Source organism: Elaeis guineensis, chromosome 8 (genome assembly GCF_000442705.2).
Source record: "Elaeis guineensis isolate ETL-2024a chromosome 8, EG11, whole genome shotgun sequence".
Classification (NCBI taxonomy): Eukaryota; Viridiplantae; Streptophyta; class Magnoliopsida; order Arecales; family Arecaceae; genus Elaeis; species Elaeis guineensis.
The window spans coordinates 1,204,456-1,275,254 of record NC_026000.2 but is presented as its reverse complement, the minus strand read 5'-3'; the positions used below and the strand labels follow the sequence as shown (position 1 = coordinate 1,275,254).

The 70,799-nt window shown below is 39.8% G+C and overlaps 5 protein-coding genes across 20 annotated transcripts; 2 read left to right on the top strand and 3 right to left on the bottom strand.

Annotated features, from left to right (window-relative positions):
- Window positions 1-8,910: 8,910 nt before the first annotated feature.
- On the bottom strand, window positions 8,911-14,440 carry LOC105050850 (GATA transcription factor 20). Its single transcript, XM_010931035.4, has 7 exons — window positions 13,756-14,440; window positions 13,534-13,620; window positions 13,327-13,439; window positions 12,534-12,662; window positions 11,535-11,640; window positions 9,647-9,718; window positions 8,911-9,219 (listed from the first exon to the last, which is right to left on the bottom strand). Exons 1-7 carry the CDS (start codon window positions 14,149-14,151, stop codon window positions 9,142-9,144), a joined length of 981 nt encoding a protein of 326 aa, XP_010929337.2. The 5' UTR covers window positions 14,152-14,440; the 3' UTR covers window positions 8,911-9,141.
- A 1,216-nt stretch (window positions 14,441-15,656) lies between these two features.
- LOC105050851 (probable inactive purple acid phosphatase 28) lies at window positions 15,657-19,256 on the bottom strand. 2 transcript variants are annotated; one of them, XM_010931036.3, is made up of 4 exons: window positions 18,974-19,256; window positions 18,729-18,876; window positions 17,855-18,246; window positions 15,657-16,416 (listed from the first exon to the last, which is right to left on the bottom strand). In XM_010931036.3, the coding sequence occupies exons 1-4, from the start codon at window positions 19,163-19,165 to the stop codon at window positions 15,976-15,978; spliced, it is 1,173 nt and encodes a 390-aa protein (XP_010929338.2). In that variant the 5' UTR covers window positions 19,166-19,256; the 3' UTR covers window positions 15,657-15,975. The 2 variants fall into 2 exon arrangements, with proteins under 2 accessions (XP_010929338.2, XP_010929339.2); XM_010931037.3 differs by having other exon boundaries at window positions 15,657-16,413; window positions 18,974-19,254.
- Window positions 19,257-35,691: 16,435 nt separating this feature from the next.
- LOC105050852 (transcription factor bHLH35) lies at window positions 35,692-39,868 on the top strand. 4 transcript variants are annotated; one of them, XM_029266314.2, is made up of 6 exons: window positions 35,719-36,012; window positions 36,484-36,649; window positions 36,790-37,026; window positions 37,204-37,374; window positions 37,676-37,727; window positions 39,391-39,868. In XM_029266314.2, exons 1-5 carry the CDS (start codon window positions 35,810-35,812, stop codon window positions 37,700-37,702), a joined length of 804 nt encoding a protein of 267 aa, XP_029122147.1. In that variant the 5' UTR covers window positions 35,719-35,809; the 3' UTR covers window positions 37,703-37,727; window positions 39,391-39,868. The 4 variants fall into 4 exon arrangements, with proteins under 4 accessions (XP_010929341.1, XP_010929342.1, XP_029122147.1 ...); XM_010931039.3 differs by lacking the exon at window positions 37,676-37,727 and having other exon boundaries at window positions 35,692-35,883; XM_010931038.4 differs by lacking the exon at window positions 37,676-37,727 and having other exon boundaries at window positions 35,727-36,012.
- Window positions 39,869-40,245: 377 nt separating this feature from the next.
- On the top strand, window positions 40,246-48,277 carry LOC105050854 (ubiquitin-conjugating enzyme E2 22). 12 transcript variants are annotated; one of them, XM_073262279.1, is made up of 9 exons: window positions 40,362-40,458; window positions 40,972-41,046; window positions 42,329-42,515; window positions 43,204-43,348; window positions 43,722-43,866; window positions 43,958-44,035; window positions 44,137-44,249; window positions 44,545-44,648; window positions 47,880-48,277. In XM_073262279.1, the coding sequence occupies exons 4-9, from the start codon at window positions 43,343-43,345 to the stop codon at window positions 48,169-48,171; spliced, it is 738 nt and encodes a 245-aa protein (XP_073118380.1). In that variant the 5' UTR covers window positions 40,362-40,458; window positions 40,972-41,046; window positions 42,329-42,515; window positions 43,204-43,342; the 3' UTR covers window positions 48,172-48,277. The 12 variants fall into 12 exon arrangements, with proteins under 12 accessions (XP_073118379.1, XP_073118380.1, XP_010929344.2 ...); XM_073262280.1 differs by lacking the exon at window positions 40,362-40,458 and adding an exon at window positions 40,488-40,676; XM_010931042.4 differs by lacking the exon at window positions 42,329-42,515 and having other exon boundaries at window positions 43,265-43,348.
- Window positions 48,278-49,140: 863 nt separating this feature from the next.
- On the bottom strand, window positions 49,141-66,383 carry LOC105050855 (uncharacterized). The gene is made up of 9 exons (XM_010931047.4): window positions 65,972-66,383; window positions 62,233-62,433; window positions 61,982-62,084; window positions 61,820-61,899; window positions 61,659-61,736; window positions 54,322-54,413; window positions 51,251-51,362; window positions 50,964-51,089; window positions 49,141-49,413 (listed from the first exon to the last, which is right to left on the bottom strand). The coding sequence occupies exons 1-9, from the start codon at window positions 66,266-66,268 to the stop codon at window positions 49,291-49,293; spliced, it is 1,212 nt and encodes a 403-aa protein (XP_010929349.2). The 5' UTR covers window positions 66,269-66,383; the 3' UTR covers window positions 49,141-49,290.
- Window positions 66,384-70,799: the final 4,416 nt, after the last annotated feature.

Sequence of the window (70,799 nt, the reverse complement as noted above, 5' to 3'; positions counted from 1 at the left end):
TGCGTCATCCGAACACCAAGAAGGAGGTCCAACAGCTGAACGAAAGAATCGTCGCTCTTAGCCGATTCATTTCCCGGTCGGCTGAAAGGTGCCTCCCGTTCTTCAAGATTCTGCGTCAAGCGAATGGTTTCTCTTGGTCGGATGAGTGCGAACAGGCCTTCGAAGATCTGAAAAGGTACTTGGCTTCCCCACCGCTGCTCGTAAAGCCGCAAGTCAGGGAGACCTTGTATCTCTACTTGGCCACATCTTCCGAGGCGATCAGTTCGGAGCTCGTTCGGGAAAACGAGTGCCGAACTCATCAGCCCATCTACTACACCAGCAAAGTGCTCCACGACGCCGAAGCCAGATATTCAGAGACGAAAAAGATGATTTTCGCCCTGACCGTCTCTGCGCAACGGCTTCGACCATACTTCCAGGCCCACGCCATAGTGGTCCTCACCAACCAGCCCCTGAGGGCGATACTGCGTCGACCCGACACATCTGGACGACTCGCAAAGTGGACGATGAAGCTTAGCGAGTTCGACATTCAGTACCGACCAAGACCAGCCCTGAAGGCCCAGGTCTTGGCCGACTTCATCGCCGAATGCCCGACGACCGACAAAGGGTCGGGAGCTGAAGACCCGGGATGAGATACGGTCTCTGAGCCAGACCCGATCTCCACCTGGGTACTCCACATCGATGGAGCCTCAAACGCTCAGGGAAGCGGGGCCGGGCTCCTGCTCACGAATTCAGATGGGGTGGTCACTGAGTACACCCTCCGGTTCGACTTCAAGGCCTCCAACAATCAAGCCGAATACGAGGCACTCCTCGCTGGCTTGAGGATGGCGAAGGAGCTGGGCATCGACAGCCTCCGGGCATTCTCCGACTCTCAGCTGATCGTGGGGCAGGTCAAGGGCGACTTCGAGGTGCGAGATCCGACCATGATCAAGTACCTTCAGAAAGTGAAGGACCTCGTGGCACGCCTCGAGTATTTTGAGATCTCCCACATCCCCAGGTCGGAGAACGCCCGTGCCGACGCACTCTCCAGATTGGCAACGTCGGCCTACGACTCTTTGGATCGGACGTTCGTCGAAAACCTCCAGCAGCCGAGCATCGATCGGGTCGAAGAAGTGCAGCAGCTAACGTCCGAACCAAGTTGGATGGACCCGATCGTCCGGTACCTGACCGACGGGATCAGTCCTGAAGATCCCGCGGAGGCCAAGCGACTCCGATGGTCGGCGTCGCAATATGTGATCATGGACGGCCGACTCTACAAAAGGTCGTTTTCCTCCCTTTGCTCAGGTGCTTGGGACCGACCGACGCCGACTACGCTCTCCGGGAGGTTCACGAAGGAATTTGCGGGAACCACTTGGGGGGCAAGTCCCTAGCCTTCAAGGTCCTGCGACAAGGCTACTATTGGCCGACCATGAAGAAGGATGCGGCAGAGTTGGTCCGGAGATGCGAGCCATGCCAAAAGTATGCCAATATTCAGCACCAACCGGCCAGCCGAATCGCTCCCATTGTCGCTCCGTGGCCCTTCGCCCAGTGGGGAGTCGACATTCTAGGCCCATTCCCGCCAGCGTCGTGTCAGAGGAAGTTCATCGTTGTCGCCATCGACTACTTCACGAAGTGGGTCGAGGCCGAGCCCTTGGCGCAGATCATCGAGCGGAAGATGGAGGACTTCATCCAAAAGTCCATCATCTTCAGGTTCGGATTGCCGCACACCATCATCACCGACAACGGACGGCAATTCGACAACCAAGACTTCAGAGACTTCTGCGCCAGGTTCCACATCCGGCACCGATTGACTTCGGTCGGGCATCCTCAGTCCAACGGCGAGGTCGAGGTGACCAACCGAACCTTGCTTCACGGACTTAAGACCCGACTGAATGAAGCCAAAGGCCTCTGGGTCGACGAGCTGGGCTCCGTTCTGTGGGCTTACCGAACGACCCCCCGCGTCCCGACCGGGAGTCACCGTTCAGTTTGGCCTACGGGACAGAGGCGATGATCCCGCTCGAGATTGGCCTACCATCTTCAAGGGTCGAGCAGTACCAAGAGCCAGACAACTCTGAGAGTCGGAGGGCCGACCTAGACCTCCTCCCCGAACTACGAGACGAGGCTCAAATCCGAATGGCTTCATACCGACAGAGGGTCGTCCGGTACTACAACGCCAAGGTCAGACCGAAGCTTTTCAGACCTGGCGACCTGGTCTTGAGGAAGGCAGAAGTGTCGAAGCCCTTGGACCAAGGGAAGCTGGCTCCCAACTGGGAAGGACCCTACAAGGTTGCAGACACCTACGGGCCGAGAGCCTATCGACTGGAGACCCTTGAGGGGAAGCCCATTCCCCGGACTTGGAATGCCGACAACTTGAAGCTGTATTACCAGTGAATTTTGTAATTCAATAGTCGGAATACAAGTTCAGTTTGAAATCTCAGAGTCTTAACTCTTCGACTAATGATCGGCGCTCAGCCCCGACGTATCGACATGGACCTAGCGTCCACCTAAAACCGACGACTTCATCTTCGGTAACGCATCGGACTCTTGCGAGGACCGACGCATCTACAATTACGGGAGTTAACACTCCTTCGACAGTCGGCGACACGTCGGACCCTTACAAGGACCGATGCATCTACAATGACGGGAGTTGACACTCCTTCGACGATGCGTCGGACCCTCGCAAGGGCCGACGGACTCTTATGAACGGGAGTTGCACTCCTTCGACTTTCGGCGACACATCCGCCTTGACAAAGGCTGATGCATCTGTCGCAACGGGAGTTCATACTCCTTCTACGGTCGAATTTTCGGGCCGAACCATCGGCCGACAGGTCGATCGGGCCCCGACCAAAGAGAGGCTAAAAGCCCACGCGACCGTCGTCGCGACTTCCGACCAGGCTACGGCCGGTCGAAGGATATTCGGCTTACCACCGTCTATCGCACAGCGCGACCTTAGTCGCATCCATGATTGGCCGACCAACCTACGGTCGGCTGAACGACATTCGGCTTGCTACCGTATGTCGGAAGACACAGAACCCGACGCGAGGGCATGGGGATCCGACTTACTATCGTTCCCCCGACACTGCGCCGGACGGCGACCGACTAAACGCATCTATGGAAGCCCGACTACCAAACCTTTACCAGGTTCGGTCGGCTCCCGACTCAACAGATATGCCCAACTGACGACTTCGACTATCGGAAGCCGAGCTGAAGTCGGGGCGCACTCTACTTTCGGGGCTGCACTAGTTGCTGAAGTCCTACCGGCTTACGTGAGTTAGTGACTTGCATAAGTTAGCGACTCACGTTCGACATTGCAGACATACTCGGCATTACAAACAAAGGGAGAAGGTAAAAGAAGATTTCATTCAAGACTTAAAGAAATTTTATCCATAGATAAAAGAAAGTCTACAAGAAAAAGGCCGAAGCCCGATTACAAGTCAAAGCAAAACATGAGACAAAACAAAACCGACTAATCGTCGGAATCGACGTCCTCCACTGGACGACGATGCGAGTTGGTCGGCGGTTCTGCTCCGACTTCAGCCGTCGGGGCGACTGATCTTCGGCAACCGGCTCTGCGACGTCTTCGGCTTCCGCCCTGGTGGAGAGACCTTCCGACGCTGGTCCGGCCATCTCCTCCGCAGCTGGGGCCTCCGACTCTGGCAGAACCACACTGCTGAGATCGAGTTCGGGGTACAAGCTCCGAACGGCTTTCCGAGCATCCTCGTACCCGACTTGGTATGAGAGGTAGCCGCTCTCCAGGAGATCTTCGCGGTACTCCTCCGAGTCCCGGAAGACTTCAATCGCCCGACCCAAAGCCCCCTTTGCCGATTCTGCCTCGGCTTTGGCGACGTCTGCGTCGGCCTGTGCGGCGGCATAGCCTTCTTCAGCCTTGGTAAGGTTCCGAGACTTGCTCGGAGCTGCTCGCGCTCGGCCTCCAGCTCTTTGCCGACACTGTCTCGCTCGTGTCGGAGCCGACGGATGGTTCGGAACTTCTTTGCCGCATCGTCCTTGGCCGACTTGAGCTCCGACTCCAACGACGCCTTGGTCTCCTTGAGTCTGGAGACCTCCTCCGAAAGTCGGGAGACCTCCCCCTCGAGTCGGTTCTCCCGGTCGACCGACTGCTGAAATTGGTCGAGAAGGATGGCCTTCTCGGCTTCGAGGCCCGCGACCTTATCTCTCCAGGCCGCGCGCATGTCCCCAAACTTCCGATATCCGGCCTCCAGCTCGGATATGTTGAAGACCAGCTGCACAAAATAGAACCGACCGTTAGTAAGCCGAACTTGCGAGGCTACGTTAAAAATAGAGGGAAGGAGAGTTTACCCGGATCATCATCGGATAGAAGGACGACAGCATGTCGGAGACACGCTGGTTCTTCATCGCTTCATGTCGGCGGGAAGAAGGAGTGCTTGGCATAGTCTCCTGGCCAAGTCGTGGTTGGCCAGGCCCGACGCGCCCTCGGGAAGCGGAAAGTCGGCCGACCCGCCCGCCGACCGACCTTCGTCGCCCGACGCCATTGGGGCCTTACCTCGGCTAGCCGTCCAGGCCCTGACGTCGGAGATCGACGGCAAGCTCGAACCCGACCGAGTCTCGGCCGACGGCGCGGCGGTGGCATGCGTCGGCCGCTCAGGTTCGCGGACCTCCTCCCGAACCTCCGGAGGCTGCTGGGCGGTCGGCGTGCCCCCGGCAGAATCAGCTGCTCGACGGTCGGGCGAAGCAGCTCCCCCGACTGACGGTCCCTCGGACGGGACGTCTACAAGCACTGTCGGTGCCGACAGTGCGATCACCGGCTCCGCCTCCGACCCGGCTGGTTCGCTCGACGGAACCACGCGGGGCCTCTTGGGAGGCTGCGACGGCCCGGCACCTGCCACCGGCCTCTTCCTCACGGCATGCTGACGTATGTCGGCTGCCGACAGTCGCGTCCTCGGCGGCTTATCTGAAAAAGACGACGAAAGGTCAGAGATAAAGAAGAAGGCAGAAAAGAAAATGGAGATGTCGGGAGAATGCAAACCGACCTAAACGGGGGACCGGGCTAAGGCCGGCGTCGTACAAGGCCTGCTCGGTGACGAGCTCGCTCTGCTTCGGCACCGAGATATCCTTTAGCCGATGGAAGTCCTCCCGATCATCGGCCTCCACCCGACTGTTCTCATTTGGATCGGTTCGGGGATTCCCCCAACGGACGGGAAACCCCCAAGGGGCAGAGGACGATACGAAGAAGAACTGATTCTTCCATCCGTGAATGGATGTCGGAAGACCAGTAATGAAGGAGAGCCCTTTCCGAGGGTGGTACCCTCGGGCTTTAGGGTGGGGACGGAGAACAAAGAAAACTCGGAAAAGAGAGATCCGAGGTTCGGTCGGCAAAAGCCGACACAAGAGGGCAAAGCTGACTATTAGCCGAACCGAGTTCGGCGCAAGTTGTGCCGGGCATAGCCCGTAATAGTCCAGAACGTTCCGAACGAACTCCGGAACCGAGAATCGAAGGCCGGCCCGGAGATCCTCCAGATAGAAGGCCACCTGACCCTCGGGCGGGCTATTAACCCGGCCATCGGCGCTAGGGGCGAACAGCCGAAACTGCTCCGGGACGCGGTACTGCTCCTGGAGCCGATCGACGTTCGGCCCCGAAAGTGAAGAAGCCTCCACCTCCGGGGACGACCGAGTGTCTTCGGTCGGTTCTCCCGACCGACTACCTTGTGGGGACGTCCTAGCCATGAGTTCAAAGAAATGGCAAGGAAGAAAGGAAAGAAAGAGGGGGAAAGCTACTCTAGCCCTTGGAAGGGAAGGATCGCAAATGGGGGACAGAGCGGAGAAGTACCTGGAATGGAGGCCCACACGAGCAGAGTCTCGACTGTAAAAATGAGAAGGGTAAAAAACCTTTTGGGGGTAACTTTGTATATATAGTGCCCCCCAACGGTCGAGATGAAGGCACGGCCAACGAAGGCTCCCCAGATTTCGCCGCGTGGCATCATCAGAGCCGTCCGACGGTCCGACGGTTCGACGCACCCCCCTTCTGATTGCGCCACATCACCTCCATCCGCTCCACCGAACGTGAACCAACGGCCACACGCCATGTGGCGCGACGGGACGCGACGTTTGGTGTTCCCGAAGGGACGGCGGGAATGACGGTTTTCCTTCTCGATGGGACACGACGGTTTCCCTTTCCGATGGGACATGACACCTGGCGTCGGTTTTATCGCTGACACTAGCGGGACATCCGACACGGCGGGGCGTCCGGCGCCGACATGACACCTGATGCTGATAGGACGAGACGTCTGACGCCGACTAGATAACGGACGCCAGCAAGCCTCTCGACATTTATGAGGCGCCTGACACCGTATCAACCGGTGGTACGGTCGGATCTTCGCATACGACGAATCCACTCCTAGTCGCCAGCTCACCGTCCGACTTAGGAGTGGAGGGGGGCAACTGTTGGGGGATACCGACGACCGACCGACTAACGGCGGACGACTCCGACTGGCCGATAGACCGACCGACAGGCGTACCGATCGATTGACGGTCGGGACGACCGACCGACCGGAAGGACCGACCGGCCGACAGCCGGGAGCGCCCGATTGACGGACGCCACTACCGGCCATTCAACGGTCCATCGCCGACTGAGGATATGTCGGGCGTATCTTTCCCGACCGGCCGAACCCAGAGGTCTGACGGCCGACTCATATAAAACTCGCCGACCGACGGAGGAACCCGACGCCACTCTGCTGGCCGCCGACCTAGGGTCGGCCGACTCCTCCAACCGCCGTACAGCCGCCAGACCTTGTCAGTTCTGACAGCAACATGCGGCACGGCCGTTTTGGGGCATTGTCCTGCCAGAGGCATTGTCAACCCTGATGATTTGACAGCCCCCACGGCGATGTGACATCTTCACGGCGACCCTGACAGTCTACAGTGAGTTGACAGTTCCTCACTTGTCCGCGCCATTAATGACGGCGCTATACCATGCTCCACTACATATACCGGGGAAGACAACAGTGCAAGGGATCGATCCGCCCGTCTCTCCCACAAACGCAGGCTCGCTCCTCTCTCCCTCTCTCTCTCAGAGCTCTCCGTCTACATTTCACTGTTGCCCAGTCACCTCTCTGACTTGACCGTCGGAGGATCCCCGCCGGAGCCGCCTCCGGTCAGTGTGGACTTCCTTTTGCAGGTGCACGCTTCCCGGCGATCGGGCGACGAGGCGATTGGCCGCAACATGTCCATAATGAGGTTCTGGTCTTATACTAAGAAAACCATCACTAATCGGTCACTACTCACGCAAGGAGTGAGAAACTAAATCTGCCGGAGAAGTTTTCTCCATCAATTAGTGGTAGAGAAACAATACACGGGGGGATTTTGCTCCAAGGTGCGCTGTCGTCCACGACAAATGACATCTTACTAGCGGCAAAACAGGAGCTGAGAGAGACCGGGTTGGCTCCATAGTTCGTGTTTCTTACCCTTTCTCAAGTTACATGCGCATTCCGTTTCTGGTTGCCAATTCCATTTTGTTTCTATTGGTTTTTAGTTCGTGGCCACTCCAGAATCCAGCATCTGCTGTTTGAATCTCTGAAAGAAGCTGTGGGAATATCCAATCGATCCATGCATGTAAATGTGTTTTAATTCGGACTAGATATGAAGTGATCCAAATATGATTCACAAGCCAACTAATGGTATCCAATCTAACAATTTGATCAGATCAGTAAACAAGCTATTGGGGTCTCGATTTTTTTTCTCAGTGCTTGAAGAAGATGTGCGATTCTGCAAAGCCCTCTTTCACTGCGTGTCTTCTATTGAGAAAAGCATCTGTATCTAGTTTGAGCCATGAACCCGGGAGTTGAACCTCAGATAAGGATTGAAATCTTGTCAGATAACACCACTCAACATGCGAATCCCTGACCACTCGTTTCTTTGTTAGATTTTCAAAGCATCATATTTATCCTGCGCCGTGGCTGCATGGCGCTGGTATTACTTGCTAGGGGACCCAAGAAGCATAAGCATATAATTATAAACACCCGTCAACCAAGCGTAGAATTGGCAGAACCACATGCAATGAGAAAAAGGAGTGGCTGCAACGTAAGAAGTAGCTGCACCACAAGCATTGCAATTCCTGGCTATCGTTAAGAGACCCAGAAGTGCTCAGTCATGCAGAAGTCCAATCCACGCATCTTAGAATGCCTTGAGATGATCAGATGCCAAAACCATATCGATCCTCCATGCCCTCAGATTCAAGTTTCGGGCCACAGACCAAATCCACCAAATGTACTGAAGCAGCGCAAACAATTGAGTAATTATTTTCACCGAGAAAATGGAAATCAAACAAATTACATGCAACAAGATGTATCACCAGGTTACTTGAAGCAAAGTGGATCGTGACAACGATAAAAGTAAAATATTTTCCCAGGAAGGCTTTCTGCTTGGTGTAAAAGAATCCCTTACAAGTTAACATCCAAGTCTACAATACAAATAAAGTACCAAATAGATGACCAACAACGTCCGGCACCCACGACCCAGATAACCATTGCAAAACATAGCCTTGCGACCTAGTAGCATGACTTGAAATAATGGCCCTAAGGTAAATATCATGACCGTTATAACAACAGCCATTACTTTCACGGGCACTTTCTTTCAAATAAAATATTTTTTTTCAAATTTCAAATTCTCCCTCAAAATTCCATCCACAAATGCTTACATGATCCCCAAAAATATATACTATTTTATTCAATAAAAACACAGAAAATATACCATCACTGTTTTTTATTTATTGCCCATTACGTTCCATTACAATGCCATTATAACAGGCATTACTTTATAAGTATTTTAATACTAATAGTTGGAAACGTTGCTGATCTTTCTTTTTTTTTTTTTTTTGGGAACGCATTATTTAAAACCTTGCATGATAGAGACAGGTGGCTAGCATTCTCCGATGGCACCTGCACAAGCTGGTCTAGAATCTAATACAAACGCAAACATGATATCCCTCCACCAAGCAACATGTACAAGAATCCAAGGTAACATAAACATTGGAACATCAATTGAAAGCATCTGCAAGAGCTAGAAAAATTAAGTTAGCTATTCACTAATGACATATAGTACAAACATGTATGTAGAATGTTGGACGATCTTGGAAAATCTAACAAGGCGTATGTCCCGTCATCAATAGTCATCTCTCAAAACAGGATCATCTCATGATGATGAGCCATGACCATTAGCAGTAATTGGAAGAGGCTGCTGCTGCTCGCCTACCGCTGCACCGTTCCCATCCTGGGAAAACATAAATGACAAGTTTAGGAAAAAGATTTACAGAAGGGAAAAGGAACACAGATAGAACATCATCGGTAGACTTCATGATAAGCTCTTCCTGTTTCCTTGGGAAGAAATTATTAAATAACTCAGAAATCTCACCCATGAACATCACTCAATTCACCCAAGGTATCATTATCACTAAACTGATGTCACTCCTCATGCACATGCATCAAACAAACATGCATGGTCTCGGTTCAAGATGCAACAGGAAAATACTACAACAAGAATATGATCAATCTAATGCCGTAAATGTTGCAAACAAAGCTGTGCTCTGCCCTCCAAGTTAAATGAAAATTTTGGATATGCTCAGCCCAGAGCTGGCTGATTTTGTCTCTAAGCTACGTAAGCTGTACCTTTTTTCTTCAACGACAACTAAAGAACTCACCCCTTCCTTTGTCTCCAATAAGGCATTCTGAGTGGCTGCAGGTGAATTTTTTGAAAGGTCCCTCATCGTACCCTGGAAGATGCACCAAAAAGCAGCACATGAACAATCTACATAAGAAGTTTATTAACATCCCAAACATCAATCCATGTGTACTACATAAACTCTGGTGCATGTGTATGCGACAATTCAATCTAGTTTGAGAACAGATGCTGCTGATATAACAAGTCAGCTGGAAATTCGCATTCAGCTATCAGTTTGGAAGGATATCTAATTCAAGGCCAAGGGAAAGAAATAAAAAGGACAAGGGAATGAAAAATCTACAACAAGGATCATGTCCAGAAAGCATAAACAAGAGCCGGTCAGCTTTCACCAGCCTAAGGAATTCAGGAGTCCCCCTTCAAAGTATGCACCACATTGCAAGTAACAATTTAGCTATAATTTTTATTAGAAAAGTAATACCCAATAATAACCAATACAAATAGAACATACTATCAAAATGCATCAAGAGAAGACCAATAAGCCTCATCCCATTTTTATATTAATCTTATGAATCAAGGTATCCATCAAAATTTGAGAATGAGAACATTTTAACAATGTCCTCAATATTATGTCAACTCAGCACAATGAACTGGGGTGCCTTTTGTAACCCACAAAATGTAAGAGCTCGTAGGATATTGATGAAGTGCATATCATCCACTAACACTAACAATGGAAAAGGTAAACCAGTAATGATATACACTCAGCATCTTCCATACCCAGACATGCTATAAAGCCAACATATATGGTGTCAACAGATCAAAGGCAACTTGTAGACACAACAACGCACTTCAATGCCTTCAGGGCCAAGCCTGGATCGTTCTTCAGGCTCAAGATATAAGCTGAGGCCTAATAGTTGTTTTCCAAAGAAGAATAATGAAAACAGTTGTCTTTCAGTAATTTCAAAACATGACAATAATTTCTGATAATATTTGTATCTTTAATAATCCATTTATTTTACATTTGACAATAACAATAATGTTAAGTTCACACGGTATGAATATTACCTGTTTGTACTAAATAGATTCCCAATTTTGTACCAAGAAGGAAATGGAAATGTTAAATTCTAAATTCAGGAGCAGCATTAGTAAATTACTGACAAGGAGTATACCACCATATCTGGTTCTCTTTTCTATTTTTCTGGTGAGTGTCAAATCTGGTTCTTCATTACCTCCAACAATGTAAAGAAATGTTTCAAATCCTAAGTAAGATCCTACATATTGTATGACAAACTGCAAAGTCAAAATTTTGACAGGGAGCACTAATCATCTAAAGGTGCGTTCAGAAAATTGAACAAACAAATAGCTAAGTTTGACCCACCAAAATCAAAATAACAAGCCAAGATACATGTACCATCACAAAGCATTATGTCCTGGACTATCACAAACTGCTCATTGGAAGAAGGATGCATATTTTTTAACAGATATTAAATTGCATTTAAAATCAAGGACAAGTTAACCATCACAAAGCATTATGTTCTGGACTATCACAAACAGCCCATTGGAAGAAGGATGCATATTTTTTAACAGATATTAAATTGCATTTAAAATCAAGGACAAGTTACTTTCTCAAAGAGAACACTGTTGATGCAGCAACATACCATCAGAAGTTTTAACATCAATTCTTTTGCCTTTATTGGTAAAAGATTGCCTTGCACGTGCGCGTGGTGTGGCTGTGTGTGCGTGCGTGTCTATACATCTATGTATGTACGCACGTACATGCGTATGTATGTATGTAGAGAGAGGAGAGAGGAGAGAGAGATCAAGTATGCAGCATGAGGTCTCACAAAAATATAGTAGATAATCAAGTCAACTACAATTATTTTGTAAAATCATTTATATAACATAATCACCTTATTTGCCCACATAAGTCCACAGGCATTACATAAGGTCCTGGGTCCATCAGGTCCGCGACGCATCATTGGAGTAGCCTTTGAGCTGGTGCCACAGTGATGACATCTGAACAGATTCAAAACAACATTTAACACCAAATATTAAATATCATGTTGCATGTAAAGTAGAACCTATATTTTAATTTAAGACATGCTCACAGATACTGAAAGTAGGCAAACAAATATAGCCCAAAGGGAAGAGAGTTAAGAAGCTTTAAAAAAATTGGTCCTTGTTTCCAAATCCAGTCACAGAAAGGTCCCTTTCTCTTCTGAAAATACATCCAGCTACTGATTTTTGGTGACCAGGACCAATAATCCCAGCCATCCCACCAAAGAGTAACTTTGTTAGACTCTTTCTTTCAAATGGCATCACTAACATGATCGACATAAACCTAAACAGATTCTTCTTCCAACATCCTATGGTAGTTCTTTTGCTCCTCACTTAAACCATCTCCTAACCATCATATACATTTTACTTATGTAGTTTGTCAGTTCCTGCAAACCAGCAATTACACTTTTGGCTTAGCTTGGTTAAAATTAATTATGCCAACAATATTCATTTAAAAGAAAAGTTTAAAGGCATTAAGTTGTAGTCAGACTGGAGGACCTGCCTACACACACACACACACAAAAAAAAAAAAAAAAAAAAAAAAAAAAAAAAAGAGGTTTGATTTCTAAGTCAAAATCCCTGACAAATATCTTGGAGACATCGCACAAATAGCAGGCGACACAAAATAATAATAATAATGTGCTGGCAATGCCACATGCCATTGACCAAGCACACCGAAACTTGGTTTTCTTCACGCTGAGATACCATATATGGAACTTAATAATTGCTCTAATATCATAATGCTAAACTTAAAAAACACCAAGGTGCACCATAATGACAGCAAAGCCCAGTTTTATTTAGATTATCATCGATGAAATTTTAAATAGCCAAAAATTAGATATACAACTTACGTGGCAGCTGATTCTGGTCGACCTTCCACAGAACCCCACCGTTGCGAAACATCCAAACTTGTAATACCTGCAGCTGCATCCTCAGGCTTGGATTTTGATGATGTGAACTGACCCCTGTTCCGCTGCATCCTGTTAACAAAGAAGTCAAAAACAAAATAGGAAAAAAGTGGTGGCAATATTTGTCCAGCCAAAAGCTTGTGCATTGTCTACAACATTGAGCAACTAATAAGGCCGAATGAGACAGATGTACTGAAGTTCCATCAGTTACTGACAGCTATAAAAAGATTCACAAACAAAGATCAAGGAGAGGTGTCAAATATAAAATTATGCCAAAATATTGCATGTAAGGACAGTTTGTACGCCATACATCTAAAACTGGTATCGAGAATGTCTCTTTGCCCGGGGCTCCACCTAAAAGCATGAAGCGACCAAATATTAGATAAAAATAAACTTAGGATTGAATCTGTGATTTGGCCTTTTATCCTAATAAGCACTTATCAACCAGACATCAACCACCCATCTAGTTCTCCAACAGGCTTGGAACTAGTCACATGTGCACATGTTACTACCTTAGTTCTCATTTACAAATCCTACACCGTTGGATACTACATTATAAGTCACTAGTGAAAAAAAGGGGTAAGTACAAAAAACATGCGCATTTTAAGATGATTAAAAAAAAAAAAAAGGCAAGCTGAAAATATCGATCAATGCCATAAAGAATTTTTCATAGCTATGAATATCTTCAACTTAAGCAACACAAAAGAAGAACCCATCTCAAATATTCACCCCTTACCTGAGAGCAACCTCTTTGCGGACATTGTAACGTATCTTCTTGTCAAAATTCCGTTCTTTCCTCTTCTCCCGGAACCTCATCAATGAAGCAACTCGCTGGGGGAAATTTGAACGCTGTGAAATATCAAAAAAGAAGCAAACTTCCAATTTAAACACTCGTCAAACCCATCTTTATTACTTTATGAAAGTCGGTTGGGATGAGAACTACCTTGTTGTATGGATTTGAAGAAGATGGACCTGATGCCAAGCCAGTGTTTATCTCACGCCCTCCAAGTAACAGAAGCACAGCTTGAACCTACGCAGTGCAAGACAGGCACGTCTATCACAATTCTAAAACAACATTGGCGCTAAAAGCAAAAAAAATACATTTAATAAAAAACATGTCACTATCCAGACAGAGGAAGTGTGAACAAAAGGGGAAATTTGTCACCTTTTCGGGGGAGACAGAGTCGAACACATAGACCTCCCCCTGAAACGAGAGGGTTAGCTGATTAGCCCCAACCTGTGGCGCGACGACCCCATGAGGATCCCCCAGATTGGCGTGGTCGGAGGGCACGTCACCTTCCATCCCCTCCCCCTCTGCGACCCCATCGTGATCCTCTTCCATTCCGTCCCCAGCGCCGCCATCCGCCGCGTACTGCTGGATGGCCTGGGCGTCGGCGGCCACAATCAACTGACCCTCACCGCCACCGCCGCCGCTGCCGGATGCATCGTCGATCCGCCCCGGGAGGGGCACAGCGGGGTGCGCAGGAGCCGGATGGCGGGCCGTGTAACGACCTCCGGCCAACGGCTTCACGTCGGCCGGTTTGGTAGGACTTTGGCTCATTCCTCTCACCCTCTCTCGAGATCAAGGAAAGATTTTTTTGGACCACAAAAAAGATAACGACTACTTGACAAAGAATATCGATAAAATTGGGCAAGAAGCACCGGAAACTTCAAATCTTTGGAATCGATCGGCTCCGCTGGAAAAAGAGATCCGGAGGAAGCTTCGCCATAGCCTCTTAAATCTGAGGTCTTTCGAAGCTCGGATCGAGAAACCTTCAATTTTAGGGCTCCTGGTAGAGACAGTGGGAGACGCGAGAGGGAGAGAGAGAAAGAAAGGAGGAGGCCGGGGGAACGGGGAGGGACCGAGACATGATAGGATTGGTGACGTCATCGTGTCCTCTTCCAGGGTCTCGCAGAGTGTAGAGGACAGATCAGGGCCGTAGAATGCGGATCGCGAGCGAACCGCTGGTGCTACCATAACGATAACGATAAGCGTGCACGCCGATCACGGCAGATGCCGTACTGTACCCGTTCGTCTCCTGTGCCCTTGATGGGCCTCCATGTTCTTAACCATTACTACGTGGTTTACAGTGAGTCTGGCCCGCTCCATGTTTGGGTTGCTTGCATGCAATTTTTACTGTTTGCTTGACACTTGGAAACTTGAACTAAAAATGGAACTACCATAGCACAATGTTAATCTTGCTCTTGGGTAGGTTATGAGCAATGCTATGGGCACCTATTAGATGCACATCCGCACATAAACAATTCTCTTGCCGCATGATAAGAAAGGATTGGTGCAACTCGCAAAATTTGGAGCCAAACATAAGACTAAGTTAATTGTGAAATTGCCAAATCTATGGTTATGACCGTCATAAACTTTTTGTGTCCAAATAGTGCAACAGGTCCCAAGCATTTTTCCAATAAAGGTGCTTCATGGTTCAAGCGTGACAAGACAAAAAGGAGATTAGCATTTTCTTTTATGTGCCCATAACAAGTGGGCTGAAGCATTTCGATTCTTCTATTTTTTAAGGAAAGAAAACTCTATCAGATAGATAACAATGATCGATTGGAGGCACACATGGAGATATATAAACCCATTATGACACACATATTTCTATTATGATAGTCAAGAATGATTATATGACAATTATTGTTAACAGCTGTTATTTATGTTCCTAACTTATAGAAAATTACTCAAAAATGTGACAATACCTGTTTACGTGATGACTATATTTATCCGAAACAACAGTACTAAGAAAGTCTCAATCATAGAGGTAATAATTGATAAATCATTTCTTTATATTTCAGTTTTAAACCACAGTGTTAATTACAAGCTATTCAATTCCATTTCATATTTAAAATTATTTTCAATCTCAACCAGTCACATAATAAATCTTATGTTACTGCACAAGTGAAAATAGATTCTGACCCAGAAATTACCACCCTTGGTAGAGCAAATGGACTTCCCTTAACACATCAAACCAGACGGTAACTCCTAGAAAACCGACCATCACCCACATACGAGGATGCAACCAATCTTTTAGACAATCCAGTGACCAACTGATAGAACACAGAGATGCTGTACATGATGTTCCATTACTTCATCGAAAGGAAATATAGCAAAATTTTAGAAATTTCCCTCCAACTTCTTCACCAGTTCCTTTTTCAAAGAACTAGGGCACGTAGAAATCTGATAATATATCAGAGTGAGGGCAGGATCAAATCCATGCCTCTTCAATGGGAACAAAAAACTGCACCAGCTGGATCAGTCGGCATGCTCTCCTACTTGACCGGTAACTGTTACAAATTTGTAATTGAAAAAATTATCACATATGGAATACAAACTTCAAGAACACAAAACATCAGGCCATAGATGAACATCTAGTTAGTGATCCAAATCTTCTCCACCGCCACCACTCCAGATCACTTGCTCATCAATCTTACTCAGATTCCCATCATCCAGCCGCTTCCAAGTCCTGATTGTCTCAACCCCCATCCATTCCTTTTTCCCTTTTCTAAGCTGGACCGAAATTACCCTCCCTCTCCTAGGCCAGCCAGCTCTTCCATAGCCATGGTAACCAAAACCGCCACCATAACAAAACCATATACCATCAATGTTGCCACAAAAGTCATTAAGATGATCGTGACCAAGGAATACGGCTTTCACATCTCCCATTGAGACAAGGGATTTTAGGACCCCAGAGTTGACAATAGAACAAGCAACTGCCTCCTGATACTTGCCCACAAACCCTGTATACCAGAGATTTCGAACCTCTGGAATTGGGATATGGAAAAATGATAAGGCTGGAGCCGGAAAGATGCCCTGCTAGTCAAAGACACAGAAACATTTCTCATTTAAGTTTGTAAAGCAACAATTACAGCAAGTAAAAGCTTTCATCTTATCATCAACCTCTTCTACTTTATGAAGACTACTGCAATCAATATAGAATGCATGTCCTGCTCTATTATGTGCAGTGATCAGAAAGATAAAATTAAGAAGTGTTTTTATCGGATAAAACCCACACATCTAAATCTACAATTTGAAAGAAATCACCAATTTAGTATGAAACTCTTTATATTGGTAAGCATTTCACCATCTAACCTCAACTCAGACCCTAAGGCAAATTCATAAGCATATGCGATACCCAAAACCTGATGCTTACCATGTGCACTAATAGATTGATCTATTTTTCCCATTAAATCAGAAAAAAAGTCGGCCCTATTCATCTCTTCTCACACTGCATCTACATCATAATGTTTATTAGGCAAGTTGGAAGTAAAACATTCAAGGAACTCCCAGAAGCTCTAGAACAAGGATATGAAAATAGCCTAAACTACATACAAGGAAAGCAAGAGAGGAGGACGACTCAAATATGTCATATAATCAATATTGGCGCTACACCATGAAGACATAAAGTCAATGAGCCTATAAAGTAAGACTCAGAAAACACAAGTATTATAAACCCAATTATTAAGAGTAAGCATTGTGAATTGCATTATTGAAATTTTGAATTCTCTATTCAATTTTGTTATAAATATAGGCCACAAAATCAATTGTTTGCTCTTGCGAAATTCCAACTCTCTGATTGATTCAATTCACCAGATAATGCAATAAAAAAAATCTACCAGTAATCATTTGGCATAAAACACTGTAACTGGGTCCTCCTTTTAATATTTTATGAAAAATAATTAAAGAAGACAAATCAACATATAAGCACAAACCCAGAATATGATATAAAGATGCAGAGTCCTGATTGCTGAACTGATGGATTTTAGCAGATCATGTCTCTCAATGACACTTGCTCAATCTTAAAACACGAGCTGCATGTCATGAATGAGATATGAGATCAGGCAAAAACTTTGGCCTCCAAAAAATAACACCAGATCATTAAATATTCAAACTTAAAAGTTGGTGGCCTTATTAAAAGTTAGTAGCCATGTATGGATGGATTGTATAACTAGGAGCATAACGCAATAGCAAAATTTGATTGTTCTCTAATACCTCACCTGCTAATTGGTGATGCCTCATTGCTTTGAACCAGTGAAACAAATAATACAGCAATGGATAAGAAGATCATAACATGACTAATTCTTGCTAGGTCCTCAAAGAAAACAACAGACATTGTAGTATTGTACCATGAGATTCCTAGCTACTACAGAAGTCCTTAAAGATACAATCATTTTCAGCAACTATGTAAGATAAGCAAGGAATTATCATATAAGAAATGACAAGAAGCCAAAGTTTGTTATGATTTTTTGAATACCTGAAGCTTTTGTGAAGCAGTACGAAGCCAGGCGAGTTGAGATTCCCTTATCCATCCATAAGTTCTAACTCCACCGACCATTGCACGATCTCCACTATCAAGGAAGTAGAGATTTAGCACACTGGTATTAGCCATTTCCGAACTGAACGCTCCATGCACCCTGATATCATAATTCCCAAATCCATCTATCTTGAAACTAGGCGGGTTAAGCTGGGAAATAGAATAATCCATGAGGGAGATGAACGACATGAGCTCTCCCCGGGTCATGGTGGACTCCTGGTCATGATTACCCAAGATTGCCGCCCAGGGAATCCTGGATTCCATGGCAGGTCGAAACACTTGAAACAGTGATTCCGCTGCATCTGTTGCACTGGTCCCAAATATGTTGTCCCCTGGTTCAGACCCAAAGAACACGCAGCAAAAAATTTCAAGAAATGCCTCCCAGGTGTTTTCTTTTAATTAAAGGCTGAATTTCTTTATCAAGTGGGAGGAATCGAGGACAGATAAAAATCTGTCAGAAATGCCACCTGAATTAAATGTCTTTGGGTCAAAGATCAAAACTTCAGTACAAAGAAGCAAAGAAAAAGAATAAGGGCGCCCAAAATAGCATCTAGAAGAAAACTCCGTTCTTAGCATATACGTACGCGAAAATTTCTCGCAGATTGCTCACAAGATAAGGAAAAAAAAAAAGAGTTCCGTTTCCTTTGGTAAAAGATTGAATTTTTAATAGAAGGAAAGGAGTAGAAGAAGGGGAAAAAAGAATCAAAAGAAGACGTACAGCAAAATTTCTCTCGGAGTTGATTTTTTGATCTGATATCTTGCAGCAAAAGATGGAAATTTTAGTTCAATAGAAGGGAGGAGGAGGAGTTAGGACCTGTGAAGGCAACGAGATCGGGCTTCTCGGCCTCAATCATCCTCCTGAGGAACTGGGTAGTATTGAGATCGGAGCAGCGGGCGGACTCGGATGGGAACACATCTCGGCACCGGGTCACCGCTCCATTGCCGAAATGCATGTCCGCCACCTAATAACATCAAAGAAAGAACCCCCTTAACCCTAACCTTCACACTAGGAAGTCGAAAAGGAGAAGAAGAAGCTCGAGCTGAGCTGAGATCCCTCACCTGGAGTATCTTGAAGGTGCCGTCGTACCGGAAGCGGAGGGGGAGCTCGGCGGACTTCTTGACCCTCACGGCAGAATCGGCGCCCACCTCGATCGCCTTCCAGAATAGAAAGGAGAGGAGGAGAGAGAAAAGGAGGATGAGGAGGAGGAGGAGGAGGTCGGAGAGAGCTGGACGCGACGGCCGGCGGCTCATCCTCCTTCGCTCTCCTCTTCCCCGAGTCCAGTCCGGCCGATGCCCCCTAGCCCAACCGGTGCTTTATTCCATCTCGGAACGGAAACCGTGGCGGTTAGCGATTTGATGGCTTGTTTTTAACTTTTTTTTTTTTTTTTCATCATCATTATTATTTAATTTTTCTTCTCCGTGTCTGAAAGCGGACCGGACGGGAACCGGTTCAAGGGAACGGTCCAGTGGTTTTCCCGTTATTTGGGCGTTCCCTATATACTAGGGGCCCCGCAGCTATTCCGGTATTCCGTTGCACGCAGACTGGAGATGCAAATTTGCCGATCGGATAGATTATGAATAATTTCAACCTGATCTAATTTTTTGATCAATTTTAATATTAAATTATCTTCAACTTAATTAAAAATTAAATTAAATTTATAGCAAAAAAAATTTGATTCAAGGATATTCGAGTCGGACTGAATTTATGTATAATCCAATCCGAACACAAAAAATTCAAATTCGGCCTAAGTCAAAAATCATATTGTATTGCATTTGAAATTAGATACCAGACTGTCGTCGCCCTTATCTTACATCATTATAGAATTGAAGAACATACACAGCCACATTAATAGGATATGATTTGTCTCATTGCAATTGTCCTATAACTTATTGTCCTTGCAGGCGTTATACCAAACCATGATCAAGCATTGGACCTCCTATTCTTCGATAGAAGATACAAACTTATGAAGGTATACGGTATATGTATAGAATGATATATGATATCTTTCCATGTTGCATAGGGTTGCTGGTGACTTCTATCAAAAATTTAGGAAATGGAAAAATGCTTAAGCCGGTGGTGGGCTTTTATTTTTCCAGATCATCCAGGATCCCCTCCAAATAAACTACTGCATCACATTCCAAAATTACCTCTCTAAATTCCTTAGTTCCTTTATCAATAGATATTAAAGAGTAAAACAATATAACTCAACATCTTAAAATATATCATAGGCAAAATGAAACATTAACCCAAGAGGTCCCTTTTGGTGACATTTGGGACCTGTATACTAGATTTGGCTTCGGTAGGATCATTGAGCAGAAGATCCTAATCAACCCAAAAATTAACTGGATTGATAGGGTCAAGTCAAAATAGGGCTGAGTATGGGTCAAATTCAGTCTGATTGAAAAAAAAATTTATTCGATCGAATTCAATCGAATTGAAGAAAATTTAATCCGCTGCCGACCGTTTATCATTTATAAACCGTTTGAAACTGAAGTGAACGGTTTGTAGCAGATTCGGATAGATTGTATCGATTTGAGCTTTAATATTGATCTAATATTGATTTTAAATCCAATATTGGCCCACGTAAGCGTATTTACTTTTTTTATCAATTTAATACAAAAAAGATCTAAACTTTATAAGTTATAAATTTTAAGTTTATTTTTTAATCTATAAAAAATAAAATTAAAAAAAAAAAGATTTACTCATTTGAAAGTAACTACATTTGAAAGCTTTCATTTTAGAATTATCTCAAATTGATATGCTTCTATCAATAATTCAATATTAATATTTTTATGAATCTAAATAAATGATAGAGTATTTTTTAGAATGAAATATTAAAATCTAAATGATGTCGTTCCAAAATGAAAGAAAGTTTGTAAAATACTACATTATTTAGGTTTGGTTTCATACGGTTAAAAGTATAGAAACCGAACTCGACTGTAAATAATGATGTTTTATCAATTTTAACCCGATGTATATCTTTCAACCGACTAAAATCGATGTTTATTGGGTCGAATTGGATAGGTTTTTTTGGATTTTGGTTATTTGCTCAGTCCTAAGTCAGAATTCAGTAAAACCAAATCTGATTTGGAAAATGAAACAAATTTTATTTTAGAACCCTATTTAGCCTCATAGGTCCTTTAAAATAGATTGGATTGGATTTAAATAGGTCAGATTGGTTGAATCAGGTCACATATCAACCCAACATATTTACAAACTTACCCAAGATTTCCTAGCATAGTCCTATTATGACAATCTATTGAAATAGTTATGACAATAGTTATGTCTTTGAATTGCGATTGAGATCATTATTCAATAGAATAATAACTGTTTGATAATTCTCTTCTTCCTTTCCCACTCCCATATTGCATTTTTTCTCTCTAGAACTTAGTTTATCTACGGTCATCCACTTATAATGGCCAACCAGATCAAGTGGTCATTGGCCATCCTCTAACCCCTAATTTTTTCTCTTTTCTCTCATCCTTTTTTTATCTCATTCTTTTCTTCTCATTTTTTTCTTTCCTCCCTTCTTTTCTATTTCTCTTTCCCCATGCCTTGATTCATAGGCTAGCTACCAAGAATAGTGGGATGATGATCAAATTTGGCCGATTAGTGAGTACCTCCTTTGCTTTCTTTCTTTATCTCACTCCTTCCGGTTTCTTTCTAAATGTGCTCTCATTTATTCTCTCCCTTTCTTTAGGCTTAGATCTAGCCATCACCAGCCAAATCTAGCCACCTCTAGTCAATGGTCGGTCTCTTTTTCTTTTTTTGCTCTCTTTTCATCTATCAAAACTACCACCAATCAGATCCTATAGTTTTGGCTTGATCCCCTCTTTCTTCTCTTTTTTTTTTCATTTTCTCTATATCTCTCTCCCTTCTACCTGTCCCTCCTTTCTCTCTTTTTGACTGATGCAATTTTTGAATCTAACCCCTCACTTCTCTGTGCCTCTCTCTTGGATGCAACCCCAAATTCTCATCATTGATGCCTCTTCCTCTACTCCATTTCTCTCCTCTATGGATGCAATCTCTTTAGCATTGATCAAAATCTACAAAATCCGGCTTCTCCTCTTGTACCTCTTTTCCCCATCAGTGCAATCACTATTGGTAGATAATAGTATGTATATTGTGAATAATTATGGCAATGCCAAGATATGTCGTTATCTTCTCTGATAGATGAGAAATCTTATGAAATAAAGCAACCAATTTCTTATATAATCGGTTATGCTCTATCATGATAAACAACATGGTAGATTATTACCAAAATTTTGAAATCTAATTTTCAAAATTTAAATGATGTTTAATATTTGTATAGAGGGGGTTTTATATTTTTGATTTTGTATTTTATCTTCTATCTTGGATGGAAGTAGAGAATCTTTTTCTATTTTTTCCTCTTCTCTATTTTTGGATCCTCCCTTCTTTTTCATTATAAATTAAAAAAAAAAAAAACTCTTGGTTAAGCCCAGCCACCTACCTTGCCTAAAAAAAAAAAGTCCAACACGACAGCTCCTACAATTTGATCACTGGCTGGTCCCCTGGTGCTTCATCATCTCAATGAAAAGCTCGGATTGGCTAGTTATCAATGCAACCAAATGATGGTGGTACTTAATATCTTACTTTATTTCTTGAGCAACAATCTATTAGATATGTTGCTATCTAATCAATTATGTCTTGGCCTCTTAATGCCAAACTTGTAATCGATACTGCAATTAGGACTAATATAATCCTTTACATTTACACTTTCCAAGGAGATCAATCAGCTAACTAGATAACACTTACAAAATGAATCTCCAACCCCCCTCCTCTCTTTTTTTTTTTTTAAGGATAAATTATTGAAACAACTTTTCAATTTTAGTTCGATTTCACTTACACTCGCTTAACTTAAAAAAAAAAAAAAAAAATCAAAGTAGCTCTTCAAATTTTTGAAATATTACAAAGTGATTCTATCATTTACTTACTAACAAATTATGTTAATTTTTCATTTCAATGGACAAAAATACTTTTTATTCATATAGGAAGAATCGCTGGTAAGGAAGAGATGAAGACGAAGGAGCCATTTGCAGAAGGGGAGGTGGGGGTCACAGGGATTGGTGTGGAGGGAGAGTGTAGCATTGAAGGCCTCATAAATAGGATTGAAGGAGAAGGAGAAAGGATTAGGAGGAAGGAGAGGGGGAAGGAGGGATCACCGATGAGGAAGAGGTGGAGATGGGTGGAGCCACTGTAGAGGGAGAGAGCTCATGGATAGATTTGAAGGAGGATGATGAGAAGAAGAAATGGATAAGGAGCAAGGGGATGAGGAGGAAGAAGGGGTCATCGATAAGAAAGAGACAGGGGTGGAGGAAGACACCATCGAGAGGGAGGCCTCATGGACAAGCTTAGAGGAAGAGGAGGAAGAGAAGTGGGTAGAGAGAAAGGAAAGAAGAGGGAAGAGGGGTTGCTAACAAGGAATAAGCAAAGATGGGGGGGAGGGCTCATGTGTAGGCTTAGAGGAGGAGGATGAGGAAAAGAAATGGACGAGGAGAAAGGGGAGGAGAAAAAAGAAGGGTTGCCAGTGAGGAAGAGGCAAAAGTTGAGATAGCTATGTACTATAGAGATGAAGGACTTATGGGTAGGCTTGGAGGATGAGGAGAAGAAGAAATGGGTGAAGAGATAGGGAAGGAGTGAAAAGAAGGGGTTGCCTGTGAGGAAGAAGGAGAGGAGAGAGAAGGAGGAGGGGACAGGAGGAAAGAGAGGAGGAAAAAAGAGTAAAAAGAAGGAGGAATGCCGATGATAGAGATGGAGAAGGAAAGCAATCAGAGAGGAGAGAGAAAGAAGGAGATAGGGATAAGGGCATTTTGATTATTTCATAAACTAAAAATATCATGTGATGGTCACATAACAATATTTTGTTAATGGAGACAGATGTGTTGGTGTGAGATATCGGCCGACACAGAAGGAGCTAGAGCAGATGGTCGAGATCGATCTCTCAGGGGTAAGATCTACAAAAAAAAATTTCAATCGAAGGTGGCTTCGATAGAGACCTTTCGATGCTCAAGTCAGTATTTCATTCAACAGAAAGAGGAGCATGAAAGGCAAGTGATGGCTTATCTTAGGGTCCCCTTTTTCGCATCTTCTTATAAATGAAGTCTGGAGGTTATTAGATCTGAGCCTGTAGGCTGTCAGGGTAGGCTGCTTGCTGTCCGTCCACTAATCAGATTGTTAGTCGTGGGTGTCTATATTGCCACGTGCCATGTTTTGAAAGTTTGTTAGGATAGTTTGTCGGGTAGCTCAGATGATCCAATTGATCAGTGCATCTAAATTAATCAAGTTAATCCGAGGCCTTATCGACGATACTTGAGGGGCCATCAGCAATGATCGATCGGTGGAGGGGCGTCAGCAGCCACTGAGAGGGCTATCGGGCGAGTCATTGTTAGTGAATTGAGTCGAAGAAGAGTCGGATGTTACGAATAGGGTCAAAAGTCAGGCTGATCGCTAAGCATGAGGTTTGTTCGCTATCGAAGTTTGTCCGATCAAAGGCCACCGGCTATGAACAAATGCCCAGTCAATCCGCATCATTCACAGACACCACTGGAAGCCAGTACTAGGGGTAGGCCATCAAGGGGCCACCGATGATTTTGAATAAGACTTGTCAAATTATACTGATGAATCTCCAAAGTTAATTTTCACTTAGCAGATGTGAGCTGAAGGTTAGTTGTGGCTTCACTCAGGTAGAGATCGATCATGAGTCGACCATGTCTTCGCACTACCAGGAATTGGGCCTGGCCATTTTGAGCCTTGGGTTTCTTTACATTTTTGGTATGTATAAATTTTCTCCCAAGACATGCCCTCCTCTTCCGAGTCCGAGCTTTAGTTGGACGAAGGGAGTAGTACTGATCCCTAGCATCAAGATGTGAAGAGTTTGAGATGAAAAGGCATGGAGTTTATAGCCCTTGAAAATGTCACGACGAAAGAAGATCCGGACGGAACGAACCTGGCGTGGTGATGGACCAAGGGAGAAGTAGAACTGGAATAAGAGAGAGACTTGAATGACTGCCAGAAAGCGTAAAAGGGAAGGAAGGTGGTGCGGCTTTATAGTTGAAAAAGGATGGCTCCAGAAAATTATGAATCATCACCATCGAACGTGCAGTCCACATGTGGCATCTTTCCATCAGTCGGCTTCCATCGTCAGTCGTCTGGATTAGAGCTGTCAATTTGAGTTGGGCCCGTCGGGTTGGCCCGTCCCATCATGTAAATGGGGCGGGTTGGATTTATATTTTAGCAATCCATTTTAAAGCGGATCAAATGACCCACCCCATTTGGATCGACGGATCGGGGCGGGTCAGAGCAGACTGATCCATTTCTTTTTATTTATACATATATATATATATATATATATATTTCAAAAGAGAGTTTTAATGTTATTGAAGAGATAATTGATGAAGAAGAGAAAGATGAATAATTGAATGATGAGGACTACAATAATGATATGGAGGATATTTTTTTGAGATTTTGATTTACTTCTAAATTAGTTTAAAAATTGAAACTTAAAGTCTTTTAAGTTTGGATTGTATTAAATATTTAGTTTAAGTTTGATAATTTCATTTTGTGACTCTAAGAATTGAGATATGAGACTTTGATAGGTTGATTTGAGTTCAAATTGAATATGAAATTCAGTTTATATTACTGTTTATATTTTTTTTTTTAAATTTTGACGGATTGACCATTTAACCTACAGCCCATGGTAGGTCGGATCGGGTTGAGATTTTTTCAACCCCTCAGTTAAACGGGCTAGCCTGCCCCGACCCGTTTAGAGATGGGTTGGGATGGGTCGAGGTGGGTTGGGATGGGCCGGCCCGTCTTGACATCTCTAGTTCAAAATAAATGCACCGCACCAAAAGAGGTACCCATCATAATTCAAGTCAAAATCCTGTATTTCTGCTATGATTACCTGTCCAGGCCCCTTCACATCCACCCTGATAATCATGCACGCCTTTTCATCTCAGACTCTTCACATCTTTGGCGCTAGAGATTAGCATTACTCCCTTCGTCTGACCAAAGCTCGGACTCGAGAGTAGGGGACATGTATTGGAAAAAAATTCGTACAGGCTAAAATATGAGGAATCTCAAGATCTAAAATGACAGACCTAATTTTGGTAGTCGAAGATATGGCCGACTCATGATTGGCCTCTATCGAGTTAAGCCAGCTAACTTTCGGCTCATATCGGCTAAGTGAAAATTGACACCGGAGATTCATCAGTGTAATTTGACGAGTCTTATTCGAAATCATCGATGGCCTCTGGTGGCCTACCCGCTAATACCGACTTTCAGGATGTCTGCAAATGATGCGGACCAATTGGGCATATGTTCATAGCCGATGGCCTTCGATCGGACAAGCATCGACACGAACAAATCTCATGCTTAGCGATCAATTTGACTTTCAATCCTATTTGTAACATCTGACTCTTCTTTGACCCAATGACCAACAATGACTCGCCCAATAGCCCTCTCAGTGGCTGCTGAACCCCTTCATCGATTGATAATTGCGATGGTCCCCCGAGTGTCATCGATAAGGTCTAGATCAACCTGATCATTTAGATGCACCGACCAATTGGATCATCGAGCTATCGGACAAAATATCCTAACAAACTTTCGAATGTAGCCACGTGGCGATACGACACCCACGACTAACAATCTGATTAATGGGCGGACACAGGCAGCCTACCATGACAGCTTATAGACTCAGGCCTAATAACCTTCAAACTCTGCCTATAAGAAGATGCGAAAAAGGGATCCCAAAATTAGCCATCACTCTGCCTCTCACGCTCTTCTTCTATTGAACGAGATACTAATTGAGCGTCGGAGGGTCCTTACCGGAGCACCTCCGATCAAGACTTTTTTGCAGGTCTCACTCCCGAGAGATCGATTTCGACCGTCCACTCTAGCTTCTCTAGCGCCGACCGATATCTTGCACCAGGAAGTTGGTAGGACCACTTTGGAACTTCTCAAATATTTGAAAGAATAGTTTGATACTTTTAAAATCGAAGGATGTAAATAAAATTGAATAAAGTTGAAAATATATTTTTATAATTTATTTTAAAAAAAATTATTGGTTGCCTGTCAAAAATAGAATAAAAAAAAGATAGCAATATATGTCTTGCGAAAAGCTTGTTCATTATATTCGGCACCGGACAAGTAATAAGGCCCAAATAAGACAGATGTATTAGAGTAGAGCGGATCATAGGTCCGACTTGGACATGGAACATGGCAAACGTTAAACAGATCTTGCCCATGGGCCAACTAACAAGGAAAATACTTTAGATTCGAGGCCCATCCCATGACCAGATTTCATCAGTTATGGGCAGCTAAAAAAAGATTTACAAACAAAATTCAAGGAGAAGCATCAATTGTAAAATTATCAGGAAGTTGCATGTTGGGACAGGTTGTGCGCAATACAACTAAAATTGGCATCGTAAATGTCTCTTTACTAGGGGCTGCACCTAAAAGCATGAAGAGCCCAAATATTAGATAAAAACAAACTCAGGATTTAGTCTGTGCTTAAGTGCTTTGGCCTTTTTTTCCCAATAAGCACTTGTCAACCAGACATCAACCATTCATCTTTTTCTCCAACAGGCTTGGAGCTAGTCGCATGTGCACATATTACTACCTTAATTCTCTCACAGAAGTCCTAACTCTCGAATGCCACATTACAAGTCAAGAGTGAAGGGGCAAAAAAAAATAAAAAACGAGTTATAAAAAGATGCACAATTTAAGATAATAAGAAAAACAGACAGGAGACGAATACAAGATTCAGTATCGATCAATGCCATATAAGGAATTTTTCATAGCTATGAATATCTTCATTTGAAATCTCAAGTTCACTTTAGATGCCAGGCTGATACCTTGCATGGACCGAGAAATTGATGCAACACAAAAAGCGAATACCTTCGATCTGTTTAGGATTGCTGTTGGAAGTTTTTGGAGGTAAAATTTTTGCGAAATAAAATTTTTAAAAATAAAAATTTTATAAAAAATTATTTACTGTTTGGTAATTATATTGATAAAATATTTTGAAGAAAATAAAAACAGCTTTTCCAACATTAGTCCAAAAAATATTTTCAGAAAAAATTTTAAACTCTAAAAGTTTAGCCAAACAAAGCCAAAGCCATCTCAAAACATTTACCATTTATTTGAGAGCAACCTCTTTGCAAACATTGCAACATATCTTCTTGTCAAAGTTCCATTATTTCTTCCTTCTGCAACCTCATGAATGAAGCAACGTGCCAAGAAAAATTTCAACACTGTAAAATATTTAAAAAAAAAAATTGCAATCTACAAGCCGGTTGGGATGAGAACTATGAATTTGAATAACAAAAGCATAGCTTGAATATACACAGAACTTAAAAAAAAAGTTTGATGACAATCTTTTCACTAACGCAATTAAGTACAAACAAAAGAAAAAAAAATATCACCTAAGAGTGTTAGCTGATTAGCCCAACCGCCCATTTGGATCCCTAAATTGGCATGGTCAGAAGGAACGTCACCTTCTATCCTCTCCCCTCCACAGCCCTGTCGTGGTCCTCTACCATCCCGTCCTTGCCGCTGCATATTTTTGGATAAGTCGGACGTTAGTGGCCACAATCAACTGGCCCTCACCATCATCACCGTCGCTAGTCGGTGCAGTGCTAAACCGATCCGAGAGGAGAATAGTGAGGTGCACAAGAGTTGAGCAGCATCATTTTTTGAAATAATTTTTTTATTAATTAAATATAAAAAAATTATTTTTTCTAATTTATTTTTTTTAAAATAAATAATAATTAAAATAATAAAATTATACTATAATCTAACAAACTCCAACCAAATAATAGACTAAATAACCTAATAAGCATTACATAGGTGGTGGCATAATGCTGTTGCTGTGATCTCGACGGCACAGTCGGGGATTTCCGTGTGGACTTGTCTCTCGCATGAGATGCTGATGCCCACAAAATGGTGCGCGCGAGACTTTTAGTCTTGTTGACTAATGTCTTTCTCCCAAAATGTCAACTCTACGTCACGACCCTTACGTCACCCTTTTTCGGTGGGGTTCACCTTTGAACGGCCATTAAATACCCTGCTTGGAATTCAGAAGGCGCGTGACTACAAAGTGGCAGTGATGGCTGTTGATGGTCCCACCACTTGCCATAAAAAATATATAAAAATTTTTTTAACCTCATAGCGAAGGAGCACGTGGACATTGTGGTCCGGGTGAACTAAATGGACGAGAATTATATTCTACGTGAGATGCACCACGTGGCGCGGTTCAAACGCTGAACTCGATAATTGGCCCTGCCGTTTTGGTGCGATAGTGCCACACGGTTACGGTGCCGCGGCGCACCAGAGGAAACTGGTGGGTATCTTCTCTCTCTCTGTTTTTTTTTTTTTTTTTACCCGGTTTCAAGGGGACTTCCTCGGTCCGAAGAAATGACGTTCTAACATAACGGCGCTGTCACACTTCCTACTCCTTTATTTTCTAATAACTATTTGATGGTCCCTAAATCATGAACCCGGCAAAATTTTAGCTGATTGTTCTCAGCACCGGGAAAGGGAGTCCTTTTTCCCTGTTTCGTCGTTAAATTCAGTCAAGCAAACTTGCCGAAGCATCTTCGTAACAGTATCTCCTCACTCAATGCAACGGCGCATGAGAATTTCCAAATTCTCCTGCGGGTTGTGTAACCAAGGAATATTGGTCGATCTTTTTCTTCGGTATTGTGACAACAAATATTATTCATAAGAATTGACAAATCACATGCGTGCACACTCAGACATACACACACACACAAGCATATATCTTTACCAATATAATGGTGACTCTTGAGACTCCTAGAACAATTGTGAGGCTTGACTCCACATGTTTCTGATTTTATTTATTTATTTATTTTTTATGAGATGTGGAAGTGAGTCATAGTACGAAATCCTAATACTTCTCAAATTCTCGCTGCACCCAATAGTTGTTTTGCTATTTTAAAATCTTCCTTGGGAGCGCCCACTGCATAATGTGGGCCAGCATGTGATATCACATGGATAATACTTATGCATGTGTACGTTTAAAGCTTATCTTCTTATGATCTTGTTATCTTATTGTTATCATCATGTTTTTTTAGTAGAAGTGCGATGAAGCAATCAATGACTATCATGTTTATAGAATAGCTTAATGGATTGAATCCGATCAATTAAGAACTTAATTTTTGTTTTTCAAATGCAAATATAACAACAATCTGGTTCTGGGATTGATTTAATGGAGAGTGTATTTTTCAGGGCTATACGGGACTCAATTTTTGTTCAAAGGCGGCATCATTACACGGTAAGCATCATTGCATATAATAATACAGCTTTACTCTAGGAAAGATATCTATCTTCAATAGCTTAGTAGTATAGGGACAATTTTTGTCATATGGTTAAGAAGCAATGAAATTGCACTTGCTTAAGATTGACCATGCTGTCTGAAGAAAAGGATCCCACTTTTAATATAGTTATTAATTCTTATTCATGAAGAGAACCCTATTCTTGATATGCAGGAACTTTTTATCATCTCGAAGGACTAGCATAGGGCAGCTCAGGAAGGTTACTAATGGGTTCATGTTCAGATCGGTCATGATCAGTTACCACGAATATTTGCATGCATTATTCTATTTCAGGCTATGTGATTATGCCTGATGTCATCTCGAATATATGCTTCTAACAAGATCAGATGGGGAAAAATTTGTGAACAAAGTGCATGGTAAATTTTAATTTAAGCATATATGCTTATTATTCATTACATGGTGCCATGCAGGCATTTCTCCGACAAGGACATGTATTCCATGGCCACTAAGGTTAGCAGGACGAATCAGACTAACAAAGTCAAATGTGCGACACTTGCACTACAAGATTGTTGCTAATTCCCATCGCAAATCTTTCATTTCATTGTTCTATACCTTGTTGCCGCCTTTAATTTCTTTTTTTTTTTTTTTTGGTTACGTGCACCATGATGCCTTCATGACTCCCTTCAGGTCAGGCTTTTGGCCGGTGGTCATCAAACCAAAGGATCACGTGAAAGTGAAGGAATTCTATATATGGAATGACTTTTCTGGAGTGGGAATTGACCTCACCATATACGCTAAGCATGTAAACGTAAGACCATGACCTGAGGAATACGAAGGTGCATGGTTGACCGAATAGTGGGATGGAATCACCAAGACTGGGCTCCTGCGTTCGTCTGAACGGGTGCAACGGGTTCAAGCCAGATTGCTGCGCTCTGATGGGCGTGGGACACGCGTAGACTCCAGAAGGCAGTGCTCAGTCCAATTGTTAAATGGACTGGACCAGTCCAATAATCACTTGCCGTATTCTCCCTTGTATCTAAACAATTCAAGATCAAATGAGAGTTTGAACAAGTTCATTGGACATGGTCCATATAATAATTTCTCGAATGCTCGTAGGAATTATAATGCTAACATACAGAGAAATTATCTCACCAATATATGGAGAAATTACTAAGAATAGCCAACTAAACTATTGCCTTTTTAGTAAATTTATACAATTAACAATATTTATATTTGAACTATAAAAGAATAGGTAGATGCATCGTAAATCCAAACTGACACGGTCCTGACCTAAACTTGAACATTTTGAGTTAAGCCTGGGTCATACTTGATTCAAAAATATAAAATCAAGTCGAGTTGCAATCAAAAGCATGGTCCTAATCCGGCCCCACCCGTTTACTATCCTAGGAATGAGAGATGGGTGAGTCTCAGCCTATTATTTTTCCATTATCCCCTTCCCTCCCTATGCTAGGATCAATTCTTTCATTATTATTTACCCTTTATATTATATTTTCATTGTATTAAAAGCAATAAAAAAAACAGTAGCAACACCCTCATTTTTCAATAGTCTTAGCTAAGTAATAAGTGATCCTTGATTTTTCTGAAATGAAACCACATTGGAGCCAGTATAAAGTATCCTATAATGCAACTTCACTGAACGGACATCTTTTCTATCCTATTATATAGTTATAACTCTTGGCCATCACTATTTGGAGTTTTTTTTTTGTGGTATTTTAGTTTCCATGATTTTTCTTATCCATTTGCCCTTGGAGATCAAGTCCAATCTTGAAACAACAAAGTTAAGGGGGTATTTGATATAGGATGATCATCTTAAGATCAAAGATGATATGGACGAATCTAATGAGATCGTCATATTTGGTTGTATCGTAGTGATTCTATATGATAATCTTTACAAATCATCCTCACTCCTCAAATCACCATCCAACCCAGTGAAGGAATGCTCATCCCGAAGATTAAAAATCTAAGATCATCTTAGAATAGTAATCTTGAATTAAAATTTAAGAACAAAAATACTCTTCAGTCCAGTGAAAAAATTGATATATAAATATATCATTAATATATTATATCAATATTATATATATGTTATATTTATGATATATATTATATTATAATATATTACTAAACATATTATTATCATGTTATTATTCAATGATAATTTTAGATTATAGTAAAAAGATTTTATTTACTTTATATTTGCATAATAAAATTATTCAATATATTACTTATATTACCTTATTTTCTAATCAAAATAAATAATAGTATTAAACATATATATTATAAGTATAAATAAAATATTAATTATATAATAACAATTAATATGTCTTTATAGGATTAATTACTTATAGGACTAATAAATATTTTTTATGGATTATATTAATAATCGATATATTAATAAGTATATTAATATTTTATTATCATATATTATATAATTAATAAATATATTTTTATGGAATACATCGCGGGTAGTTTGGGTATTATATGGTTAACGATCATGTATTTTCATCGAATACCAAACAAATTTTTTACGGATACTTGAAAACCTTTAATCACCTGAACATAGCATATCAAAAATGGTGATTTTAATTCATTAGGGATTAGGGATAGCAATTATAGTCGAGCTATTAAATATTCAACCTGAATGGGCTGAATTTTATCTATTTTAATTAAAACTCGGGATAGCTGTAGATTCTAGATAAGGTATTTGAAATAGGTTTGGATCGGACGTAAATAATGGTATGCCTTCTCTCGAACTTGATCCGATATAATCTTAATCTAAATTTTTCTTTTCAAAATAATAATTATTTTATAATGTTTGATGATGAGTTCCTTATCCAACCCCAGTGGATCCATCCCAAGATGGATACATGATGGGTATGGATATGAGATTTTTAATTGTAGAATGGATAGGGGGATTGGCCGAGCCAACATATCTGACCTGCTGCTATCTTTATTAGAGATTAGATTATCTCAGGATAAGGATCACCAATAGGATTGCAAATAGATCCGATTGACCTATGACCCAACTCGGCCCGATTTAGTTAGACCTGATTTGAGCCACTTTAAAGCAAGGTCGGGTTTTAAATTTGGATCTGTTCATTTTTTGAGTTAGATTTGAGTTTACTAGATACTAACTCAAACGAGTTACCCAACTCGTTTGATTTTTCGATTAATTTTAAATCTTTTACTCTATAATCGATTTGACCTGATTCAAACCTAATATATTATTAGGCCATGGGTGGTGGTTAAGTTAGTCCCTAGTCTCTTAGATTTTTAGAGCTTTGGTATGTATTGGATATGCCGTAGAGGACAGAAATTCATAGAAAATTAAAATGTTCTATTGGTGATGGGGTTTTTGATTGTTGAGCGCTACTTTGGTATGATCCTAAAGCCTCGGGATTGGGAAGATATGCATGGAGTACCCAAAAAAATATATATATACTAGAGTGCTATAATCATGGAAATAAAGCTTTATGTCATGGCTTATGGGGTTGAAGTGTTGTGCAAGCTGGAGATTAGATGAGCTTCTAATTCCTTGAAGCATTTTCTCTTGGTCTGGTTATTATCAACGAAAATTTACACCAAGTTATGGATCTTGATCGCAGATCAATACCATAAGAAAAAGAATATTACACTAACCAAACAATAGAATTATGTAAAGTAATCAATATACATCTAATTCTATTGTATCATTTATTTAATTTGTGCCCACTCGATCAACAACAATAAATTTTATTTTTTGGCTAGCAAGAAATCATTTGAATAGAGAGAGAAGGATATATCAAGATAGAGGATAGAGAGAGAGCAATAGTTTACTATTTTTTATTGAATACTCACAGTTAGATCTATTTCCCCTGAGACACATTATACAAAAAAAAAAAAAAAAGATAAGAAGAGGTTGGCGGGTCAAAATTGCTCCATTCCATAGGATTGTTAAAATAAAATTGATTTGGGACTTGTATTACTCCTTTTTTTTTTTATACTTTTGTTAAATAAAAAGTATAGGGATCTGAATTCGACCCAAATCCGATCGAATTTGAATTTTTTGGATTGGGTTTGGATTATACATAAACTCGACGTGATCCAAAAGATCTATTCAATAAGAATTTTGGCCATGGATCTGATCTGATTCGATTTGATCTGATCCAATCTTTTATTAGGTTCGAACTGGGTCTAATATTAAGATCCGATCAAAAAATTGAATTAGATCGAAATAACTTATGATCCAATCTAATCTAACCTATTTGCATCAATTATCATTAGTGATTTAAGATCATTATGATCCCATTAATTTGGATCAGCAAATGCCACCTAAAGGACAACATTGCCTCCAAAGTTTTAAATGGTGCTTTTAAATTCAAACAAAATTCAAAACTCTCCAAAAATAAGGGTACCAAATAAAAGAAAATAATAACTAGCGATATTGTTGTCTTATTATTGTTATTCAAAGAATATTGTACCCCCAATACTAATATGCACTATATTGATATTGAATTAATATGCAGTATAAGGTGCATATCGAGTGTGGATATGTCCAAATGACCTCTGTATTAGATATATTGGTATAATAATGGATTGGCATTAATACAAAATTCGACACCAAGATAACATATTTTATCATATACATACATACATAGATATAATATTTTAAAATAGCATATATTGTTGTTGTTACTCCATTTGAATCTTGTTTCTGTACAATCCACCTCGCAAAAACTTAAAGAAAATGGTCATTGAGATGGCATCCCACCTATTTCAACGAAGTGATCCGAATTCGAATCACGATGGATACCAGAGACATCTGATCCGTTGGTCTTTGATAGTATTAGGATGACGTACTCATTCATTGAATTCATCTATATGGTGGAGAGGAGGCTCTATGATCACGTTCACATGAGGTAGATGCATTTTTTTAGTAAAAAAGAAAAATTTAGAGAGCCCCTCTCCAACTCCCGTTCTTTTTAGCAAAAAAAAAAAAAAAAAAAAAAATGAAACCTTAAAAACTTAAAGTATCCGAATACGTCTTTTTAAATAAATATATTAAAAACGATTTCGATCGCGGTATGGCAGATGCACACAAAAATATATATAAAAAAAAAAAATCTAGAAGATGGAGGCAGCTAGAACGGCGTTATTACTCAGTCTAGTACAGGTGGGCAGGAATAAAAAACAAACACAAAGTCCTAGATCCTTTTTTAATGAAAACCAACTACGAGAAAGTCCAAATAAAGGAGGACCCACGTGATATCGTGTCACGAAAAGCACAAGTTTTATTATACACGTGTTAGTTGGCTAGTCTCACGCGGACTTGTAGACCCATCCCGTTCCCGGGTCCCCCATCCCAATCCCTTGGCCCCTCCCATACACAATAGGAAGCGAAAGGGGGGTGGGGGGGACGCCCTCACCCTTTTTCCTTCGTTTATTTCTTTTATCTTTATTTCCCACGCCCTTTCCCTGCGCTCTAGCTGTCTATATAGAGGAGCGGACGCCAGCCGAGTTCCTCCTCAGCTCCAGCTCGCTTCTTGCCACCAGACCAAAACAAAGCAACATAGCAACGAGATGGATGACATGGAAGCCGAATACAACTTCTACTGGGAAACCAAGCGCTTTTTTGAGTCCGAGGAGCTCGACAGGTTCTCCCTCTCCCTCCATAGTTATACCATATATACCATCCTTCACGCCTTCTTTCCACGGCCCACTCCCCCACCTTTCTATCGGTCATCAAAACAACAGGCCATTAAGCTGTCATATTGCTTCTCATGGTATTGGATTCAGGACTGCAAGGAGCTTTTAGATTTGGGTGACTTTTGATTTGGTCTCTAGTATTTCAGTTGGCTAGGTTTATATTTGGCTTGTATGGTTTTCCGAGTTCACAGAGGATTTTTCTTTTTCTTTTTTTTTTTTTTTTTTGTGAGTCACAGTTATATACCTTGTTTTGGATATTGAATAGGTTACAAGTAGGTCACTCTCCATCGGAAATGAGGCGATAAGTCCGGGTATTTTTATATCTTTTGGGTCGAAAGGTTGGAATTCTTGCTTTCGGGACATCCCATCTTGTCTTGCTCTTGTTTGCGGTTTTCTTTGGCTGCGTTCATACTCTCAATTGATGGAATCGTTCGAGTCATTTTACGTTCTTCCTCTTTTTTTCCTATTTGAATATCTTTACTCTGTCTTCCTTTCTCCTTTTCATCCCCTGCTAGTGATCTGACTCATGATATTCTTTCAAATTGAAGCGGTTGGGGATTGGATGAGGCTCTCTCTGGCTACTATGATTCGAGCTCCCCCGAAAATGCTGCGTCCTCTACAGCCGCGAAGAACATCGTCATGGAGAGGAACCGGCGAAGGAAGCTAAACGAAAGGCTTTATGCCCTCCGAAGTGTCGTCCCCAACATTACTAAGGTTACTTGATCCCGACGAACATATAGATTCATATATAAAAAAAATGTTTTCACTGATTCCAATCTTCATGGAAAGTTACTGAATTTGATCCAATCGTGGTCTATCCGTTTCTTATTAATTGGTGGACTTGTTGGCTATAGATGGACAAGGCGTCGATCATCAAAGACGCAATAGACTACATCCAGGAGCTCCAAGAGCAAGAAAGGAGGATGCAAGCAGAGATATCTGAGCTCGAGACGGTGAAAGAAGAGCAAGCACCAATCGGTGACACCGAGCGTGATGACGTCAACTTCACGCAAAGGAAGAAGAAGAGATCTTCACGAGGCTCACCCTTGGCTCCTGGATCCCCGAGCTCGGCATCCATCGAACTAATGGACGTAAGCTCTCTTTCTCCCGTCAATTTCGACGCTCTGTTTTTTTTTTTTTTTTTTGGACTTAAAAGAGTGTTCTTGGAGGGAATGAGAAGGTGAAACAGTTTTTTTTGAATTTGTTATTATAAATTGATATATATATATATTTATTTATTTATTTTTTTAATTTGGGGTTGTATGCAGCTTAAAGTTTGTGAAGTGGGTGACAAGACTTTGGTTGTAAGCATCACTTGCAATAGGAAGAGGGATACCATGATCAGGATGTGTGAGGTTTTTGACTCTCTCAACCTCAAAATCATCACAGCCAACATCACCTCTGTCTCTGGGAGCCTCTTGCACACTCTGTTTGTTGAGGTATCCTCTCTCTCTCTCTCTCTCTCTCTCTCTCTCTCTCTCTCTCTCCGTGTGTGTGGCATCACCTGCTGAGGTCATACTATTGACCAGCTGGCTGACTTTGTTGACTATTGACGAACTGGCTGACTTGTCTTTGTTCCGGCCAATATGACACCTAACTTCCTCTAGAAACTTTTCTCAAGGGGAAAAAAAAGGCAAACCACTTGGCCGTTGGATTGCACCCCATATAGATCTCAAAGCACTTCGAATTTCATTCATTCATCCGCTGCACAGATCTTAAAGTGATTGTTGTGCGATACAGTGGTGGATTTACGAGTCTTTTCAATGAAAGATACAACCCCTGTCCCCTGGAGGTTAGTTATTTTTGTTCTTCAGTGGTCCTTTCAGCCCTTGTTTTTTTTTTTTTGGTAGAAACAGCCCATGTTTAAAGTGTTGAGTTTTGTTTGAAGGCGACATTGAAGGATCAGAACTGATTCGGCTGCTTGGCTTCTCCCCACAATATTTAGCTTCTTCTTCACATGCTCTCTCTTTCTCTCTGTATTTTATTCCCGATCCAGCACGTTTGAAACCAAATTGTTTAAAAGCTACCCTGTCGCATGTTTTTGTTAATTTACTCCTTTTGTGATCTAGACTGCAATTTTGGACACGCGGTGAAGTATCGTTCCACCAATTCAGAAGCCAACAAGTTTATTGGCATGCGTCTAACTTGGCTTATTAAATTCTTTTTGCATTGTTCTGCTTGTTTGTTACATGGCCTGCTCCTATGCCCAGCACAATTCGCACATGATTGAAAAGGACTGTCAGAAACTTGTTGGATTACTTGGACATTGAAATGATACAAAGATGGAATCTGCTTTATCTGTCATCTGTCGCATCATCTGACTCACGGGCACTTTGTTAAATTTATTCCATATCTAGATTGTTAGTATACAATGGTAGGTATACATTGGTGTGTAATCTATCATGTGATTTTAATTCAATCGGTGAGAACATCATTATCAAGGAGGGATGATATAATGTGACAATATAGTCAACATGCGTTTTTGTTGTTTTGTTGAGAGACGTAAGCCCCATTACAAAGGAATTCTTTTACAAACTTTAACAACTTACTCAAATAATTGATTTCATTATGTAGTTTGATAAAAAAAAAAAAAAAAAAAAGGTTTCTTTCCACTTCAAAACAGATGAGCCCCATCAGAAGTACCGGTGTCCATCTATTAATATTTTTCTTTTGCGCGGTAATGATTTTTAATTTAAGAATTGAAAGCTAATTTCCCAATTGAGTTCTTTGACAGAAAATGACGATAATCCCCACATACATGAAGCTACTAACAAAATTTTCAGGTGCATGTTTCTACATGATTTAACCATTTATTAGCTGTTCATAATTCACAAGTACCATGACAAGATGTGAAACCATAGGTTTAAAAAATTGGTATTAGTTGTTGATTACTTTTGTTATTGCATCTCCTCTACTAGTTGTCTTTGCGTGAACTAGTACAAAGGTGCTGTTTTTCCTCCTCCCTGATTGTTTTAGATTGTCGTTATTAATTCTATCATGCTGATGGTTAACTTGCCATGGCTTTATGATGTTCAAATTCCCCTAAAATATTGCTGCTACTTCCTGGACTTATGTAACTATGCTTATACTTTACACCGTACTAAATGCTCGATAGTATCTTGACAAGGACGTTTTCGTTTGCTTCAAAAAGATTGAGCAAGTGGGAGGGATGTCAAGAATTCCAGACTCAGCAAAGTCCCTGGACTGCTTTGCACAATTCTTCTTTTGTCCCCCAACAGGGGCCAAAAAAAAAAAAAAATAAAAGGAGGAGGGGGTGTTTATTGCACTAAGAAACATATCACCACAGTGCTAGCCATATTATGTCATATTAATTACTTGAAAGATTTCTTCTTCTATCTGCTCTTTGATATTAGTGCTTTATTGAACATTTGAACTGTATTCTACCCGCATCCTTCCCATAAATTAGCTAATTTAAACAAATTATTTGTGTGCAGACTGATGAGATGGGTAGTGCTCAATTGAAGATGAAGATACAGGGCGCCATTGCCGAACTTGATGGCTCCAGAAGCCCCGGGAGTTCAATGAGTTACTAGCTATAGTTAGTGGAGGGGATCCACTGAAGCTATCAATGCTTCTGTAGCCCTCTTTGACCTTCTTTTCTTATTGTAAGCAAAGGAATGGTTTCTGTACTGCTATCTGGTTAATCCTGTTTCTCCTGCCTTCGTGGTGTGCGGAAGGCTGTTGTTAAAAGAAGGATAAATGTAATACGAGTTCGGTAAATTTCCGTTTTCAATATTATCTGTAACGGGTTGGTGTGGCAGTAACTTTGTCCCTTTTTTTTTTTTAATGTAAATGGAGAAAGGATTGAAGAAACCTTCCCCAATTTTATTAATAAAGAATACCCTATCCATAATTAGTAAAATGGATAGTTATTAATGAAATTATTAACAATGAAAATATTTAATCAGCTGGTGGTTGCTCCCTTGTACTGAAACACAGAAATTTTTAAGGAAAAGAAATTTTTGCTCTGCCATGCCAGCTGGCAGCAGCAACGGTCCGCGAATCCGCGTCGGCGAAACCGCCCACGTATCCCACGTGGGCCGCTTGCGCGACGCAGCGGTCCATTCTTGAGGGTAGCAGACAAGCCTCCCTTACCCACTGAGAAAAGGAGGGTTAGTCGCTAATTAGCGAATTAAGACGAGGGTAGTTCCGTCACTCGGAATTATTGGATATCACCCGCCCGACTTCGGAAGAGAGAACCGTAAATTACGAAATAGTCCTCAAGTAAACCCGGATAGACTGGGAATGAGAAATGCCATTGACCTAAGAGCGCAGGTGTATTTTCGTCATATAAATTAAACCGAATGATCCGGTGTCCAGAGGCGTCCACCGCTATAAGTAACTCAACCCCTCGAAAGTCGCCACGTCACTGTAATATCTTGGCCCCTCTTCTTCTGTTTGTTTCCCCCAATCATACGATTCCCCCACACCCCCCCCCCCCCCAGTGGATCGAGAGGAGTCGAAATCGAAATCTCTGGAGGTTGCTTCACTTGCCTCTCAAGGTGAGGGATCCCTTCTTCCTTCTTACTCGATTTCTTTCTTATTTCTTGTTAATGGATCCCAAAACCTGAGCTTTATCTGTTCCTTTAGTTCCTTTTTTGTTTAGGGTTTTGTAGGGTTCCCCATGCTGTTGGGATCTTAGGCAATTCTTGGTTCTCAATCTGATTCTTCCTCCTTTTTCTTTATTCTATTTGTTTTCTTGAACGTATGATTCGAAAAGGTACCATTCTTTTTTGCCGCTATGATATAATCTGTTGATGTTTTATGGTTTTACGTCCTTCTTTATCTGCAAATTCTTGAACATCCTTGAAAAGGTACCATCTTTTTTTTTTACTGTTATGATCTAATCCGTTGATTTTTTTATCGTTTTCCCACTTTCTGTATCTGCAATTCCTTGAACATCCTTTTTTTTTGGGGGGGTTAAATTCTCGCCCATCCGATGCAACTTTTCAAGCATTGTGTTCTTAGTATTCACTCAATTCATGATGTCCTTTGCCATTTCTTTTTCTACGCAGGAACAAGTTGGTGTTCCCTCTCTCAAAAGCACGTTGTGGTTTTGCTTCTGATTTTGTTAATTCTCTTTCATTATGGTACTTTCGACTAATCTTTTGTTTCTATCTCTTCTCTGCTGAGATTTCATTTCTACGTTCTTGTTGTCTTCTTGTCACTAGATACAATAAATATTGATATGCAACTCACGCGGACACTCTCTAGTGGGGCTTTTATTGATGGACTATCAACCTATGTCTTTTTTTTTTTTTTTCGATGACTTTTTAAGGGGTGCAACACGAGGACTTCCCAGGGGGTCACCCATGAACCATCAACCTATCATCACAAATTCCACCGACTTTTTTCTCAAATTTTTAATTTATCTTTTACAAGGCGAGGTTGCAGAAACTGGGGGGGTGCTGTTGTTGCATAGTTCTTGTCGAAGATTGATTCTACTGAGATCTTAGAAGAGAGTTGGTCTTCCGTAGTTTTCTTTGTTTTAGGCATATAGATTTCAATCCAGTAAATTTGTGTACAATTATTGATTTTAGTATTTTCCTTATGGTTTCACTGAGCAAATGTTTGTTCCTTTGATGTAACGGTTCACATACTTGAAATTTCAGGCTTTGATGTTTCTTCATTATACTTGTGATTTAGGGTTTCTACTAATACTAGATATATTCTTCTCTTTTATGATTTCTCCTAACCTTCTTGTAAAGGGCTGCATATTATTTTTTCCTAAATTAAGTGTTAGTTGGTAATGTTTGTTTCATTTTTCGTTGTTGTTTATGCCTAATATTATGTCTAGGGCAATTGCCCAATGATTGTTAATGTTCTATCATCTGACATTGCTGGAATTGGAGGTTTTAAGTATCATTATACTCAAACTCAGGAAGTCTTATGCATGTTTTTTAAAAATATGCATGTTATTGTGAAGACTTGACAATTATATCTAAATCAATTTTGCAGAGAGGTCCATGGGTTTGGCCGGTAGGCTTTAATAAAGTAGAAATTAGATTGACTCGATGCCTTCTAAGTTGATGAGCTTAGTTATCATAGCTTGTTCTTTTCTTATTTTTTTGCAAGTCAAAAACATAATGTAGCTCGCAATGATTGCATGCTTCTGAGAACACAGTAATGATTCAGAGAATAAGATATGGTATAAGAGAAGGGTCTTGTGAGTTTCTGGATGAGTTCTAGTAAAATGATTGTATGCCTACCTGGATTTGATAATGTTTCATGAAAATGAATGCAACCAACAACTATAGAAGCCTTGTTGGTTTCTGCATCTATGTTGATGGTTGTTGAAATCCCAATAATGTCCTCCATTTTTGTTCCCCCTTTTTTCTTGATAGGTAACTCTCTGCTTGCTCATTTTCCCAGGTATTTTTGACAGTTGAATGTATTAATTGGAAGTTGTTCTGTTCTTCATGCTAATCTTCTGCTGCTGTTAAAGGCATATGTTGGATAATTCTAAGGAATGGCAGCTCATAAGTATGCTGGAACAAAAAATAAATTTTAAACCTTCTCAGTCAGGTTGTTGAAACTGATTGCTTTTTCAACATGCAGGGTAAGCTTTACTGCAATATGGGCTACCCGATAACTTTGTTGGTGGTCTTTTGCTCTTAGAATGCATGAAGGACTTGCAAGCCTCTGAATTATCTGCTAGTAAATGAGGCACCTGTAGCTCATATCTTGGTGGCTGTGTTGTGTTGGTTAAGTTGCCCTTGTATTGTTGGACAGATGATGACTGTTGGTAGAAAGAATTCCTTTAATCATCTTGTGTTTCATCTATTCTCTATATATCATTTAGAACTTTTTTCATTGGGGTCATGCTTGCTTATGATCTGTGTGTGTGACTCTGAGAGTGTGTGCGTGTGAGAGAGAGAGAGAGAGAGAGAGAGAGAGAGCATACTTTCACATGTTGCTTGTAATTCTCTCTGTTCTGTTTAGGACTTCTTTTCAGTTCCATGCCTTGGCAATCTGTTCTTGTATATATGGGTGTTTGGCTGGCATAATGGTGTTAGGATGTTAAAGATACGATGTTTCATATTCCGATGGCATCTTTTTCTTCACAATCTTGGACCTTAAAACTTTTTTAAGTGTTGGTGTTTTTGCTATTGTCTTTCTTTACACTCTTGAACCTTGAAAATTTTTTGAGAGTTTGGTGTTATTGCTATCATCTTTTTGCTCTGAAGATAACAATACTGGCTAGACATAATAAATTTTTTATAGTTGCTTATTTTATATTAATGCAGGCTATGTGATCTTATTTACTTGGAGATCATTCAGCAATAATAACTACTGAAACATTGGCAGTGCTACAAGTAATATTGTCAGACCTGGTAGGAACTTCTTTGGCGGCCAAAAGATAGTCTCCCCTAGAGATTCCCTGGGATGATGGTAAATATACACTTTGGTGTTTCACTTTAACTATTTTTCAATCGATGACCTATGTTGTGTTGAAGGGATATCTATATAATCCGATCGATTGCGTAAGGCCTTAACTATAGCTTATGTAATTTTTTTATACGTGGAAGTGAATGCACTCAATCTATATATTTATCTAAATATCTTGCCCTTGAAAGTCTTTATTTTAATCACTGACCCATGTTTTATGCTTCTCTTTTCATTATATATTACTCATAGAAAAGTACACAATAGGTAGACATGCAAAGGCATTGCATATTTGAGTCCTCTTAGACTTTGTATATTTTACCTTAGCCATATGTCACTCTGTTCTAGTGGCACTTAGATAGTCTGTTTCTTTTGACAGGCAGCAAATGAAAATCTACCACCCAATGTCATCAAACAGCTTGCTAAGGAGCTCAAGAATCTCAATGAAACACCACCAGAAGGCATTAAGGTTATTGTAAATGATGATGGCTTTTCCACAATATATGCTGATATTGAAGGCCCTGGTAGGTCACAACCATGAACTGAATTGTTTCTTACACCCTCAGGCTTTTGATATCATGATTGACGAGTTGTTTATGTATCTGAACATTCTAGCCGGAACTCCATATGAGAATGGTATTTTCCGCATGAGGTTGTTATTATCTCATGACTTTCCTTGTTCACCTCCCAAAGGTATGCCTTCTATACTGGATATAAGACAGTTTTAGTTTATTGCATGACCTTTCTCATAAAAAATGGAACGTTAGTTTCATCTCTGCTACACATTTTTATAGGTTACTTCATGACAAAAATCTTTCACCCAAATATTGCAACAAATGGTGAAATTTGTGTGAACACACTTAAAAAGGATTGGACTCCAAGTCTTGGATTGCGGCATGTTCTTACTGTAAGTTCTCAATTTGGTGTCTTTCCGCAACAAGATGGCTTTCTTAAAATTGCCTCCATTCAGTCAAATTTGGACCTTGAGGAATGCCATTAGGATCTATAATTTTTTCCCTTATTCTGGGTTTCTTGTCAAATATATAACTTTTGTATTTAATGGTCTTTTAGCAGTCGACTCAGTTTGACAAAGATAAACATATTTTAGTAATTTCGGCGATTAGGTCTTTCAAGTGGCAAATCTTTCATCTTTGTGTGTGGAAGTTCTAACATAATTGAGTGCACATCTATGCTAATGACAGGTTATCAGATGTCTGCTGATTGAACCATTCCCTGAATCTGCACTGAATGAACAGGCTGGGAAGATGTTGCTAGAAGATTATGAGGAGTATGCAAGGCACGCCAGGTCAGCTCCTTTTTTAACAATTATTTTTCATATTTTATTTCATTAATTGAAATATTATGCATGGCAATCATGATTCTTCAAATAGTCAATAACATAGTAGAAAATAGTCCTGTATCACTCTTCTATTGCTTCAATTACTCTCTTCTAGTGTTCAACTAAAGGTAATGATACAGAATATGTGGACAAAGTCCGGAAAGTTGACGATATTGACCAGACCTTGATACGTAGCTGCTAACGATGACGAATGTGCTATATTATGATGTTGAAAATAGACCAATTTGATATAACCCTTCAATTCCAATTAGCAAAAGCAATATCTCTTGCATAATATGGATTCCAAACATTCATGATCTGTATGTGAATGAGTCGAATTACTTATCCCTTGATCTATTAGAGAACTATCTCTCTAGGGATTGTGAAAGATGTTGAACACTAGAAGTATTTTTGTTATTGCTTTGACTATATTCCCTGAAAAGTGGATCTCGCTCTAATAGCTCTGAATAAATTAAATATATGCATTTAGATATGAAGGTTTCTTATTCCACAATAACAAAAGCACTTTTTCATTTTTTCATATACTCTTTTTCCTTCTTTGTCTATGCATAATTGTATGTTATTCAATAGACCAACAGAAAATTCTTCAGATTCCTTTTAAGGTGTTTCCATTATTGGCTTCGTAATAGAAAGTAAAGATCTTTGAAAAGTGTAAATCAATGGGTTCTAATAATTCATGAAAAATATTATCATATTCACACATGTTAATTATGCGAAATCTATAAACCCTTTTTTTTGGTTAAAAGTTTTCTTATTTGAAACTTGCATTTCATTTCAAGTAATTGGTTGGTCGTACAATAAATATACTATAATAAACATCATGGTTCCTTTTTGGAAAAAAAATAATTTGCTAAGATGGAAAATATGGATATTAGGTTCCTATCAAGATAACTGAAAGCTCCAATCACTTAATCCTAGTGAACCTTACTTTCTTAATCCCTAAGTAACATTCATTAACTTGCACTATTCTGATGTAAGTCATCAGAAATAATTTGTTAGATATATTGACTTTCCATTTAAATAAAATATTTGATGATCCATTTTTAACCAGCTATACTTGCATATACATGCATTTATGTGGACACACCAACAATTTAGAATAACTTTGAATAATTAAAAACTAAAAAATATTAAAAAATGGAAATATTATTGATACTTTTACAATTTTTATTCATGTGAAAACGGGGGGGGGGGGGGGGCTTGTGCACACTTGTAAGAAAGCACCAACTAGCATTAATTTGTAATTCATATATGATTCTTGAGTTAGTCATGCATAATTTGTGAACTATCATAAAATTTGATTTGTTTGCATGAATAGCTTGATGAATCACCATGTCAAGGAAAAGTACATGAATAAATCAAGAATATTCAATAATCTATGGAATCTGTATCTATTTATGTCGAGCTACTTGATCTTTTTTTCCGAAAGGGGGCGGTTGTGGGGGTGGGGGGGTGAGTTTTTCCTTCTCTCACTAGAAAGAAAAAAGATGAAAGTTTTCATGTTTCAATTTCTAATAAGCTTTCACTCTACCCATCTCATCTTGCTTGGGTTTAGTCATATGCATAATTTGTGAACAGTTTTAAAACTTGATGTTTGCATGAATAGCTTTGATGAGTCACCATGTGAATGAAAAAAAGTACATATGAATAAATCAAGAATATTCAATAATTTATAGAATCTGTATCTATTTATATGGTATTTAGCTACCCAATCTCTTTGTATAAGAGGTTTTTTTTTTTTTTGGAGGGGAGGGGGAGGCGGGTTGGTCGGTGTGGTTACTCTTTCCAAGAAAGAAAAAAGGTGAAAGTTTAGATGTTTCAATCTCTAATAAACTTTCACTCCACACATCTTCCTTGGGTTTAGGCTATGTGTCACGTTGTGAAGGTGGTGATGGTTCCTTCACCTTTTGACCGGGTGTTATAAAATTTAGTTTGTCCATGTGTATCTCTTTGGGAGATTGATAGGAGTTCCTTTTCTAGAGGCGAAGTGTGGGCACAAGGCAAGATCCACTCATTTGGTGATTCCATGTATAATTGCATGGAAGGCAATGCAATACATAACTAAGCAAACTGTTATTTTTGGGAGTGAGGAAAGGTTCTCTTATAAATTGGGGGAAGAATTTCTTCCTCCATTTGCATCAAAAAAAAGGAAAGATTCTCTTCCCTTATCCTTACCAAATGAGAAGAACTTTGCATTTTGTCATGGTTGGTATGTCATATGTGGTTGGAAGTGAAAGTTGCTAGTCTCCTGGAGCGACTTTGCTTGCAATGCAAGTTACTTCAGCACTTTTTGGAGAGGGTAGGGCATAAGTTGGGGACTTCAGGGACTGCTTCCACCAAGCCAAACACACAAATTGTATTTGTGATCAGATTTCCTCTCACTTTTGGCCACTGATGATGAACCAATCACACCCTCAATTTCTTAACAACAAAGCTTTTGAAAGATGAGAATATCAGCAATCTTGGGTAACCGACACCAAAATGAATTGAGATCTCAGTTTATTTCAGCTGAGATGGCATATTTCGAGATCTTGATCAACATGTCAGGACCAAGAAGTCAAAAGCTTAGCTAAAATTGGCCAAGTTGGCAGTCTCTTGGTGTTGCTACAAAAGTTGACACCGTCCCAACATTGTCAGATGTGGTTTTCACCCCTCACTTCCCGGAAAACAATATCTCAGCTGATATTGTAAAATTGAAAACCGCTGTTTTTGGACATTGCTTTTGATGTTTCCATTTAAAACATATTTGAGATAGTAAAAAGTAGGATTGGAATATTTCATCTGTATGTTGGCATCATATTAGCCAATATTTTGTAACATATTTATCTATGTTGGCAAGACTGTAAGGGCCAATACATTGTATTTATTGCACTCCTCGGAGTCTGGTACTGGCACAAACCAAAATCAGATGGAAGCCTTTCTTAAAATTCCTTAATGCCTATGCTTCTGTATCAGGTCACAACATATTTTGATGGGGTGTTCAAAACTTCTGTTTGACAGTAGTGATCCTTTTCTTAAATTTGATACGGTTATCTCTTTCCCTTGATTTACTAAGCATATAATAGATAGCAATGATCTAAAGCTTAAGTTATTTAATAATGACCATGATGCTCATCATTGTTAACACACAGAATGGAGAAGGTATTTATGGTTGGCTTCGCAATGACTCTGTTTCAGGTTATATACTGGTATCCATGCCCTCAAACCAAAACTCAAACCTGAGACAGGAGTAAGATCGGAGTCCACCACAGGTCGAAATGTTGATCAGAAGGATACAGTTTGCAGCGGCAGGGCACTGCTGCCACCTAATCCATTGACCGTCCAAGACCAGAATGTGGTGGTGGTTTCAGCAACAGAGCCCTCGGTCAGGGCACAAGCCATTCAGAGGAAGGAAGGAGTGGTGGCTGTAAAAGCTCACGTGGATAAGAAGAGGATGGATGCAAGGAAAAAGAGCTTGAGGAGATTGTAGGGATGGAGGACCAAGAACAGGAAATTGTTTTTGATAAATGTTCTTGTACCTTTGTTCCTAATTCCTGCAACGTTGCAATGAAAAACTTTCAACATTTGTGCTTGAACGATTGGCATCGTTTTCTCCTCGTTTCTTTTGGACAAATTGTTTGGCATGTATTATCAATAAAGGCGAGCTGGTATCTGCCCTGTTTTTTGTGAGAGGGGGCTGCCAGTCAAATATACTCCACTCCATCCGGTAATTAGTCAACCCATGTAGCTGCCCTGCTGTTGGACTGGCTCAGAATTGTTTCTAGTTGGACAGCACGTGGAATTGCGGTTGTTTCTTCAAGTCGGGTCCCGTCCAAATCTGGATTGTCCAAATTTTATAAGCCTGCATTTGACCCAGTTTTTACTTTGGAAGAAAATAATTCTCTTTGCATTTCTACACCTGAATTTCAATTTTCGACAAAGGTATGTTCCTTTAAACTTGTTATTCTCTGGATGGGATGGGAAATTGCGATCCATTAAAAAAATATTATCCATGAAGAAGGGAGAGAATCTGCTTCATCACCATTTACTCTATATATTTTCCTGTTCACCATGTACATCTGAGTGTAATTCTTTTTTGATCTTCAATTCATATAGAAGATTAAAACCTCTCTGATGTTGTTTTATTAAATTTTTTGTTTGATGAGAGGGACAGGGAGAGAGGAGGCAGAATACCAATTTTAAAAACCTGAAGGATGGCAGAATACTTAGACAAGTTATTAGCTTTTGCTCTGAAACATAATTGTAACCGGCCGTCCTCAGGTTTGCGTTTAGAAGATCCAAGTCATAAGATTCAGAAGCGTCATCCTACGGAGGTTTTCGGCACAGTCTAAGATACATGATGAACATGCATCTCCAAGTCTGCCATGATGCGAGTCGTGCCTGAAGTGGAGCAAACCTACACGACATCCCTAATTCATCAATACACTCTGAAATACTCTAGCATTAAGTCAAAACTTTATATACGATTATAATGTCATGCATATTTCAAATATGAATTTGGAGACGAGCATTTTTTAGGTTGACAGTGGCATGTTGGATCCACTTCCATTCCTCTTTCCTTTCCTTTCATAAAGCACCAGCCAAAAGTTCAACTACTGTTATGTGATCTTGACCTAAAAACCCTGTCGATTATCTTTTGAAGCGCTTGCTTAGCTTCTTCCAAAGTTTCCACTTCGTGCTCCACTTCAAATGATAGCCTCTGAATGTTGAACTGCATAGACAAAGTTTGTCAATTAAAAAAAGGGCATGTAATTTCAAATATGATGAGCTACCTAGACTTCTGCAATTTTTTTTTTTTTTTTGATCCAATTATTTTTGAATGAATAGCCAGAAGCACTATAGAGGATCCAAACATATAACTTCACCTGTATGTTCAACAAAATCATTAATTTATCTCCAGACAAGCAGGATTATAGGAAGATATGGTATCTTGAAAGCAGAAGGATTGAGATTAATCAGCATCATGGGGAAAAGATGGGCACCGCCCTCTAACATATCAGTGGAAGGAAAATATAGGAACTGGAGGATAATAGTCATGACTACATATGCATACGTTCAGGCAATCTCTTATGATGAAACACAGAATGCTTTGCAGGTTTTACTAAAATGTATATTCTAGCAAGGTAGCACCAGCTACCCCATGAATTCGGATGTCTACTAATCTGAAGTGTCTAGTCAACAAGCCACAATCTTGTAAGGGCTTTTAATATGACCACACGCACATCGGTGCTACCCCATGAATTTGGATGTCTACTAATCTGAAGTGTCTAGTCAACAAGCCACAATCTTGTAAGGGCTTCTAATATGACCACACGCATATCTTTATCCATCCTTCCAGTTGACAACTAGATGTTTACTTGTTTAACCACACTACAAGAGGAGGTATTGGTCTTTGGAAATCCATAACGCAACCCCATATGAGAAGCCTATTGAGTTAGAAATGCCTATACAAAAACTTGTATGCCCGGCTTCCTCAATGACACAAACATGACAAAAGTAAAAAGCCCCAGGATAAGTTTCCCACTCAAATGATGTACAAAAGGACACGACGAGGCTTTAGAGTTGGTAAGATATTCATAATCCCCTCAGAGAAAAAAAACACCCTAGAGGTTCCACATGCTGGAAAAAAGAACAACTTTTGGCATATAATTCCTAAGGCAGCCAATTCCCATAAATTAGGATCAATGCTGGGACTCTGATGTATTGCATCAGTACTTCCCCACAAGCTTTGATAGCATTCAATCACCTATTCCCTACATTTTGAAATAACTCTAGTTCAACTGTGAATAACATGGTAACAATCGAGGCCTGTTGGCTTTTCTAGGCAGCTGGCACTCAAATGAACCAAGGTTTTTTATGGTGGCACCCTTATCAAGCAGAATTTTCTCTAAGATCATCGGTTGACTTGAAAGCAGCAACAACGTATCTGAAAGCTATATGAAAAGCCAAACTCAAATACTATCTAGATTCTGATTAGCATCTAGTCCTTAAAATATGTATACCCTTACTTTTGTTTTCTCCTATGGTTTCTAATTTATCACATGGATCTGATCCATCCCTCGTGATCATGATGTCTAAATGTCAACAGTAATTGACAAAGTGTAACATCCAGCTGCTATGAAATAAGTTCTGATAACAATCTCAATAATTGAGAATCTTCATTGCCAGTTTTTCTATAGAAGAATCTTAACATCAAGATAACAGATCACAAAACAAATGCAGCAAATCAACTAACTAATGTTAGAGCTTTGCATCTTATACCTGTGCACCTTGGCGAACACGTATATCAGTCCCCTTGCTGTCAATGGATATGAGAGCCGCATCATCTATCTCCACTTCTGTAGATAAAAGTTCTTTAAGTGGTTTTGAGAATATCACATTCAGTTCCTGCCCAAGAAAACATAAATATCAGGCTGCACATTACTGGGATAGAAAGGACATTTCGGATATGTTAATTCTCATTTAAAGCTTTCCAAACCAGAGAATAGAGAAGTGAAAGTAATAACTCAAATTGTTTGATGCAGCAAAAGCAGCATTCACAAGCATACCTTTAGATTTTGTTCTCCACCATCAGCTGCAATCTTGTCAGGTTGAAGGGCCTCATATTCCTTGACATCTACCCATTGAACTGTACCGAAGCCTCCGATGAAATATATGTCACTGATAATAATTGTATGCAGAATTAAGACCATGTATGTCAAGTAGGGATGTCAACAGGATGGATAACCGAATATTTTACCCATTCCCAAACCGAATGGGGCGGTTTTAGCCAAAACTAAGTGGGGAAGGTTTTGGTGATGGGTTTAAAAATTAAAAACCGTTTAGTTTTGGTTTCGGTTAAGGTTTTGGTGAAGCCGAAATCAAACTCGAAACTGAACCCGAGACCAAACATAATCGATATTTAATATCCTTTATATTTGGTGTAAAGCCAAATTACTAACTCCATGGGAATGGTTGTGTTATTATTTTTAGATATATTTATTAGATGAGTTGGCATGAATTATATTATAAAAATTATGGATGATATCTTTAATTTGGTTATTTATATGTGAAAATTTTGAAATGAATTAAAAATGTTAAATGGTTTGTGGTTTTAGTTTTGGTTTTGCGGATTTTTTCAGTGGTAGTTATAGTTTTTATTTCAAAATCCATTTGGGTTTGGTTTTGGTTTCAATTTCAGCAGGTGCAAGTGGATTTTGGTTTGGGCTCCAATTTTTTCACTAACCACACCAAATCCACCCTGTGGACATTCCTCATATCAAGGTTAGCAAAACTGACTCAAACTATTCAGTTCATGGTGCAACAAACCGAACTGGTGGGAAACCAGCAGGGAACCGAGTTGGTTTGCTGGTCCAGTTTGGAACTCAGTCCAAACTGGTCTGAACTGATCTAGTATACTTCATAAAATGCAAGTCATAAAGTTCTAAGCAGCTTCACCAATCTAGTATGCACTACCTGTTCTTCAAGATTAATTGCAAGATGATGTTAATTTTTTCTAGTGCCAATAAGTCATTCTTTTAAGCATCGGGGTGTATTTGCAGTCATGAATCCACCCTTGATTTATTATATCATAGATATTCTTCTTATTAGATTGAGGGAGGAGAATATAGATTCAACTTCATTACTGCTGGTATTTCCTAAAATTGCTGAATATGTCCATGATTAATATACTTCAGTTCCAAGCCAGATACTATTTTCACTTTTAAAGATTTGCCTCACTCCAAGGTAAGCCTGGTCTGTTGAAATTATTTGTGAAGCGATTAATAGTAGGTTGAGGGTTGCAAAATTTGATCAATCCTCATGCAGAGATTTTATGATTAGAGTTTTAATATATAGATAAGACTGGTTTTTGTTGTCTTTGGTGCACAATACTGTTAAGTATCAATATTTTATTATTATGAGCTTTATTTGTTATGGGCCTTAGTCGTATAATTATACAGCTGATTATATTTGACCTGGACATTAGTATAGGCTTATTTTGGAATGCTAAAAGGTGGACACCCTAGTTAAATAAAAGAAAATGGAGGACCCAAGAGGTGTTATTCTAATGTGCGACTCTCTCCTCCTTTTCTTTCACTTCTTTTCTTTCTCCTTTTTCTCTCTTCCATCTTTTGTTCTGTGCAGATCAAATCAGTAGGCTTATTAGAGCCTTTCTAGGTACCAAATAATCAATCTCATCATTTTTTTCTCGTCTTTTCAATCTCTTATTTAGCTTATTAACTTCATCAACAATTGCAATAATGAGGGCATTGGACTATTTGGTACAGGTGAAGAGGTCACAGGTGCAGCAGCTGTATCATGCAATAAAAATGGTTGATAAATGGGGGAGAAGAGTAATTTTTGGTTTTGGATCAAGGATTCCCATGCACGTTTAGTGTCAAAAAATTCCCTCCATCCATAGAACCAAAGACTATAAGTCTATAAGACATCTCTTTCTCTCCCTTTTTTTTCTTCTGAAACTAAAAGTAAACTTGAAAGACCAAACTTTGGAACTATATTGTTCATTTGGGATGAGCTTTACCGTATACCACGATACTGAATATCTTGTGCAGTTTTCTGATTAGTATCTAAAGTTGATACCACTCAACTCAACTGAACTTTTAATCCCAAACTAGTTGGAGTCGGCTATATGCATCTTTTTCCTCCATTCCATCAGGTTTAGGCCCATACTTTCTAAAACAAGTTGAGATATCAAGTCTTTCTTTACTGCTTCATTCCATATGATTTTTTGTCTACCTCTACCCCTCTTCATGTCTTCTACATGCATTAAATCACTCCTTTCTACTGGTGCATGGATTTTTTAAATTAATGTTTATAGCATCATTCTTTTGCCTCTCTCAATTGAAATGCAGTCCAAATTTGAACTAAAATCACCTTAGTCATTATCCTACAAAAATCAAAGAGCATTAGTTTACAAATCCAGATTTAAGTTATTTCATTATTTCTTAAAAATATAATTATTGTAGCATAAGGAAGCATAGCTCTGCTTCACTCAAGAAAATACCATTTGTAATATAAGCACATTCACTCAAAGTATTTATGTCTTTCTTCCTTTTTTTCCTTTTTTTTTTTTATGGCACATAACCTCTGTGGGGTTTTGAACTCAGTTTTCTACCTTAGTGATCTGAGGTATCAACTACTATACCGAGAAGGGCTTATTTATAGTAATAGAATTTGTACAATGTTACACTAAGACATTAAAAGGCACTCAAACATTTTACCAGCCCAATGGTTTGTTTTGTAATCTCCTAAAGAATCCCTTTGCACCAATTTCTGTCATAGCATATTTTATAATGGTGAAAAGAAATACAAAAGTTCAGCATAGGCCTAAATTTATTTCCTTTTTTCTCCATTTCTTTTGATAGAACAATGCTTTTATATGAACTGTGGTGAATTTGAGGATGCAAGATGGGCTACCAGCTTCTTTTCTCTTGCTACCAATGCTACCCCCTCATTCATGACTGGGCAACAATGATGGCACTAGGAAAGATCAACATGGGGATGACCTCTGTCTGCTCAAACCCTGTCCGTTAAATAGAACTTTCGTGCTTAGTATATGTTACTGGATTGTTGTCATGGAGAAGGACCAAACACCAGCAAGAAAAGTTCAGGAGCAAACCTTATATTCTGCATCCTATAATAGTAAAAGTTTCCCCATTGTTGGGATGACCATTGTTGGTGTTTTGCTATGTATTGCTTGTGAGCCCATTCCTGAAGTTGGCACAAAAACATCATGTTTAAGAACATTCATCCATCATTCATATGAAAAGAAACAGAAAGAACCATTCAGTAACATGCCTTCATCAAAATTGATGTTCAGATTTGGACATGTCACATAACATCTGATAAGGATTTACAACCACAAAGCAGTTGAGCACCAAACCTAAGGCTCCAGATGGTTCGGGGCATTATAAAATGTTATTCTACAGAAAGAGAACACCATAAATCTTGCAAGCCTACTAAAGGACAAACTCTTCCATATGACTGAGACAAAAGACAACCTCACAGGTTCCACAAGCTCCAGGAAGCGTGTTAGGTATCATATGTTCTCAAATAACAAGTGTCTATCAAGTTTGAACTAGTCAAAATTTGGGCCACCGAAGACTTCTAGCAAGCCCATATAATCAAAATTTAGCATTCCACCTAAGGAACCACATTTCTTTTTGGCCATAGAACTACATATAATACATGAATCTTTTAAGACATGCACTATGGTCTGTGATACTAAAGACTGTGGAAGCATTGTTGCGTACATGTGCTACCTGTATTTATGTTCACATGTGTTACTAATTTTTGTTTAGTTGCACACAAGTCACAGAAAATATACTTCATAAAGCTGTAAGCAGCTTCACCAATCTAGTATGCACCATCTGTTCTTCAAGATTAATTGCATGCTGATGTTGATTTTCTAGTGCCAACAAGTCGGATTCTTTTGAGAAGCAGGATATACTTTGCAGTCATAAATCACCACTTTATTTACTGTATTGTAGATATTCTTATTAGATTAAGAGAGGAGAATATAGATTTAACTTCATTATTGCTGGTATTTTCCAAAATCACTGATTATGCCCATAATTAAGATACTTCAGTTCCAAGCCAGACGCTATTTTCACTTTTAAAGATTTGCCCTGCTCCAAGGTAAGCCTGGTCTGTTGAAATAATTTGTGAAGGGATTAATAACAGATTGAGGGTTGTGAAATTTGATCAATCCTTGTGCAGAGATTTTATGATTAGAGTTGCAATACAGAGATGAGATTGGTTTTTGTTTTTGTTACACAGTACTGTCAAGTATTGAAATTTTACTATTATGATCTTCATTTGTTATGCGCCTTAATTGTATACATACACAGCTGATTATATTTGACCAGGACTTCAGTATAGGGTTATTTTGGAATGCTAAAAAGTGGACACCCTAGTTCAACAGAAGCAAAGGGGGATACAAGAGGTGTATTCTGATGTGCGGCTTTTCCCTTCCCTTCTTTTCTTTTTCCTGTTCCTCTCTTCTATCTTTATTCTGCACAGATTAAATCAGCAGCCTTATTAGAGCCTTTCTAGGTACCAATGTGGCCAAATAAATGGACTTTTCAGTCTGTACATGGTATTAGAGCAATAGGATCTTCATTTTCACTGTGTATGTTTGGTTTTCACTTCTTCAATCTTGTTCTTCCTTTCCATAGAAGATTCAAAGCCTCTCTTCTCTGCTAAATCTATAACGAACATAGAGGCAGTAGCATCTATGATGTGCTGTGAACCTTGTGTAAAAGTATTGCTGCGTTTGTGGTCTCTTCATGCATACCTACATGCACAATAAAATGGAGAGATCTGAAATTTCTCGAAAGTATCCATGTTGCAGAGATTTGTGGATCAAGAGGAGGTATTCTGCCAACATATTGGTGACTTCTATTGCTTCAAGTATACAGAGACAAACTGTGACCAGATCTCGTATGTTTGACAGGGAAATCAATTTATTATTGCTGCAGATCAAGTGAATTACAGTTGTATGCAGTAGATTTATTCTTCATGAAAACTTTTTTGGATAGTTATCTACCTTTCTATGGCTGCAAATTTATGAACTGCAATCTGTAGCCCTGTTATTACTAAACTTCAAGCATGGATAAAAAAGAATTTTTGCTCCATGGTGGGTGATATTGTTAATATACAGATGAAAACATCAGTGAAATTAAATGGAACAAATTACTTTGAATGCGAGGTGTGTCTCAAAATATTTCTGACTGGAAATGGAAGGCTGAAATACCTATTGGAGGATCCTGCTTACTCTAATGATAGTAGGTTTGCAGAATGGAGCCAATAGATTTGGCTTGGAATAGTATGAAGCCCTATCAGTCATAAAGTTATGTTCTTTGACACAGCTAAGGAGATCTGGGAGGCCCTGCATGATATGTATTCTGCTGAAGAAAAAATAGCAAAGTTTATGAGTTATATCAGAAGACCTTCCAGCTTCAGCGAGGATCTAATACTATGAGTAAATATTATAGTAATCTTAGAGGTATGCAGGATGAGTTAAAGGTCTATCAGCCTCTTACAAACAACGTAGATAAGATGAGGCAACAGATGGAAGAATTTCAATTTTCTAAGTTTCTCCCAAGTTGAATTAAAATTATCAACATCTTGGAATGTCATTTTTGGCTAGCAATGAAATACCATCTTTGAAAGAAATGTTCCCGAATTTCCCTTGAGTCTAATGTCTGGTAAGTTAACTCAAGCTTTTCAGCGTTCAGTAACCTTCTACCCATCATATTGTGTTATTCAGAATCTAAAGACATGGAGGAATATTGATCGGAGGCGTGAAATTAATGGATTATACTACTCGACAGTGGATCTGATTGTGAATCAAGTGCTGCAGTTTTGCCAGCATGTCCTTCTCCTTACCAGTGGCACCATCAGTTGGGACGTCCTTCTTCACATAGTTTTAAATTTCTTGTACCATCTTTCGAGCCTTTGTTGCAGTTTGACAGTGTGGCTTGTTAGTTAACATCTTAGAGTGTCCTCTCCTCCATGTGTTGATAAACAAGCATTAGCTCCCTTTGAGTTGGTCTATTCTGATATTTGGGGACCAAATAGAGTTTATTATTCTGATTTTAGGTACTTTATTATCTTTAATGATGCTTACTCTAGAATGACATGACTTTAATTAATGAACGATCGTTTAGGAGTTTTTCCTCTCACAGCTATTCTATAAGAAGTTCAAATTCCATTTAATAGAAACGACAGTTGTCTTCATCCTAATAATGCAAAGCTTATATTGTTCCCATTTGTTTAATGAATATATTGCTCAATATAAAATTATCCATCAAGCATCTTGCTCACATACACAACAAAAGAATGGTATAGCAGAAAGAAAGAACCATCATTTTATAGAAGTTGGTTGAGCTCTTTTATTGAAATGCATGTTTCAAAGTTTTTTTTCTGGGGTGGGGATGGGGGGTGGCTGGCGCTAATGCATGTTAATAAATCAGATGCCATCTTCATTCGTTCTCAATGATATTGCTCAATTTACCATGCTATTTTCAAGAAAATTCTTGCTTATACCTCTCAAAATATTTGGTTGTGTTTGTTTTGTACAAATCTTGGCTAAAAATCAAGATAAGATGGACTGCTAGAGCTCTCAAGTGTGTCTTTGTAGGCTATTCAAGAACACAAGAAGGATATTATTGCTATAGTTCACACTCCAAAGGATATCTTATATCCGTTGATGTTGCTTTTTCTTTGAGAATACTTCATATCTTTCAGCTACAGGCCAAGTCGCTGATACTCTACTGTTTGAGTTTAATTCCTTGTTCCTCTTTCTGTAAACCCAATTTCAACTTCTGTTGAACCACAAAAATCATCTCCAACTCAAGAGAAGGGCATGAAAGTTTCCGTGCAGCCAAAATTGCATAAGAGTAGTTCACCAACATCTCCGCCAATTAAGCGAATCACCTCCAATTCTGTTGATCCACAGCCTTCCAGGGATGATCTTCCTATTGCTCCTTGAAAGAGTAAGCATTCTTGCACTCAACATCCTATTGCAAATGTTTCATATAAAAATATCTTCACTTCATATCATTCCTTTGCATTGTTTCTCTCTTCTATTTCTATCCAAGAATCACTCTTGATTCTGGTTGGGAGAGAGATGGAAAAAGAGATGGCAGCTTTAATGTGCAATAGAACATGGGACTAGTTGATCTGTCGAGTGATAAAGCAGGTGTGGGCTGTCATTGGGTGTACATAGTGAAGTATTTCCTGATGGAAAGGTAGGCAGGCTGAAAGCCCATCTTGTTGCAGAAGGTTATACCCAAACATATGGGGTACATTATTCTAAAACTTTTTCTCATGTGGCAAAATTTATTTTGTTTCAAGTCATTATAACCATCGCTATGACTCAAGGGTGGCAAGTATTCCAGCTTGATGTTAAAAATGCATTGCTTCATGGTGATCTTCAGGAAAAAGTGTGCATAGAGCAACCACCAGACTATGTTGCTCAACGGGTGTCATAGAAGGTGTGCAGACTGAGAAAAGCAATCTCTAGTCTGAAGCAAAGTTCCCAAGCGTGGTTTGATAAATTAAGCAGAAGTGTAATGATCCATGGGTTTAAAAGAAGCCAGGCAGATTATTCTGTTTGTTAAACATAGCATACAACATGTAGTAATCATGGTTGTATATACAGATGATATCATAATCACTAGAAGTAACGAAGAAGGGCTTAGAAAAGTGAAAGAGCACCTTTGCAAGCACTTTTGTACCAAGAATTTGAGATTCCTGAAGTATTTTTGGGTATTGGGTGGTTTAATTTAGAGGTTATACTAGTTTGTGAGAAAGAAAATGTATGCTCGACCTTTGGCCAAAAATCGGGATGCTTGGTGCTTGACAAGTGGATACTCCTATGGATCGGAATATAAACCTTACAATGGATCAAAGGAGAGTTACTGAATATTCCCGGGACACAAGGAAGACTAAACAGAAAACTTATCTACTTGACTATTACCAGGCCAGACATTGCATTTGTTGTTAACTTGGTCAGCCAGTAGGATGGTAGCTATTTGTATATTGAGGTACTTGGAAGGATCACTAGGAAAAGGGGTTATTCACAGAGGTACAGGAAAATGGCTATTGAAAGTTTTTCTAATGCTGATTGGGGTGGATCTCCTTCATATGGAAGGTCAATCCTAGGATACTGTATTTAGTTGGAGGAAATTTAGTGACATGGAAGAGTAAGAAGCAAGGAGTTTGGGACAGATCAAGTGCTGAAGTTAAGTATAGAGCAATGGTACACAGACTGTGAGCTAATGTAGCTCAAGACTGTAATAAAAGAATTTGGCTTTGTAACCAACAATCCAATAAAAATATATTTTGATAATCAAGCAGCAATTCAGTTGCAAGAAATCATATCTTTCATGAAGGAACAAAGCACATTGAAGTGGACTGTCATTTTATTCGAGAAAAGGTGGAGGAAAAACAAATGGTTACTTCAGTTGTCAAGACAGAATCAGCTTACTGATACTTTTACAGAGTCTCTTGGGTGTTCTCAACATCACACTATTTGTTCCAAGCTCGGCATGTGAGTTATATATGCCCCAGCTTGAGGGGCAGAGTAAAGTATCACTATCTTGTTATTATGGGCTTTGTTTCTTGTGGGCCTTCATCATACAGACACACAGTGATGGTAGTAGCCCGATGCATTAGCATACTTCTATTTTTGGAATGATAAAAAGTGGATCCCCTAGTAAACTAAATAAAAGAGGGGATGCACGGAGGTGTATTCTGATGTGTAACTTTTTCCTTCTTTCTCTCGCCTCTTTTCTTTCTCTTGTTTATCTTTCCTATCTTTATTCTGTGTACATTAAAGCAACAGCCTATTAGAGCTTTGCTAGACACCGTTGCTGCCAAATAAACGGACTTTTCAGTCCCTACAGGTACTTTAGCTTCTCCATGATTCTTGAAGTACTAGGACGAGTGAAACTTAAAGTGGTGTTACTAAAAACATGAGTGCAGTAACCAGAAAATGACAGGCTTAAAGAACACAGAGCTGGAGATAGTTTTCACTCTTCTAGAACACATGCTTGTCAAGTGATTGTAAGTCTACATACATGAATTATCAGATAAAGAAAATCAATTGACTATAAGCATAGATCAGTTATAGGATTATTAACAGTTTATTGGAAGCAATTGCTGGCAGTAACAAGAAGACGTGTGATGAACAAGCTATACACAACAATACCTTGAATGTCCAACCATACACCCAAAACTCATATTCAAAGAGCAAAGATTTTGTAATGAAAAATATCAAAAGTAGAAATACGTCGCATTTTGTACCTTTTAATTCCTTTTTTTTTTGTAGAACCTTTTAACTTCTTTCATTGGCTATCATATCTTTATACCCCCTAGGTTATACTCCTTGATGAAGCTTCAAGCACTTTCTTATATAGTGGGCTTCCAAGACCCTAAGTTTTTGACTGAATAAATTGCTAAGACAAAACATATGCTACCAAAGTCGAAGTTTGTTAACTTCGATGCAAGAGACCAAGTCAAAAATTGAAGATTGCCAAATTTAGAGAAAGAAATCTTTGAAAAAAATTAATTATTTATATATCTTATTTCATTGTTTCCCAATATGATGAAAAATTTCCTCCATCTTCTAGGAGCACTTCTTATATTCTTCAACTTGAAGTGTTTGACAATCGTAGCAGCATGTAACTTAGGTCAGCATGCTCAGGATTTAGATGTTTTGATCAAAGTTTTAAATCCCGTGAGATGGGGCTGTCTTGATTTTTTCATGGAATGGGACGTGTTGCCATCCCACTCCGTCTCGATACTTGGGACAAAAGATGTTCCAAGACATCCCGATCAAAATGCTAGGACGCTAGCAGGACGGCCCTGCCCCTTCACATGGGATGGTACGCCGTCTCAATGTCTCACAGGACGTCCCGCTAGAACCTAGATCCTTGGTCTTGATATGAACGATTTTATCCTTTTCTCAAAAAATCTTCCTACCCAATCTAGCACTCTCATCATAATCTCCTAGTCTGGTTATCCTCTTTATCCCCTCCATGAAATAGAGATCAGTTTCATGCATCCTTGCCAGCAACAGTGATGGCACAGCTGGCAATCCTCAGGTTAACCAATTGACAGAGCTTAACAAAAGAACCCCTAATGCATACTCACCCCAAAAGTTGGTTTGTATTCACATAGAGTAAATTGGGTATGTGCATCCATGCATCTGCATGTGTGTAAGTGAGAGAGAACAAAAGAGATAGAGTGAAAAAGAGCATAGGGAGAAATTACATGATGATGAAAACTAATAACTAACCACTTAGACTTGCATGCGTATGTATGTAGGTATGCATGCATGCATGCAACATATGTATGTATATGCATGTATGTATGTATCTATTCTCTACCAGTAAAATAGTTGACTAAAAACAACAATGAAATGAGTTAATATGCTCTTGGAGCAACCTGTTGGTCAGCTGGGAGAGGGGCAGTATCTCCAAATATTGTCACACGTGCATTTGATAAACTGCTCCATCCAGGTATCTGCAAATAAAGAAAGCTAGATACTGAGGAAAACAGGAAAAGTGGTCCTCCAGAGAGATTTATATGCATAAGAAGAGTCACACCTGTACAACAAGGGTGCATCTGGGATCTGCCAACAGGTTCCGGGTGTGTATAGCCAATGGTGACAGTGAAAAAATTGGGTCTGCATAGAATTGGAAAAGATAACGTATGGGATATTGGAAATACAGATTATGTGTACGCACTAAGATTCTATGCTAACTTACGGCCGACTGAATCTGTTGCAAAGTCAACCAGAGAACCAAATGGATATCCTGCACTACGATGATGCATCCGAGACATTACAGTGGACAAATGAGCAAATCTGGCCTGTTTTACAAAAATAAACAGTAAGAGTAACATAGTCAACTTAAAAGGAACTGGAAGGCATTGTAATGATCCAATAATTAAAATCAAAGCATTTAAGTGACTATGAGAAAAAGAGAAAGCAGATTATTCTTCATATATATGACCTTACCTGCTCCATCAGATTACGAACAGCCAAGGCTGGCGGAGGTAAATCATGAGCAGAGGTTGCACTCTGTACACCACCTGAAATAGGTGTTCTGAAAAGCCCAGCTCTAGATCCACTGGTTCCAATTCCACAAGTGACAGGTGATACCATCTCTGATTTTTCAGTGATGCCTATTTCTTGGCTACCATTGTGACTGCAATTTCTCTTCAATAATACAAGAGAAGCCATCATGATAATCATGTTTTAGTGATTGCTCATTTCTAACGATGATCAAACAATCTAGAAAACAAAGGCTGTAAAGTAGAGATACATGAAGAAAAAATTTATAGAAAACTTTCATCTGGTTTGAGAAACAAGCAAGTCTTGATTAATTATAAATCCACAGTGTTTTCTTGTTTCAGTCTTCTCTTTCATCTCAATGAGTTTTAAAGGCCAATTCAACAATGTTCAAATTGTAGATAACCTATCCACACAAGATATGATACCAAAAAAATAATATAAAAGAAGTATAAAACGTAATAATACATATAAGTTCTTATATTGCTTGATACAAGAATTTATTCTATAAGAAGTTGAGCTCATGCCTCAATTGTCAGTTCAGCATTATGTGGTCCTTTGTTTTATATGATATAGATAATAAACTATAGCACTTTTTACATGGGCAGAAATGGATGTTTTGAAGATGCCAGCACTAAATCTAGTTATTGCACTTACTTATTTACCATGTACTTGTATTAAGGTGGTTATAAAAAAAATATGGGAATAGAGGTTCAGATGCCTGGATGTCCTATGGGCAGGCCATAAAATTACAGATCTATTCCCCTGCTCTGGAGTGAAGAGGGAGGCCATGAACTGTGTCAAAACCAAACCGCAAAATCTGGATAAGTCACAACCAGAAAAATCCATAGCTGCAAGTACAGCAAGTTGATGAGGCTACTCATTACGGATTTCATCACGAGGTTTTTTTCAGACTGGAAGAGATCAAAGATTTGAACCTTAGGAAGTCCTAGAGAAGGCAGTTGGACAAAAATAGCTTTCCTGCTTTTCCTTCAGAAGTTCTAGGATGTTCCTGAGATGGAAACATAGACAGTCTTCAAAGAAATGCATGGAGGCAGAGCAGATAGTGATAGATTATTACCCTTAGAGTCCCCAAAGAATGACAGAGTAGAGAAAATGTGAGGTTTTAGATCTATTTTGAAATGTAAATGAGGTAATCTCGATAATTACTAATATTTTAGCAAAAGGTGAGCGTCAGGGAATACATTGATTGGTCTCTGGATCATCAAAGCGGGGTATACACATCTTCCCAAGAGACGATTTAATGTCGGTGGAAATCCAAAGAAAGAAGAGTGATGTCCCGGAAAAGGATGGCAATTTCAATTTTCTTGGTGCATTCAGATTCATCCCTTGACATGTTTCCCATTCTCAACCAAGGGTACATTCCCTTCAATGAAGGCTCAAATTGCAGAAAGGTGACCTCTCTTTCTTCTTGCCTTTTTTTTCTGTTGTTGGTCAATGGATAAAATAGAATGCTCTGAAAGAAAGATAAGTGAGGAATGCAGAAAGACTGGATTTGCTAGAGTTTTGAGGCTATTCTCAATTTGCAACGAGCAAATAATGTTCCTTTTCTCTTCACTTTGTTTTTCTTGAGGACTGGACTTGGTTTAAGGGGCGACATTGAGATTTTGCTTTCTTTACTATTTTTAAGGTAATTCTAAACTATGGAATAGATGATGTTTATCGAGAGATGATCTTTATGGGGAAATCCACCCAGTTACAGATTGGGCATTATTTTTCTCAATGACAACTATATCACGAATTCGAACAGTAATTTTTTTGAAAAATTAGGGCAGCTAGTAATCCAGCAAAAACCATTCTTGGATGAAACCATCAGTCTAGCTCTTGTAATCAAGACTTGATTCTTAATTCAGCAATCAAACTAAAGAAACAGGAAATCATCTCATATAATGAGAAGAAAGATCAGCATGCAAGAAGAGGACCTCGACCCAAGGAAAACTCTTGTTGGCAATAAAGTTGGACACCTGCACTCAAGTGTCCATTCTCTCCATTTTCTTTTTCTTGAGGAGTGAATCTGGATCAAGAAGCAATGTTGGTTCCCCCCTCCCTCCCCCTCTCTCTCTCTACTGGTTAATTCTACCCTATGCAAGAGATGATCTTTATGGGAAATCCACAAAAGCAAGAGAGCATCTGTGACAAACGCTACCTGTCAGAATGGATGGTTACTTGCATATTACTTGTATCAAATGGAGATATCAATTTTTCTCAAAGGACTTACAAGTGCAGCGTTTATGCCCATTTCAACCATTGTTTGGTGCTGTTAGAAGGAAAGAAATGCTCAAATTTTTTGAAAGCTACCTCCAATCCTCATTCTACTATCTTTAAAGTGATTAATCTTCTAAATGATTCGTCCTTATTTTGTGGGCACAAAGAACTTTCAGGCTTCTATAAGCTATGGGAGAAAATTAAAAGTATTGCTGCCTATACCCAGCTGGCTTGTTTCTTACTTGCAGCTCCTTCTTGAGGCTTAAATTATAGACAGATTTTTCTTACTATTTTCACTCTTGGAATTCTCTTTGCTGCTTTTTTGGAGACGGTGATGGAGGTTTCTGCAGCCTTATGATTACTCTTGTGATCACTATTCATGTTGTATTTGATTGCTTTAGATACTATGTTTCTGAGTTTCCTTTTTTACATTTAACTTAGAGAAAGTTGCCTTCTCTTCAAATCTTGATCGGTCAATCCTGAATCTTCTGTTTTGCTTTCGGCTTTGCAAATGGGATTTCTTGGAGGTGCTGATTTGGATGGTCTTGTGATATGTTGCTCTAATGATCATGCTGACTTTGGAATTGCTGAAGTTGAATGCTACATTATATGTGATAAATCTGGGCATAGATCTCTCTAGGCATTATTCCATTTTAATTCTGGACTTAGTGTGTTTGACTCTATTTTTTATCTGAATTGCTCCTTTCAGCTGCTGATCGCTTGTTCTTGAATAAGATGGACAAAATATATGTTCTGTCTTGGGGCATTTGGAGCATCTTATTGTAGATGCTTTTACTCATCAGAGGGCTAATCGAAAACCATAAAATTTGATGTTGTTTGCAACTTTGGACTGCTAGGCCTCCATCATAGGTCTCTCTGTAGTTTGCTCTTCTTTTCATTGCCGGATGATGATAAAGACTCTTTGCAGCATTGTAAGGATTATATGATTTCTTGTGCTGTTGTTTGTTCAGCCTTCTGACATATCTTCTGGGTCCTGTTTAGTTTTAGTGTTTATCCTTCAAGCAGGTTTCTTTCCTTTTATATGGAAGTGGTTGTTTTGCCACTTAAAACTTTGTATATTTTCTATTTCTCTGTTCTACTTCTTCATACATTTGGCTCTTTATTAAATAAATTGGGTGACTAATAGTTTAATATCATTAGTCTCCATATATTTCAAAAAAAAAAAAAAAACCCTACTGCGACCCTATTCCGGTCCTCATCATTTATAAATTTCCATTTCTTATGAACCCAGTTGCAGATTGTGCACAAAGACACAACAATACAAACAATGAATTTGCATACAAAGGCATCTAATAATCCACTGAAAACCGTTTTTGAAACAAACCATCAATCTCGCTGTAATTGATTCCATTCTTACTTCAGCAATCAAACTCGAGAATAAGAAACCACCTCATATAACAAGAAGATCGAATCTTGAAGCATAAGGCAAGAAGAATACCTCAACCGGAGGCAAAACCTCGTCGGCGATGGAGCCAGACCCGTTCCCGGGCGCCCCATCCTCTAACTCGCCGCCACCGGAGATGTCATGGGAGAGAGCTCTGAGCCTGCTCCAACTCCTCGGGGCACTCGATTCCGACGATGATGAGAGCCTCAAGACATCAAGATTTTCTTGGGTCTTCAAGAATCCACAACATCGAAAGCTAGGAGCTTTGAACAGGAGAGGGATCGGAGACTGGCGGGAAGGAGAGATTTCAGCAAGCCTCGGAGGAACGATCGAGCTCAAGAGGGCCTCCATGGCTTCGAACCAAGAAGAGCAAGAAGCTCTATGAGCTGTCGAGGGAGGAGGCTCCGATTGTTTCGTGGCGGGGGAAGAGAATAAAAGAAAGGCTGACGGCTCCCAAATCTTCGCTCGTGGGGATCGAACGTGAGACAGTCGGATCCATATTCATTTTTAATGAATTTGGATGCGAACTAAATTCAAAAATATTAAACTAATAAAACATTAATATAATTATTTATTTTTAATAAAAAAATTATTTATTTTTTTTGAATCTATTATACCCATATCTATTTTTCTCTGATGAATGATGGTGCAGAAATTAATTAAGTACTTAAATTTATATTTATATCTGAATAAATTTAAATATAAAAATAAATTAGATTGATATTATTTAGTTCACTTCCATCTTTATTTAAAATCTAATATTGTAAGTATTTAACACCACGGATATTCTTTGGAATTTTTTGTTCGTTCTTGTTTGTTCTCTTGTAAATCTTATCTTTTCCTCCTCGTTTGGTGCTAATAGATTTCACACAGGAGGCAAAGTTCAAAACCTTTACAAAACCTGAGATGTTGTTGGATTTAAAAGTTGTGAAGTTGCTTCTATATTTTAATTGGTGCAGTTGGGATTTAAGCCATACAAACCGCAGAAGGAGCCCCCTTCTTTAGTTGAAATGTTTTCCAAAAGATGGATGTGAGGCTATTATAAAATTAAGGATGTGTTTGAATGTGCCACAGAAGTATGATTACCATGAAAATCCATAATTTTCATGAAATCATGGTATTGAAAGTTCTATGTTGAGTTATATTTCCTAAATTGATAATTTTTCATGTCTATAATCCTACCTTTTTTTTTTCCCCTATTTTTAGATCTCTCTTTTGAAATTTTTGGGGAAAAAATCCACTCTACTCGCACCAGGCAATCTTTTGAAAGCGATCTCATTTGCAAATTAGATTTTTCAAAAGTATTCGATCGGCTTATCCCTGCTTACATTTTAAATGTTTTGTCATCGCGTGGCTTTCCTGAGAAATGGGTTGGATGGATTCGTAATGTTCTTTGCTCCTCCAAATTGGGAGATTGGATCTTCTGTCGCCGTAGCCTTAAGCAGAGCGATCCTCTTTTCCTTTTCCTATTTATCCTTGCTGTTGATCCCTTGTATGCCTGCAAATGGATCGGGTTGGATCGGATCTTGAGTGATCCCGATCCGATCCAATTTTTTGATCGGATCTTGATATTGGACCCATACCCATCCCGATAAAAAATCGGAGCAGATCGGATTGGGTCCATGATCGAATTTATTGACCTATTGGATCATTCGGATTGAGTCGGATCTATATATAATCCAGCCCCAATCCATGAAATATGGGTCCGATTCGGATCCAGTTCGGATCAGATCGGATCATGGATTTAATTTATTTGAAATCTACTATCAATGAATACTAATGCTGGATGACAACTAAGAAAGGTCTTTTTTCTTTTTTTCCTCCAATCCTCTAATTGTAACTTTTAATAATTAATTGTATTTGATAGCAGAGGAAAACAAACGATTTTTAAGAAGAGTCGAGATTTCAGAAGTCCACGCAAAAGAAAAAAAATAAAAAAAATATAAATTTTATATAGTGATAAATTATCCCAATCTAAAACATCATACAAGAGGAATACTTGTACATGATTAACAATGAGACTGCATATACTATGGATGACACAATATCTGTGCACATTAGAGCATGTTCTGAAATTTCTTAAAGTCAACAAAACGAATTGGAATTCAAGAAGCCCTCTTGCTTTTGTACCTCATGGTACAATAAATATAAACCAGAAGGTTTAGAAAACTGAGTCGAACAAGAAGCCAAAAGAAGTAATCGAGATGCTTTTCATTAAAATTATCAAGAATCTATCCAATCTTTCTTCCTTAGGTTGTTATAGATATTATAACAATCAGAATAAAAGAACTGAAGGGTTTGAAAAATTTTTAGTTTTAAAGATTTTTAGTTTGAGAATCGAATGGGGAAGACCGAAGGGTTTGAAAAATTTTGGCCCAAGCCCAAACTCCTATTTGGGTGAGTCACTCTAACTAGGTTCGGATCTTATGTTTGGGTTCAGATCGGGTCGAGTCATATATCTTAAGATTCAAATTAATCCAAAAGTCTCTACGGATCGGGTTGGATTAGGTCCAAATTCAAAAAATCCAGACCTGATCTGGAAAAGAGAACGGATCCAATTTTTGAACCCAATCCAGCTCCATGGATCTTTTAAATGGATCCGGATCAGATCGAACCGAGTCGGATCGGATTGGATCACGGATTAACCCGACCCATTTACAGTCTTAACCCCTTGTGTCGCATGCTTAACAAGACCTCTTTAGAAGGGGTTTTTGAAAGGCTAGGTAATCTTTGGCTTCCTGGCGGCACAAAGATCCTTCAATACACCGATGATATTCTGATCTTCATCCATCCAAGCAAGAAAAATTTTGTCACTCTGAAACTCATTCTGTATTATTTTGAACAGATCTCTAGCTTATCTATTACCTATTAGAAGAGTTCTATTGCATTAATTGGACCAGACTCCTTGGATGAGTGTGCCTCTTGGCTTAATTGCTCCATCTCCACCCTACCATTTAATTATCTTGGGCTTCCATTAGGAGGCCGGAGGTTATCAAGAACTGATTGGAATGCTCTCCTCTCAAGGGTTGAATCCCGGCTTGCCACTTGAAAATCCAAACTTCTCTTCTTTGCAGGTAGACTCACTCTGGTTAACTCTGTCATCACCTTACTAGCTCTATACTTCATGTTCTTGTTTAGGCTACCTAGCTGGATTGCAAAGAAGATCGATTCTTATAGATGGTTGTTCCTTTGGGTGGGATCATCCTTTACTAGTGGCTTATCTTGCAAAGTCAGCTAGCCCAACATCTGTTTGAAGAAAGAGGAGGGTGGCCTCGGGGTCACAAACATTCATCAATTCAACACCTCTCTTCTTGCTAAGTGGGGGTGGAGACTACTCTCAAATGACTTCGCTCTATGGAAGAAGCAAATCCAGTGGGCATATCATAAGAAGGTCAGGCTTGGCAATACTTGAAAACCACCTAGGAGGTGCTCCTCATTATGGCGAGATGCAATCCGAAGCCTACCTACTATTTGGAATCGCACTCACTTCTTGTGTGGCAATGGTCTTTGCATCATATTCTGGAAGGATAACTGGATTGCCGATGCCCCTCTCCAAACTCTATTTTCTAATTTATTCAAATTCTGCCAAAACAAGAATGGCACAGTAGCAAGTTACTTCAACTTTACATCGAGTTCTTGGCATCTTAAATTGCCTCCAATTCCTTCCTCTGAGGTATGTACACAATTTGATCACATTGTCAGTCTTTTGAATTCTGTTACACTCAGCAATAATGAAGACTGGATGGTCTGGAAGGCTTCTTGCAACGGCGAGTTCTCCATCGCCTCCTTCTATCAATTTCTCAACTCCTCTGGGACAATCTGTATGTTTGCTTCCACCTCATGGAATCTTCCCATTCCTCTAAAAATTCATTGTTTTCTGTGGCTATGTTGGAAGCATAACTTGAATACAAGGGATGCTATTGGAAAGAAGCTTGGCAAGTCCTTGAGTGGCTGTACCATTTGGGGCACATCATCGGAATTGATAGATCATCTCTTCTCATACTGCCCCCTATTCTCCTTGATCTGGAACCCCATATGCGTAGCCTTGGTCACCCTCCCCCCTTAGTCAACATTCAGGTACTTATGCTTGGATTGGACATAGTTGAAGTTTCTGAAGTCTGCCCAACCTGTTATTTTGATGTTCTTCTCTGCCATTGCTTGGAGATGCTGGAAGGAACGTAACTCCAAACTCTTCCTGAAGAGAGCCTTTTCGACACGGGTGGTCGCATCTGATGCTTTGTCCCTCTTCAAAGATTAGTCAATCCTTTGCAATCTCAATCAACTCAAGAACTTTGGCACAATCTGATCAAGGATCAAGCGAGTAGCCTCCTCTTTGCCAAGGTCCTGACCTCCACTGCGTCGCTCCCTTCTCTATTTTGTTGTTTTATATTTGTCTCCCTGTAGTCTTCTCCCATACTACATGAAGAGTTACAACTTCCGACGTCTGTAAACTCTGCTAACTTCTTCTCTGTTGCACTCCAATAAATTTTTTTGGTGGCCTGGGCCTCCAACTTTCATCAAGAAAAAAAAAAAAAAATGGAAGAAACGATCCATTTTTGGACTTTACTGGATCTTCATACCCCTACTACACTCAAATGATCCAACACATTTAGAATAGTTGATGCAAACATTGATATTGGACATGTACTTGATGTAGATTCATGCACATGTAAAGATGGTCTTGTATATGGTAGTAATGAGGGAAGAGGTATCATGGTCCACTGAGGTCCAAAATGGGAGAAAAGCTGAGTTGTGTTTGCTAAAATAAAAATAAAAATATTTTTTTTTGTAGAATTTCTATCTTTTTCTTTTTTTTTTTTGTGGAGCAGAATTTTCGTCTTTTTCAACAACCCAACATCTCTCAAGAAGATTCAATTTTTGG

Excerpts from the sequence above, each read along its gene's own strand:
- LOC105050850 (XM_010931035.4), bottom strand. The coding sequence starts at position 14,151 with ATGAGCCAAAGTCCTACCAAACCGGCCGACGTGAAGCCGTTGGCCGGA. Across the intron at positions 9,719-11,534 it reads GACTTATGTGGGCAAATAAG|GGTACGATGAGGGACCTTTC; the intron begins GTGATTATGTTA and ends TGCATCTTCCAG. Across the intron at positions 9,220-9,646 it reads TATTGGAGACAAAGGAAGGG|GATGGGAACGGTGCAGCGGT; the intron begins GTGAGTTCTTTA and ends ATGTTTTCCCAG.
- LOC105050851 (XM_010931036.3), bottom strand. The coding sequence starts at position 19,165 with ATGAGCCGCCGGCCGTCGCGTCCAGCTCTCTCCGACCTCCTCCTCCTC. Across the intron at positions 18,877-18,973 it reads GCACCTTCAAGATACTCCAG|GTGGCGGACATGCATTTCGG; the intron begins GTGAGGGATCTC and ends TGATGTTATTAG. Across the intron at positions 16,417-17,854 it reads CTGCTTCACAAAAGCTTCAG|CAGGGCATCTTTCCGGCTCC; the intron begins GTATTCAAAAAA and ends GTCTTTGACTAG.
- LOC105050852 (XM_010931038.4), top strand. The coding sequence starts at position 35,810 with ATGGATGACATGGAAGCCGAATACAACTTCTACTGGGAAACCAAGCGC. Across the intron at positions 36,013-36,483 it reads CTGTCATATTGCTTCTCATG|CGGTTGGGGATTGGATGAGG; the intron begins GTATTGGATTCA and ends TTCAAATTGAAG. Across the intron at positions 37,027-37,203 it reads CATCCATCGAACTAATGGAC|CTTAAAGTTTGTGAAGTGGG; the intron begins GTAAGCTCTCTT and ends GGTTGTATGCAG.
- LOC105050854 (XM_073262278.1), top strand. The coding sequence starts at position 40,261 with ATGATCCGGTGTCCAGAGGCGTCCACCGCTATAAGTAACTCAACCCCT. Across the intron at positions 44,036-44,136 it reads TCCTTGTTCACCTCCCAAAG|GTTACTTCATGACAAAAATC; the intron begins GTATGCCTTCTA and ends ACATTTTTATAG. Across the intron at positions 44,649-47,879 it reads GAGTATGCAAGGCACGCCAG|GTTATATACTGGTATCCATG; the intron begins GTCAGCTCCTTT and ends ACTCTGTTTCAG.
- LOC105050855 (XM_010931047.4), bottom strand. The coding sequence starts at position 66,268 with ATGGAGGCCCTCTTGAGCTCGATCGTTCCTCCGAGGCTTGCTGAAATC. Across the intron at positions 61,737-61,819 it reads GATGCACCCTTGTTGTACAG|ATACCTGGATGGAGCAGTTT; the intron begins GTGTGACTCTTC and ends CTTTATTTGCAG. Across the intron at positions 51,090-51,250 it reads GTGGAGAACAAAATCTAAAG|GAACTGAATGTGATATTCTC; the intron begins GTATGCTTGTGA and ends TTTCTTGGGCAG.